Raw genomic sequence first — 61,161 nt, 5'->3', positions numbered from 1 at the left:
AAAAATTTTCATATAACGCAAAAATAGTATTGTAATTTTTTTTATTTCAACATAACTACAATTTACAAATATAAATTGTAACTCTTGCCAAACATCAACATTTTGATCACGTGACCATGAGGATGCTGCAACGGTCGCTAAGTGTGAAAATGGTCGCTAAGTGTGAAAAATGGTCATCAGTCACTTTTTTCAATGCCATTGTAACTTTGGTCACTATACCACCTTTCTTGCCACAGTTCTTAAGTGAATAACTGCAGTTGGTATTTTGTATTTTGGATAGAATCTTTTTTAAATAGTCCAAGGCAATTTAAAAAAAGAATCCACACAGAATAAAGCTATTTTAAAAAATCCTATGCACAATAAATAAAATATTATTTTAAAATACATTAAAAAAATAAAAGAAAAAAACCCAGCTCACTTACCAGCAGGCACAAGTCAATCCAGAATGATGTAGATGTTAATACAAAAAACTGATCAAATTAAAATGGTGAAATTAGTCAGGGAAATATTTTTCAAAGAAACTTTGCCACCATTTTTTCTTCCACACGAGCCAACCTCCAACCTCCGTGCCCCTCCCCTCCAGAAAATCCAGGAAGTAACACTGGCGGCCCCTCTAGTCACTTATTTCCTGGAGCTCTATGGTACTTGGTCATTTTTTCTTATAAAATGAGGTAAAAGGGACAGGGTGTGTGTGTCCGTTTTCTTGCTTTAACGTTTTAATTATATCTTCAGTGAAAGTACTGAGACAGAGAGAGAGGTTAGACAGGGTGTCTTTTGTCTTGCCCCGGTTAGGATTTCTTAAGCAAATCCACTGGGCTTTCAACATGAAGCCAGAAAATCGGGACTTTTTAAAAATGGCCCGGGACACGGGACAAATTGTTATAAAGTGTGACCGTCCTGCTGAAATCGGGACGTCTGGTCACCTTAGCTTAGCATCACAAGACAAGATAGAAAGACCTGCACATGGATTAGAAAACATATGAAAGTATACAATATCATCAAGAGAGTAAAAGACTTTCAATGGAAATGAGCTGATCACATAACAAGAAGAAATGATGGCAGGTGGACGAAGGCAGTCATAGAATGGATCCCACTTGAAAGCATCCACGAAAGAGACCCAAAACAAGATGGATTGATTGTGGGTCCAATTGGCAAAACCAATTGGTTGGAAACATGCGGAAGAGATCTTCATCCTGCAGTGGATAGACAATGGCTAAAATGATGAGCTGATATCAAAGTATTCAAAATGGAGAATTATTCCATAATATCCAATGCTGGTATTGCTGGGAACTCTGGATGCTTAAAGCAATACCAGTAGATGTGACTGCATTCTCAACACTGTGCATAGACTGTTTTTCTCATAACTGAATTTTCATTTTTGCTGCAGAAAGTTAACTTCAGCACTGTAATAGGGTTTAAAAAGGCAGACCTGTTTTTATTTTGCCATCTCATATCATGCCTCCTGGGCTTAGCACCTCACTAATGAAGCTCAGGCTGCTCTATCTTGAGGACCCCTTCAGGAGAAACTTTTCAATGACCACTAACAGGCCTCCCCAGCTTCAGAATATAGTCCTGCATTCAACTTTTCAATATTTTTATGCTAAATCTATCCACAAAAATAGTCTGCGAATATATAAAACTGGAATAAAGACCCAACAACAGTCACAATACTGGGAAGCACACAGTGGTGGGATTCAAATAATTTAACAAGCAGTTCTCTGGACTAATGACCAGCTGGGTAGATGGGGCTCAGTGGTCATGTGACCACGTGGGCGTGGCTAACTCAACGTCACTCACGTTGATGGTCGCTTCGCCTTAGCTGTGACAATGTGATAAGGGTTAACCGGAGAAGCAGTTTCTGTAAGCAGGGCAATAAAGGTCAGGCTAGAAACAACACCAGAATGTTTCCTTCCTGCCTTCCTTACAGGATTAGACCTGCAAAGTGGGAAAAACACAAAAGGAGGTTTCTTCCAACAATCGGTTCTCCTAACTGCTTAGAAAGCTAATAACCGGTTCTCCCAAATAGGTGCGAACCGGCTGAATCCCACCACTGGAAGCACAGCAATAAAATAAACAGTGATTCATTTCTGATAAATGATTTATGAGGGGGAGGAGAATGAATGATACATTTCAGTTGGCAAAAAAAATCAATTCATGAAGCCTGAATCCTCAACCCTTTTGTGCCAGTGAAGATGTCTGAAATCTTGATATCATATTACCAGCCCATTGGCAAAACGCCATGATGGATATGGCCAAGACTAATCATACAATGCATTAGAGTGCTGTTCTCTGCTCTTCTTCCTAAGATGCATCTAGCATCCAGCACTTTTTGAAACAAAGTTATAATTCAGGCACATGCTTTGCTTTGCAGCAGTTAGCTTTCCATTTATTTTTAAAGTTAAAAATATCTTAAAAAAATAATAATACAGAACAGGAAGTTTGCAGTTTCCCCTCCCCACCTAAAAGTGTTGGAATTATGGTATTGTCCCAGGTGGCATTCTAGGCCCCAGAATAAATATTTTGAATTTGCCATGCTGTTCTACCTTATAATGAGCATTAAGCATATAAATCGAAGAAAAATAGGAAGGGACGTCCCCAACATATTAAATCCTTAATACCCCATCTTGCTCCTTCCTTCAGTCATACTGGTTGGAAATTATGGGAATTGAACTCCAAGATCTCTTGGACCAAACTGGGTTGGGCTGATTGACACAAAGAATAGGGGAAATGCAAGATTATGCTTGTAGGTCCGTTGGTGAAGCTATAGCTCCATGTTGATGTGGAAAACAAAATTGCTGCTAGAAGGTTAAGTTTGAAGTAAGAGCTCTGGATATCCTCTAATGAGTAGCTGCATCTTGTGGCTGTATGAGAAAATTTATACTGAACCTCACATTGATCTTGCCTTTCCCACTGTGCGCTTCTGCTAAAAACCCAAGATTGTGCCAGGAGGAGGAGGTGAAAAAATTCATATTGATGTCCTTAGGACAAACACACACACACACACACACACACACACACACACACACACACAGACAGACAGACAGACAGACAGACAGACACATACACAAAGTAAGGAAATTGAAGGCCATGCTTTTTTCTAAATGCCATCAGCTGCAGATTATTATTTAAGTAAATATCCATGTTGATCCCTAATTCACATTATGCATAGAGGAAGGCATCATCAGAAATCAAACACTTGAGTTTTAATTTCCGACATCAATATTTCACTCAGCTTGATGAATGTTCATCTATTTATGCTGTGGTGTTCCTGAAATCAAATTCTGTAAGTGGCTCTAAATTGGATTTCTTCACTCCTTTTACTGTAAGACAAGTGCTTAATATCAGATGAATCAAGAGGAAATGTCTAAAAGAAGGCAACACAAATGCCTATAGCTATGAAATAATTAGAGAATTAACAGCAGCTTCCTGTTACTTAAAAGCCACCCTGAGCAAAGAAATAATCCATCCTACTTGGTTTATCCTATCAATTACACATTTTATTTAAAGGGAAAATTAAGGTCAGGGGGAAAAAGTCATTCTGAATCTGGCCAGGTTACTATGATCATTTTCATTAAAATAAGAGTTGTACCCAGAAAACTAATCTAACCCTAGGTTTATTTATTCCAAATTATGCCCTACTGAATTCAGTGCAGTTTACACTCCAGTGAGTACAATTGGATTGCAATGAATATTCATTTTTCTACAAATATAGCCATGCATGAAATGAATGTTGAAATATTCACTGATTCATTTATTGTAAACATTTTAGTAAGGCAATTTCCAAATTGGCATGAAGTAGAAGCAGTTCCAGGCAAAGATAAAATATAGTGCCATTATAACAATTAGGAAAAAAAAAACACGTAAGAGCATCAGTGAAATAAAAAAGTGTAACCATTCATTATAAACATTTGTTGAATGCACTAAATTAGATCTTCAAATATAGGACAGCATGGAATGTCCTGTACGTCATGTTTTTTTTCATTCCAAATTTTGATGCATTCAGAAAAGTATTATAAAACACTTATGTACTTTTTCATGAAGAGTTCAGTTAAAAGCTGGGGATACTACAGCAGTTGACTAGTTCATGTGATATGATCATATGTTAGTATAGGTCCCTATGGAGCAGAAATCATCTCAAGTATTCATGTTATTCTGGAAGACTCATTGGGTTTTTATTGATACTGACAGGCTCTAGTCTATGCCAATAGTTTGGGAGCTAAGAGTACAATGGGAATGGATAATGCTCATCTTTGTGACTGCAAAGAAACTGATACCACTGAATAATGCAAGAAGGGCACCAACTTTGGTTCAGTTATGCAATGCATGGAAGAATTTACTTCTCTTTCTACATTTGAATAAGTATTTTATATTGGGAATTCCATTGGGGGAGCAATTTGCTTAAACCCAGAAGTATACTGATTACCTCTTTCACATGACTACAGGACCATTTCTAAGTCTCTAAGACAAGATGGTTAGACTATCTGAGAATGATAGGAGAGGAAGATCACTATTTTTTCTCTCAGAACTCCATCTTGTTCTTCTGCTAGACGTTCCTTCCAGACTGTATCTATGCCTGCATTGTTATTTTTTCTGTTTGACTGGCAATTCTGCAGCATTCCCAAAGATTCCAGTAATCCTTTGAAATCACTATTTGACTGAGGGCTATCTGCCTTGTCTTTGTGATGGTCTCTTCAGGCTGTTTAATCAATGCCTAAGAGGCCAGTCCTTTTGATATCAGCACCCATTTATTGGTTGCTTAATTAGGATAACTAGTAATTGCCAAATTGCAAGAGTTACTTGTAGTTGCAAAGAAACTTGACAGTCATAAAGTTTGGAACACCTTTTGGCATACAAAATTAGGCAGAGAGCAATCAATGTTGGGTAATTATTAAGTGGTATTGTCATATTCCCAAATACAGTTCTTCTAGATTAAAACTGGAGGTACAGTGCTGTTTTTATATGAAAATAAATTCAAACTAGCAAGCGCTGATATTACCTAGTTGGGAAATAAAATCTTTGCAAGCAAACCAACAAGGTCACAAGAGTACCAAGATCTGCACAAATAAAATCTTGGAAGAGTTCCAGATCCATATGAAATACAGGCTAATCAAATGTCAAGCAAGACAAATAAAATTTCCTTAAACTTCATACACTCACCTATGCAGTTTTCTTGCAGGCACAGTATGCAAGTTGTTTGTATTCTCTGTCTGTCTGTCTGTCTGTCTGTCTCCCCTTAGTCTAGTCTACAGCCCTGTTATTTGTTTCAGATCTTTCCTACAGATATATTTACCTTCTGAACTCACACCAGATGGGCCAAGTATTGCTACCTTCTAAGATTAAAAAATGCCTCTTCCTAAAGATACAAATATAGCCAGATGAGAAAACAAAAGTGTATCCAGAGCTAGCAGGATAACTTTAATTATTTGTTTACAATTTCTTATCTTACTTTGACATCATGTTAATTTATCCTGGCACTTAGCTTGAGAATGAATACAGTAGAGAATTATTATTTCATTGCAGTGCAATACTTGATCAGTAATGTTGTTTTATATTTAGAAGCATTTCATAGCTGACATGCTATGATATGCAATATAGCTGATAAGAACTGATAGAGGAGATGCATTGGTAATACACCTTTACAGCTTCAAATGTTTGATTGTTTGATTGTTTAAATGTTAATGGGTCGCCATCACTACATACACATAAGGATCAAATATTTATATTTGGAGATAATCAAAATTAAAACAAAAATATGAAGATTTAAGTTTTTGTTTAGAGATATTTGATTCAGACTGGTGTGAAAGTAAAACTACTTTGTCTGAGAAAATTATTTAATATCACTTATACTTCCTATTTTTCAACCCCTCCAAATTTTGCAATGCAGTCAATGGAAAGCATTGTACATTTTAGGCCAAAATACTTAATCCCAGGATTCTCAAATTTATGAATTTGGGCAAATTCCTCTTCTTTTATAAAAATTAATAATAATGGTTTGCTTATGCTTAATTAATAGAGAGGTTTAAACTGGATAAGAAGAGTTACGTATTTACCAATGAGGAAACTGACTTTGAGTTAGATATATATGTTAATGCTGATTGTGTGATTGCTAAATTGTACAAACTACTGGAAAATGAATGCCAAAGATGAATATGTCAAAGATTGTATGATTAAATGGCAAGCAAATTTGACTAGGCAATTTTGATTATGATATAATATAGGATCAAGATGACATTATGTGGAGCAAAAGACAGAAATTTACATTAAATTATGATTTGAAGAATACTTTTTAAACGATTACATATTATTGGTACCTAACAACTAAAAATATTATATCTGATGTACCAAATGTTGGAAATCTAAACAATCTGAAGGCATTTTTTATCATCTCTGGTGGACATATAAGAAACTAAGAAGTACTGGAATCTGATTTGTATTTTAATTCAGAGAATTCTTAAGCAACGATAGAAATTTTATTTGTGTCTTGATTCCTAATCACTGCATGGACAAGGTTTTCTCGGCAACATTTTTAGAAGTGGTTTGCCATTTTTCTTTCTTTCTGGGGCTGAGAGATAATATTGTAATTGGCCCAAAGTTGTCCAGCTGGCCTGGTGCCTAAGCGAGGACTAGAACCCACAGTTGTCTTGTTTTTAGCCTGGTGCCTTCAAGAATTACACTAGAGTCTTCGAATGTTATAAAACTATGTCACTGAGGGAAAGTAAAAACAAGGAAATCACATTTCAACTATGTTTTTTTAATTAGGAGTTGGTTATTTTTGCCGTGCAGCTAGAAGGCAGACCATTGTTCTATTTACTTAGTAAAATATCCCCACCCCCCACTTCTTTATGGTATAATGTTATTATTGCTCTCCTAAGTGAGGAATGTTTTTTAAAATATTGGGTACCAGACATAACAGTGTCCCTGTGGCTCAAGTCAGCTTCTTTTAAACTGCTTTTAAATTCCCGCTGTTTGCAAAACATAGGCAGGCTGTAAATTGTTTTTGGGACTCTTTCCCAATGCAGCTACACTAAGCTTCCTCCCTCATTTCTACAAGCTTGATACTTCTAAACCTTTCCCCCTTTCTTGTAATTCCATCCTCACTGCAGTTTAACAGCCCTTTCTCTCTTTCCCACAGTTTGTAATTCCCTCTGTAGAGAGAGAAACAAATCAGAGGTTTGCAGACCTTTTCTCTGAACGACAAAGGCAAAATAAAACAACAACACAAATGCACAAGTTCTGGAAACCTTGCTTTGTAGTCGTATTTTTTGCATCAAACTGGGTATGCCTTGAGAGATTTGCTAGAAAAGCCTACTGACATGCACCTATCATCCATTATCTTGAGACTGCTCTCTCTCTCTCTCTCTCTCTCTCTCTCTCTCTCTCTCTCTCTCTCTGTGTGTGTGTGTGTGTGTGTGTGTATTGAGGGGGATGAACCTTGTTGAGAATCACTGCATAGAAATGAGAAAAGCTATTTGAAGGGTGCATATTTGAATTTCTGTGATTTTCCAAAGAAATATGTCAATTCATAAGAAATGGAGCTGGGATGAGCCCATGTGACATTGCCATGGATCATCAATAATATGATCATCATCATGCAGTGCTCTAGCAAGTGATAATAGAGGGAGAGGAAGGAAGGGATGGATGGACGGAGGGAGGGAGGAAGGAAGGAAAGAAGGAAGGAAGGAAGGAAGGAATAGTGCTTAGGCAGACCAAAGTGGTTTCTAAGTTTTGCTTTTCACAAAGAGAAATGATTGTTTTTAGCTTTTTGAAAGTGTTCCTTTTGGGTCACAAGTCTGACTGCTCCTTGTTTATACTGTCATCTGAAAATATGAAAACAGCAAATATGTATATCATTCAGGCATGAGAGCCGTGACTGACTGCAGCTTCCTATTGAAATGGCAATTGTAGATTTCCCTCTGCATCAGGTTATGATGAAGTGACATCGTTAATTTCTGGTTCAGATGCCCATATTTATGTATGCTTAATAGCTACTGAAATAGATGACTATAGGAGGACACGACTGGACAGAGGATTACAGCCAAAGGGAACATATTCATCTTAATGTTTTGGAAATTCTAGTCATTGCACAATGGCAATTTGGCCAGCGTCTCACATAGAGAGAAATACATTGCCTAGAACTAGAAGCCAAGATTTTAATAGGAACCAAGGGGCCATTTTATTTAAGCAAGCAAACAATGTTGAGCTAATATGCTAGTTCAGTTGTTCTTAGGCAGTGGTGCTGAAATTATGTGGTTGTTGACTTATTCAACTGGCCTACCATGATATTGCAGATCCAATTACAGATCTGAAATAGTATTATTTCTCTGTGATATCTTGCATGGATGGGTGATTAAATCCAAGGCCATTTAATGCTTTCACAATTTTTGTGTTCCTATTGTGCTTTCAGAATGGCTGGCAATATTCTGCATTCCTTTGTATATATTCCACGCCTGTCTCACTTTGGATGGCAGCAAGTGTTTTTCAGGCATTTTTCTCTTTTTAGCTTTTATGGCCTTTGTAGCTGATATTTTATATATGCTGGCAGTTCTACTCGCACCTGAAATGCTGCACAAATCGAAGAAGGAGGCAGGGTGGAAGGGGTGGGAAGGCTAGCGAACAAGCCCCAAACAATGATTCCTTTTACTTTTTGAAATGAGTCCAGTGTTGCTTCCTCCAGCCTATTTATGTATGATGCAGTTTGCAGATTACCTCTTTTATGAGAGCATTCTCAAGCTGTAAGCATTTTGAAATCTAAAAGGGTGAAAGAAGCAGATAGATTGGCAGTCATTCTGCAGTGTGAAGATGCCAAGAATTGCTAATTCTCATCATCCCAATCACAGATCCTTACACCCCCAACTGTAATCACACCAAGTATCCATAATTCAGTGGGATCATCTTTGGCTGATGTGGCTATTTGCTATGGTGGGATTTATATTTCAGCACATTTAGAGAACTTCAGGTTGGAGAAGACTTTCCCACATATGAGAGGTCTACCAATATTGTCATTCTTAGCGTTTGCTATTGCTAGGTCTCTAGAGTGTAGTGAGCTTGACCTTTATAGTCCAGGATATGTATCATCCTAGCATTCTTCTTATGTGTACCATCATTCCCTCCCAGCCCTCCTCAATACTGTAATGATGACTTTGCTCAGTGGTGGGTTTCAATTTTTTTTAGAAACTCTTCTGTAGGTGTGGCCTGCTTTGTGGGAGTGGCTTGCTGGCAATGTGACCAGGTGGGAGTGGCTTGCCAGCCATGTGACTGTGTGGGAGTGACTTGGCAGTCATGTGACTGGGTGGGCGTGGCCAACTTGTAAAATGTGGTGAAACTCACTTAACAATGTTCTTGCTTAGCAACCAAAATGTTAGCTCAGGAACTCTGGCATTTGAAGCACGCAAGTCTTAAAGCTGTCAAGTTACAAGACCCTCGCACCCCTAACCCTGTAGAAAACAAAACCCCAGGGGTGTTCAAACTTGACAGCTTTAAGACTTATGGACTTCAACTCCCATAATTCCTCCTCTCACTCTTCATCTTGATGTGCTGATAGACGGGGGGGGGGGAAGGAGCTGAAACTGGTTCTAAACGGCACTGTAGATTTGTGGAACTTCTTCTATAGAAGAGGTTAGAACTGGCAGGAACCCACCCCTGACTTTGCTTCACTATCTTTGGCCATCTCCACTTCCTTTTACAGCTGTAAATGATAACTAATTCTTTGCTGTTGAAAGCCCCTTGGACAATACTTGGGATGTCATGCAAGTCACTTTTGCATAAGCCAAACTGTCAGGCTAATGTCACGTTCAACGCTGAAGTTTTTATTCTGACTATGAGTACTGGCGTCCCAGCGAACCTGTCTAATGATGTGAGATGCTGGGAGCCGTAGTTCAACAACATCTGAAAGGTCCCCAGTTTCTATCTTCCTGTCCCTCTCCCCCTGCCATATAACACGTTTGACTTTCACACAGATACTTCTGAATTTTTTGTTTCAAGGTTTATGATAGCTCTCTCCCTTATGCACAGATGGTGGCATTTTGGAACCAGGGTCTGAACCTTCAGAAAGAAAGGCTGTGGCATTTATATCTGCATATCATTGAATGTAAATTGTACTCTGTGATCTACCGAGCCACACTTTAATATCCTTCATTTGGGACTCTGCAGTGCTATGTATGTTGTTGCTGGCTTATATACTTGGCACGTGTCTGAACTAACTAGGTCCCCGATCCCCGTATGTGGGTAGATTCTGCAGGCACACGTGTTAACTGGACAGTAAATACGCCTGATGTGAACAAAACATCAATAGCAATTGATTTGGCAGCACGGTGAATCCAGATTAACATTGATCATCCATTCTCTTCACCATCCAACTAATGCCTGGATCATTGGCATTAGGTATGTGTGTTTTGGGGTATGTGTGTGGCCTTTCTGCTTAGAAAACATGATTGACGTGTCAGTCAGTTGGACACAGTCAGTCGTGTCAGATCGTCTGGTTGAAGATCCTAATACAGTCCTAATCCATATCATGATCTCCTCATACTTTTCTCTCTTTCTCCCTTTCTTTTATGTCTCTCTGGCAGCACTAGGACATAAAGCTAACACTTTGATCAGCATGATGGGGATAAACCCGGGACCCTAGCATACTTATATGAAGAAGAGAGAAGGATTTGTTTTGATCTTCAACTAATTTTTGTTTCCTGTCATGTCTGAAATGGTAATGCTGCTAATTTTAGTTCATCTAAACCAAAATTATATACCACAGTTGTAAGATATAGTATGACAATAGTATGAAAACCAGTATCAAACAAAATCATCTTTTGAACATATAATAAACTTGAATGCTTATCCAGCTGTGAAATAGTTCAAGATTGCTAGGTTTTTTTTTTTAAAAAAAACACAACCAGATCTCTTTTGGCAGACTTGATATTGTCTCCATGTTCTTCAAAACAACAGCTGCCTCTAGTGTTAAATGCATATAATTGCAATTTGTTTTTTTAAAAAAACCCTTACATTTAAGGAAGGCAGAACCGAAAATAAATATATGATTGCCAGCAAGGTTCCATGATTGGCTGACTCTACAATGACTCCTTATAAGGTAATGGGTGAGTTAGATTAATTTAGCTGAAAATAAGCCCCACAAAAATAAATGAAATCCAAATACGTAGTGCCTTCCAATATATATGTACAGATAACCCCAAAAAGATAGACACAAATGCTTTATACAGATATTTTTCTTAGGTTGGATGGGTTTTTATGTTTAATGGTGCTCTAAGCCAACTAAATTTTCTTTTGATTTTGCAATTATGCAAGAATTGTGAATTTATCCTATTATTTAGTAATTCGTATTACATATAAGGATCATACATTCTACTGGCTTGTTTAGAATTGCCAACCATTATATATAATTGTCCCCTCTTGAATTGTATTAGATGATAAAACGGTGTGAATGGAATGAAAGCAGACAAACAATAATACTATTTTAAAGTACCCGTATGTAATCACAGATAAGCTCCTCCTTGGATAAGCCAACCCTTGAATTTTTAACCCAAATACCGTGAAAAATGTGCCACCGTCAGATAGGTCAATCGTGAAGTTTAAAATGTATATAAATTTTGAAGGTCAGCTTATCACAAGTGGCACATTTTTCACAGTATTTTGGTAAAAAAAAAAAGAGGGTTGGCTTATCCAAGGATGTGCAATCTGTGTGTATTTACAGCACTTCATTTTTATAAAGTTTCCTCCAATGAGCAACCCTCCTCTTACTGCTGATTGGGCTACATCTTGATTTAGGAACGGAGAATAAGTAGGAGTTTCCTGAATGTAATATAGTGCTTAGCAAATTTAAGCTAAGGGCTGAGCGTTATGGATGGAAAAAAAGTAATGAAGCTAGGGTAAAGGATTTTGCTAAAGAAACAAATCCTACAGAAAGAACCCATGAAAGATTTCACATGAGAACTGTATGGAGTGGCTGCCTAAAGAGGAAAGGGCTGCAAGGGCTTTCAAAACAGGAATGAGATGACAAAGAAGCAATCGTGTGCTCCTCGGTGATCAATATTCAGATGCCACATAGGAGTACTGTGAGAGAAATGGAAGGGAAGTTTAAAACAGAGAAGCAGCACAGTACTTGAGGCTCCACTGTGATCTCTGAGAAGGAGGTCATACAATGGTTTTCTATTCAATTATAATGGAAACTTTAGTTCAATATATCTGGAAGATATCAGACAGAGGATCAGTGGATGATAGACATTGAGATAAACCAGAATGCTGCTGCTGCTATAGTTTCAATTTTTTGCAGCTCTTTTGATATGAACACACAAAAGCAAAATTCAGGCAAGCTATTCGTTGATTATTTTTGCATTTTAAATCCCCATTGCTATGTGCATGTACTGCTTAAATATTTCAAAAGCAGATTTATATATAATGGTTTCTTTTCTTATTTTCCACGTAACCAGTTAGAAAATAAATCAATAATGCATATATAACAGAGGACCAACTGGTAAAAATTGCAGAAGCCAACAATCACTTGCATATATAACATACTGTATGTAAATGATTGCATATGGCTGCAGGGCTTTAAGGCATTAAAATAGCATACAGATAATAATACACAAAACCAGAAACACAGTTCAGGCATTTAATAGTAGGTTTTATTATTGGAAGAAAGCACCATCTTATTTTTATATAAAAGTATGAAACACAACTGTGGCAACTCCCAAGCTACAAATGTAATGCTGAAACCATATTTTGGTGGACAGAGTTAAATTTTCTAATACTTTCACAAAACACTACAGCTAAAGAAATAAGAACACAACCTCATGTCTACTAATGTAAGTTAGTTTACACATACACACAAAGTGCACAGGCAGAACTGAACTTCCAATTAGCGTTAGGTAATATTACCTTTACGCCTGGGCTCTTGCACCACTTATTCATTAAAATCTATTAGACATTTGAGAAGTCTTGCGTTGTTCTTTTTCAATAAGGTTACATCAATTTTTTTAAACAAGTACATACCACACACAGTAGTTCTCCAAATATGTTCATCACATTACAAGAATATTTGGTAAAAATATATGCTTTAAAAAAACCATCCACACTGCACAATATTCACCATGCATGATTTTTACATCTAATCCATCTAAATGAATTGCTCATCTCTGTCCTGCCTTTGTTCCACGAAAGAAAGTAAAGCAAACCAAGATCCTCTTTTTACAGACGATACATAAAAATGATATAGAAGAACAGAGAGAAATACCCTCCTATATTTACAAATATATCCCTTTGCCAAGCTTAAGCCTGCATGATCTATTTTGCTTTAGAAACAGAAACAAATATTAAGAAAATTAAGCTAAATATTGTGAGGTAAATGTTTTCTTAAACAATCTGTTAAACAGATGGGCATTATTGCCAATGACTCCAATTCCCAGGTGCCATTACTACTACTGCTTGCCACTCACTTGTGCTATAAACATAAGATTCCTACAAAAATCATATTTCTTCAACTTTTGCTAGAGCAAGAGGCATTTCATATCATAAATTTAGACTTGCATTATTTTAACTTTCTACATTATGGGTCAATTTGTCATTTCATTTTAAAGCTAAGAAGGAAACTACGCGTTGGGCTGTCCCCACCGTCCCCCCAATCCTGAAAAAAAAAAGCTTGTATGAACTGAGTCAATTCAAATGGCTGGAAGAGAAAGAGAAATCTTATTTCATTAGCAAATGTGACCTCATAGCATAAGGACAGATCTGCTTATAGTAGGAGATGATGATATAATGGATTGCATCACTTCAGTTATGTGAAGTAAAGGTATTTGAGAGTAACAACAGGCAACAACTGACCAAACTAAATCCTCAACAATTTAAATTTGAATTTACAAGGTGACTTTTTTTAATGTGAAATTGAACTGTATTATTTCATATCTATAGCCTGAAGCAGTAGCAATAGCACTTAGACTTATATACCACTTCACAGTGCTTTATAGCCCCCTTGAAGTGGATTACCGAGTCAACATATTGCCCCCAACAATCTGGGTCATTTTACCAACCTTGAAAGGATGGAAGGCTGAGTCAATTTTGAGTGAACTCCTGGCAATCGGCAAAATTAGCCTGCAATACTGCATTCTAACCACTATGCCACCACAGCTATAGTAGGCAATTACACTGCTGTTCTAACTGTGCCTCTTTTTCACCCAAATTATCATTGACTCATGTTAACAGCTTCCATTAGGTGATTTTCATGGAACACATAACTGCTATCGAATCACATTGTCCTCAACATTGGACACTTAATATTAACAATTAAGAACATACTACCCGAAGAAGGCTGAAGTTTATAAATGAGATTATAAATGAGACATTTCAAAATAGTCACTAGTAACGAAGTTGTCACTGTTTTTATCATAGTAACACTGAAAAAACTTGAAGATTTTGTCAGTTCACCACTGCAATGAAATGAAATAATATTCTAAAAGTTGATATTATGAATAACACTGTGAAAAGAACCTCATTTATTAAAATATTTGGCAAAAATTTGGCAGAATATTTTAAGTGGTACGTCCTTGGCTGCAATGCAAAGGTTGCACTTGGGTTCCTATTTTCTAATGCAAATACTGCAATACATACATACATACATACATACATACATACATACATACATACATACGAATCTCTGAATATTTCATAAGTTTTTCACATAGTTTTTAGTTGTAACGATCAGAGTCTCCTTATAGCATTAAAAAAAAGACCTGCCACATTATAATTTCTTGTACAATACACTTGTGAACTGTAATAAAAGAACTGACCACATATAAAAATTTAGGTTTCTGGGTAGACATGACAAAAACTATTTATATCAATGTATTATTTGGTTGTATCTCATGAACAGATAATTCACCAGCCTTCATTTTAGTTTTTAGGGGGCAAGCAAAGGTGTGTGCATCTTTTAGCCTTAGCTCACTGAAAAGTGGGGGGAAATGTAACAAAGTCCCCAGTTATTTTTCATATCATGCCATTGGTGCCCTATTTGCTGCAATCTTTCTCCCACAATAATAATAATAAATAAACTGTACTACACCAGCCAACAAAAAGTTTGTCTACTCAATTGTAACTGGAGTAACCAATAATTGATAGAAAGGATTCTACTGCAAAATACTTCTAAGATTAGTTATAATAAGACTTTTAAAATAGTTTCATCTATGCTGATTTTACCGTCACCTAACAACATTTAAAACAAAAAACAAACAAACAGGGATCATGCATCTGAGACTATGGTGGCATTTTCCCTTTTTTGTTTGAGAGTGTTCTTCCAGATCAGGAGGAACGTTACACAAGTAGCTTTGCAATTCTATTTGGATTCAGCCCTCAGACCATCCTCTGACGGCAGGGAGGGGACACTATCGTGAGAAACAGTATCAATGCTTTGTGCCTCTGACTGAAGGTGGACAGATACCTCCACAGCTATTTCTTTGCCGTGGTCATTCACTGAACCATCATCTGAATCTCCTGCTGGTGAATTACTGCGCTTTATTTCTGGGTTTAAGGGATAGACTCCCTCTTGGGCACCAAGTGCTTGGGTCTGTTTCACTCCATCTCCTACTTCATCAGGGTCATCAATGTGCACTGCTTCAAATATTTCTTCCATAAAGGCCTTGCAGTTAAGGATTAGAGGTGGCAGAGGGATACTTCTGGCAAGTTCTTCAATGTAGCGAGCAAATTCCATGGTTTTAAACTGGGTGACCTTGGCCAGCTCTAGAGTTTTGGCAGAGGTAATAATAGGAATGCGTTTGGCTATTTCAAAAGCCTTCTGTAGCTTCTCAGCCCCTTCAGTTCTGAAGAACTCATTGATGGCCTTCTCTGTTTTACGAAGATGGCTGCTCATCATGCACAGACGTGTAATATTTAAGATTAGAATGATGGTAAAAGCAACTAGGCAGACAATCATGTAATAAATGCCCATGTCTCCAGAGGTGGAGACCACTCTGAGGGTGACTGAATAATAAGAAGTGCCATTTTCATTTGTGACACTGCAAGTATATCGTCCCCGGTCAGCAAATATTACACCTGTGATATTGAGGATATTGTCAGAGATCACCAGTCTTCCATCTAAAGACACAAATAAAATTTTTTTTAAACACTGCAACATCAAATTATGCTTTCACATTTCTCAGGTTAGCATGCACAGAAGATGGGGCGATTTCAGTTGTGGTACCTTCTCCCAATAAATATATGCCCAGAATTTCTGTTTAATTATTTATAAATTGATTATAAATATTATTTTATTCTAATCTGGCTTTAATTCTTTTAGCTATTCTGAATTTTAAAAACTGTTGCTCTAGAACAGGACTGTCAAACTCCCGGCCAACTGGTCGGATGTATCATGCGCTGGCCACCCCCATCTCCATTTTAGCGAAGTGGGGGAGGTCCTGATACGTCACGCGATGTCACCGTGATGTAAATTTGACACCCATGCTCTAGAACAAGCATAAACCACATGAAGTTTATCAGGAAAAAATATTTTGTACTAGATTGTCTACAATTACCTTTTATTTTGGATTAATGTTATTCATTTATTTTCTTTTTCATCCCCATGAAAATATCTAACTATGAATACATTCACAGCAATTGTAGTTATATCCTTTAGAGAATAACAGAAAGTAGATACTTGGATACAATAATTTAATGCCTGCATGCAATGGGGCTTTTTCAAAACAGTGATACATTAAATCATTGCAGCAACTTTAGTTTAGGCTTCCAATTTTCTTGAAAACTGTCTATACCAGGGGTGTCAAACTCACATTGTCATGACATCATTGCATAACATATCAGGACTTTTTCCACCTTCGCTAAAACGGGTGGGGGTGGCCAGCATGTGACACATCCAACCTGTGGGCCATGGGTTTGACAGCCCTGGTCTATACAATATAAATTTAATTTCTACAGCTGGGATTCAAATAACCAGATTCAGGATCTGATTGGGGTTTCTTTAACTTGTTCGTTCTTAGAGAAAGAATTCTGCTGCTGCAAATCCAATCTTCCTTGCAGCTGTTGTAAATTCAGATGAACAATCCTTTAAAGAAGACTGCTTCAGAAAATGCTTTGTTCAGAAAGGCATTTAAAGATTTGCCTGAAGATTATTTTAACCTAAAATGCCAAATGATTCTAATGTTAAAGCAACTTGACTGAACAACCTATTTATTGATCATTAAATTATATCTCTCTATATAAATATATTATATATCTACTGTATTTTTCAGATTATAAGACACACTGGTGTATAAGATGCACCAAGATTTTGAAGAGGTAAGTAAGAAAAAGAAATTTTGGTCCTCTCTGGCTCCCAGGAGCACTCTGCAGGCTTTAGCAGGGCTGGGGGAAAAGGAAAAACGGCTCATTTTTTTGCAAAAATGGCTCATTTTTTTTTGCAAAAATGGGATGTGGGGGCAGGGCTTTGGGAAGCCAAAAATGGCTGTATTTGGTGTATAAGATGCACCAACATTTCCACGCTCTTTTAGAGGGGGGGAAAAAGGTGCATTTTATACTCCGAAAAATACGGTATATAAAAATTCTTAACTATGTAAATAGATGTCCATTGTTGTAATTTAAGAGAAAGATGTAGTACATTGTAATATAGGTACCTTTAGGCACTGTGATTGCATATATGTTATTTTCCCCCGCTTTGTGCATTTTACGGAATGCAACACGAAAACCTCTATGAGCATTATATATTGAGTCAAGCTTATTGTAAGTTTAAACAAATATGCGTCTTACCTCTTCCACCTTGGTCCAGAAGATGCCCCTTTGAGTTGTACCAGAGTATGATGTCCTGCTGGCTAACGTTCAAATTACATTCAATGAAAACACAGGTACCTTCTTTTGCTATGATATTCTGAGGAACTGGATTTTTTTTCAAAATTTTAAAGATAGGGAGAAGTGATACGTTGAGAGGCAGGGGCCTTGATCCCACAGAAAATGTCAGGTTGGAAGTAACATTTTCTTGAGCAAAAACACCAAGGTTAAGAACCAGAATCAACAGGCAGCAGCTGAACTTCATGGAAGCTTAAAATTAAGGGCTTCTTTTGTTGAATTTAATTACTGAAGAAAGATAGCATTGAAACAATAGACATTATCTTGATCACCAGAGAAGATATTGAGTGATGCATCAACCATTCTCTTTGAAAATGCCTAAAAAGCAAGTACATGAGAAACCCAACTAAAATACTAAAAAAAACATGAATGTGAGTTATTCAAAATAACTGTATAGATTTGTTAAACTTATGAGGAGGATATTACAGCTAGAACCACCATAATTGCAACTAGTGTACATATTAGTACAAAAAAAGAAAGAAAAGCAACAATCTTTTTCCTTCAGAACTGCTTTGTGATGGCAACATGACCCATTTTCATTCCTATATTATAGGACTGGATATAGATTTTTTACCATCAATGGAACAATATCTTCTATCTGTGGAAGTTGGCATCAAAAAAGCAAATTCCACTAACAAAAGAATCTTCTCCATTTCCCTACCTGAGCTTTCTTAGTAGCTTATTTGCCATGGATTCTTCCCTGATCAACTCCATAGAACTGATTAGGTCACATTACATTTTAACATGTTTTAAATGTTGAAGGTCTTCCTTCAACATTTTTTGGGGGAAATAACATAGTTCAAAAATATAATACAAATATAGCTTCTATTTGTATTTTATTATTTGAATGAAAATGACAGATAAGTACAGAACTGGTAACCGATCTCAGTCTAAAATGATTCTAATATTAAAAAAATCCAAACTTATATGATGCTTGAGTTACTAATTTTAAGAAGTGTTGAGTATTTAATAAACTTCTTCTCTAGTTTTATTTATTATTTTCATAAAACCTCATAGAATCTTATCAGAGGTAATAATAAGTCCCTTATTTCTAACTAAGAAAATAACCAGCTTTCAAAAACTCAGAGTAATTATATGCACCAATTGAATATGCTCCCTAAGATATGGACCCAAGTTTACATAATAGACAATAGTTTTGAATGCTACTAATTTTTCCATTATTCTTCAGACTTTGTTTGCTATCTAATCTTTCCTAATCCTTTAACTACTGCTATTTTCTATACCTGTTTACAAACTGAATCCCTCACTACTAAATCATTTTGTAAGACATTAATCATTAAATCATTACATGTTAGTTAACAACTAATATAAAAGACAATAATTAATTGAAAAACATACTTTTCAATTAATCTTTGGATTAAATGAAAAATATCTTTGAAGGCAACAAATATGTATATAAAGCAACCAAGAGCTGAGCTTGACATTTTACATCCAGTCCCCAAAGGTTTCTTAAGAATAATTAGCTATAATTACTAAGATTAACTGCTTCACAACATCAGCTTTCACAATAGCTAAGAAAATTATTCAGGCAATTCAACATAATCGAGTAACCCTGGAATCTAATTCAGCAAAGATATCACTGGATACCCATATTTCATCTTGCTGAAATAATCCACAGGTAGGCACAGACAATATTTAGAGAAATCAAGAGGGATGTGTGTGTGTGTGTGTGTGTGTGTGTGTGTGTGTGTGTGTGTGTGTGTGTCTGAGAAAGAGATGGGGGAAGGAGGAAGACAGACAGCTAGAGATCAGGATGCAGATGCTTCTGAAATCTCTGGTAAATTTTTGGAATGCTTGTCCAATTGTAGACTGATGCTCTTATGGACCTTTTCTTTTGATATCTTTCTGAGTTTATTCATTTATTTATTTAGGGTGACTTTAAGCACCTGGAGACTTTGTTTGTGCCTAGCCTTGCAGTTTTCTTGGCAAGGTTTTTCTGAAGTGGTTTGCCCTTGTCTTCTTCCTAAGGCTGGGAGAAAGAATGACAGTCCCGAGGTCACCCAGCTGGCTTCATATTTAAGCCGGGACTAAAAGTGCCGGCCTCCAAGGTTCTAGCCTGGTGCCTTAATCACTACTACACCAAACTGGCTCCATGCTTCTGAGTTTACTACTATGATAATTGCTACTCCATCAAGGGGCAAGGAGAGACTGCCTCGAGTTAAAATTGCCTGGAGAACCTGTGCCTCGTCTCGAGAGATCAGACTGAGGGAGACAGCCGCACGCGGGCTCCTTCTCCGACCCTCTTGAGTTAGGGCAGAGGAGGGGAACGATGGCTCTTTTATGACTTGTGGACTTCAACTCCCAGAGTTCCTGAGCCAGCCATACTAGGTTCAGGAATTCTGGGAGTTGAAGTCCACAAGTCATAAAAGGGCCATCGTTCCTCACCCGAGTTAGGGTATCTAACTCAATTACTGTATCTACATTACTTATCCGATACACAGGCGGAATAGTAACAGCCTGGCCTAGCCCTCCGCGGGGCAATACTCCTGGCGGGCAGTGTTCCTACCAACAGAGTTCCGGGGTTGAAAGACTCCTATCACAACATGACTTCCTGACAGCGCCAACAGCGTCATCCCTTTCCTCCCCCCTCCCATCGCGCTTGATCGCCGCGAGGAGCGTCGCCGGCGAATTCCCTTCTCGGGCCCTCTGTCCATCCTCCTCGCCCACCGCGAAGATAACCAGCCTTACCTGTCCAATTACCCAACCGGTCGGTAACTTTTCCTGCAAATTCGTCATATCCGGTAACGAAAAAAGAAAAGAAAAGAACACAGCGAGGTCACCTGACTCCAGGCTTAGTGACGCTCTTTCCTCCTCTCCATGGTTGAGGTACAGTAATCTAGCGCGCTGGGGGCCATAGAGACGTGGCTGTTTCTGGTGTGATATTCCAGTGGAGGAAAAAAGGGGTGCAGAGTCCGGAGAGGACAGTTCCTGCGCTTCGAGTTTGTTTCTATAACAAGGTGTCTTTTTCTTACTTGGAAATGCCTGTTTTTTATGCCTTTGCTGCTTTGCTCTGGTTAGGAACATTTATTCCCATCAATTTCCATTAGTGATGATGCCAGTTAAAATCCACGCGAGTTGAGTGGAATAAATCTTCCCTTCCTTCTGCTTGGATATATTCCGAAACATCCCCTCCCCCTTCTCTACCAGGCTGGACTACAGCTCCCAGTGGGCTTCTGACTAGGAGAATGATAGTTGCAGTCTTCAATGTTTATTTCAGTGTTTCTACAAGAAGTTGATTTGCTGCAGTGTAGATGCGTCAGAGAAAGAGAGTAATCAAGACTTTTGTATTTACTTGCCCTACCCGCAGATTCTCAGAGGATCCTTTTGTTTTAGATCTTGATCTTTTAGATCCGACAGAAGTAGCTGAGTTTGGACTGGTAATTATAGTTTGGCTGGAGTCCATCCTCTAAATTCAGGTAGGTGTCTCTCTTCTATCTCATACCAAAGGTTGCATCTTGGAACAAAAGTGGCTTTTGTAGCTAAAACTTGTTTTTACTTACTCCTACTTACACATTTTGCTTACTCCTTATTCTTTCCTTCCCCTTCCCTCTTGATTGCCATATTTAATAAACTTAACTTTATCCCCTTCTCCACATTGTTTTTTTCTTCTTTTTCTCTCTTTCTTATATAAAGTTGTATGACTAAAGTTTTTGAACCTTATGCAACACTGATGTAATACTCCAAATATCAGTTGGCTGAAAGGTCATTTGGATAAGTGGGATCCTCTATGAGTAAGCATGCATAATAACAGCACAGGCCTGGAAAATAAGATAGGCATCATATGCTATGCTGGAAGATTGTCTGAAGGAAATACAAAAAAAAAGTGAGGGATGGTTGGTGGGGAGCACCAACCTATTGTATTAACTCCGATTTTCTTTATAAAACACAAAATTCTGGCATGATTTTATATGTTAAGCGCAAGGCACTAAACAGGTAATTCCCCCCTGTATCAAATTAACAAAGGCAATTATTTCTTTGAAATTATTACTCATCTCTCATTTACACTTAGATATGTCTGCCTATCCTGCAGTTTGGGGGAGAGGGCAAAAGCAGGAAAGAACATAGGAATCTGATATATAAATTACTTTGAAATATCAGTTCATTTACTAACTTTCAAAATAGACCAAGGTTTTTCACACTTTTTGATACATTAGAAGCACATTATTTTTCTAGTTAAACCAGAATATTGTTTCATGTTTTTACTTTTGTATTTCTTGAAATGATAAAGTAGCCTATCATTAGCCTTTCATTTCAGTTGATCTAATGCTGATGCTTCTGACACTTTCCCACTCTTGTCATGTAGGTTGTATTAAAACAACTTGGCATATCCCCTGGGATGATGAAATCATCCACATATTAAATGAAAGCTGTATGAAACTTGTCCCAAGGACCATAGTAGGACAATAGTAGTTGTCTATTATGCAAGTTATTAATATTCTTCCATTTTCGGATAGTCAACACAAAACAAAAAACAACAGCCTAATAAGTGTAAAATATGTAACAATAAAAGCTCATGTTAATTTAAATATGGTAGAAAGCCTTAATGAAAGGATTTTCAAAGTCTGTGTGGCATAGACAAGAACATGCTTTGTTCCATGCAAATAATTTGTTTTTATTATTCTAAATAAATGTATTTAAGTAAACATGGAATCAATAGCAGAACTTGTGTAGTCAATTTAAATAAGCAAAAAGAAGTGGAATACATTAAGATACCTTGGTCCTAAATCCTATAAGTCAGTGATGGCTAACTCTTTTCTAAAGGTGTGCATGCCCACCCACCGCATGTGCTTGCGGCTCTCCCCCTGCACATGTGCGCAGCTCCCCACATGTGTGGGGGGGAGTTTTCACCCTCCCCATACTCTGGAGGCTTTCCTGAAGCCTGGGGAGGGTGAAAACGGTCTCCCCTGGCCTCCCGGAAGGCTGAAAATCAGTTGGCCGGCCCGTACATACTGAAGGCTGCTATGCTGGCAAATATGGCTCCGCATGCCACCTGTGGCAAGCATGCCATAGGTTCGCCATCACGGCTATAAGGCATATTATAATTAAATACATAAAAATAGATACTGTAACCAATATAGGCTTTGAAAGAACTATGAAGCCATTGTTTCATCAGTATCATGATGTGTTTTTCGAATCAAATTTTGGATTAATAACTTTCTTGCCATTATGGGCTGAAATTTCTGGACATTGAAAATATTCAGTTTCACATGGAATGACTTGTCATGATCCAATTATAAATCACCATGGTTAGAAACATTTGGAACTGCTACTGTAGACTAAATTGGAGAAAGACATTTCTATCCATAGCCACACACATGTATGCAGGATCAAAACTAGAAACAATAATTGTATCTAATATGACTTAGCTGTTCACAATACTCTTCAGTTTTAGAAAAGTGTGTAGAGTTTAAGAGTTACTGTCATGTGGGAAGCTCTATATTTCATTTGAGGTTATTTGTTGTTAAAAACATATCTGTAAAAGACACAATCTGTTTTATTATCTAATTGCTTTGCAATCAGTTTCAAAGCCATTCTAATTATTAATATATATGTCAAACAAAGAACTTATTATTATTCTCCTCTACCTGCTGGCTTAAAGAAAAGTAAAGTAGTTAGCTATTTAAGAATAGAATGAAGAATTCGAGACAGTCTCAATAAAATATTTTCTCAAAGGAGTTGAAATAACTAATAATTATTCTAAAATGCCTATTATTTTTGATTTTGCTTGAGTGATATCCCTATGCAAACCACTGAATCACAGATGCTTGCTTCTGAGTAAACATGCATAGGATTGTGTTATATATGTGTTTTAATATTTATAATTGTCTGGATAATCTAGCAAGTAATAAACTAGTTTCTATCAATCTCATTTTTCAGGTAAATTGTATTACTTTTTTTGCATTCTCCAAACTCAGATTTGATTTTTACATATTTAGTAGTAAACTGTTTTGCTATACTGATACACTTTATTTAACTAGTCAAATGGACTCAAGTTAAAAATATATGTCAATTAAGCTAAAATAAATAATTATAATAATTACTTATAAAACAAGGATATGCTTTGGTCATGTCCCAAATGGAAAATGAATCACTGAAAGAAGATGTGGGTGAACCTGATGAAAATGTGCAGAAGACAGTGGAGGAAGATGTGACCAAGAATAATGGCGAGGAAGCCGAACCTACGTTTATGAGCCAGAAAAGTCCAGAAGCCAAAAGTCCAGAAACCAAAAGTCCAGAAGCCAAAATCCCTGAGCTCAGTGCAGCACAAGAGCCACAGGTACAAAATATACTAGTATTTATGCTAAAACCTGTCAATACTTTTCAGTTTTATCTCAAAATACTCTTTCTATCTTCCAAAGTGAAACATTGGGGGGGGGGGGAGCATGTTCTGGCTACAAAAGTCAGTTATTATAATTCTGTAATTTAAACGGAACCTATCAATTTCAATCTCAAATTGGATTATATCTCCTGAGTTCTTAAAGATAAATATATCATGTGCAATCAAGTTAATTACATGTTACTTTAGGATCTTAGGTCAGAATAATAATATAATTGAAATATATATCCTTACTTTTTATGGCATTAATTTGAAAGCAATTTGTAACCATTCTGTTACTATAGATCTGCTTGCATAGGTGACTATACAGTAACTAACTGCTGAAAAATAGACATAAATACACAGTTTATTTATTTTCCTATTTTTGACCAAATTGATTCATACAAGATGAACAATTATATTAACACAATATAGTTAACAAATACAAATAGCTTTTTTGCATAGTATTAAGAAATTTGAGAATTGTGTACAACTATATTTTTAATGTTTTTAAACAATGCTTCATATTATATTAATGTAGTTGTTAATTGCGAAGTCATGTCCAACCCATCGCGACACCATGGACAATGTTCCTCCAGGCCTTCCTGTCCACTACCATATTCTGGAGTCCATTTAAGCTCACAAGTTTTTATATTATATTAATAAGAATCCCCTTTTCTGTAGAACAGAACATTATTTTTTATTTGAATGTCTATCAGCTCTTTCCCCATTAGGCATCTTACGTTTTCTAACTGAAAGAAAAGAATGTTCTGTAAAATAGTGATGTAAAAATGTATTAATTTTTTCCATATATTTCCTTTGGTAGAAATTAGTTTTAATAGTTTGGTTATTTAAAAATGAATAAATAACTGCTTATCTTGTTCTCTTTTGCTAAGGTCTCAGGTCCCATTGAGAAGACCCAAACAGGATGGGGATATTGGGGAAACTGGGGGAAATCCTTGCTTTCAAGTGCTTCTGCTACAGTGGCCACTGTTGGTAAGGATAGCTAAAACTTAGCAGATTCATAGAACCTACTTTACAAATCCAATGAACTTTCTTTTCTAGTTCTTTTTTTCTTTTAGAGGTTAGTGGGGGCAACCATAAAAATACCTTATGAAAAGTAAAGAAAAATATAGAGCAAGATCAAAAGATTTTTTAAAAAAATATGTATTTATAGAACAGTAAATATATCTTGGTCTTTTGGTTATGCATCACTCAACCAATTCAATCCTACATAGCTTTTACAAGCCTTTAAAGGTTTATATGTTATCTCTAATTGAAAATACAGAGGAACCATATAAAATTGAGATTAAGCTAGTGGCTAGACTGAGCAAAATAGTAGAATGCATCTTATTGACTTTTATTTTGCTTGCTTGGATAATACAGGCAAATCTAAGATGACCCCAACCTTCCTCTCATCAATAGATGTATCAATAATGCATTGTCACACAATCATAGGATTTTTCTCTCTTCTCATACCCTTCTCTTTGCAATGTTGGATGGCAAACATAAAATAGTACAAGTGTGGTTCAGGAGAGCTGAAATAGCAATAGCACTTAGACTTATATACCGCCCCATAGTACTTTAGAGCACTCTCTGGGCAGTTTACAATGCCAGCATATTGACCCTACCAATCTGGGTTCTCATTTTACTGACCTTAGAAGGATGGAAGGTTGAGTCAAGGATTGAACTCTTGGCAGTGGGCAAAGTTAGCCTGCAATACTGCATTCTAATCATTGCAGCACCATGGAACCCCAGAACACGTTCTTTGTTACTCCTTTTGTAGAGCCATTCTTCCTCTGATTAGTAATCCTGTTTGCTCTGGCCTATGCCTAGATGAGCTGCCATTTATTGCAGTGCATACGTCTAGGTTTGGATAGCAACATGGAAGATCTGGAGCTTTGATAGGTCAAGCTCCTGCTCAAAAGAAGTTATGTTAGATATTACCAAATTGTATACAACTTTAGATATTATCGCACTCCATGTAAATTTTAGAAATCGTATTTTTGTAATTTTACATTTTATGTAATTTTAGTGACTATTTATAGCTCAGTCATTGATTGTTTCTTTTGGGTCTTACTGGTGGGTCCTAGTCTGGATGTTTTAATTTCACAATGTACTCTATTTTAATTTTGCCTCAAATTTTATTTACTAAAGTAGTTCCTTAAGATTGAGTTGTTGGTGCTAATAGATTCCTTATACAATATTTAGTCGGCCACCAATTGTGCAAGTTCTCCCACTTAAAAAGGTGAGAGAGGCCTGTAATTGACATCATAGGTAGACCTCAACTATGAGAGACAAAATGAGAAAACAAATCCAGACAATCACATTGTCTGATTTGGAAAGAATTTTTTTGCAAATTATGGTGGAAAATAAGTATTTGGTCAATATCAAAAGTTCAGAGGAGGACAGAGGAGCCTCTTAAAGAAGAAGTTACAGGTCTGTGAGAGCCAGAAATCTTGCTTGTTTGTAGGTGACCAAATATTTATTTTCCACCATAATTTGCAAAAAAATTCTTTCCAAATCAAGCTCCTCTGTCCTCCACTCATAACCTGTATTAATGGCATTTGTTTGAACTTGTTAGCAGTATAAAAGACAGCTGTCCACAACCTCAAACAGTCACACTCCAAACTCCACTATGGTGAAGACCAAAGAGCTGTCGAAGGACGCCAGAAACAAAATTGTAGACCTGCACCAGGCTGGGAAGACTGAATCTGCAATAGGCAAGCAGCTTGGTGTGAAGAAATCTACTGTGGGAGCAATAATTAGAAAATCGAAGACATACAAGACCACTGATAATCTCCCTCGATCTGGGGCTTCACACAAGATCTCACCCCGAACGGTGAGCAAAAATCCCAGAACCACACGGGGGGACCTAGTGAATGATCTGCAGAGAGCTGGGACCAACGTAACAAAGGCTACCATCAGTAACACACTACGCCGCCCGGGACTCAGATCCTGCAGTGCCAGACGTGTCCCCCTGCTTAAGCCAGTACATGTCCGGGCCTGTCTGAAGTTTGCTAGAGAGCATTTGGATGATCCAGAAGAGGATTGGGAGAATGTCATATGGTCAGATGAAACCAAAGTAGAGCTGTTTGGTAGAAATACAAGTTGTCGTGTTTGGAGGAGAGAAAATGCTGAGTTGCATCCAAAGAACACCATACCTACTGTGAAGCACTGGGGTGGCAACATCATGCTCTGGAGCTGTTTCTCTGCAAAGGGATCAGGACGACTGATCCATGTACAGGAAAGAATGAATGGGACCATGTATCATGAGATTTTGAGTGCAAACCTCCTTCCAACGGCAAGGGCATTGAAGATGAAACGTGGCTGGGTCTTTCAGCAGAACAATGATCCCAAACACCGCCCGGGCAATGAAGGAGTGGCTTCGTAAGAAGCATTTCAAGGTCCTGGAGTGGCCTAGCCAGTCTCCAGATCTCAACCCCATAGAAAACCTTTGGAGGGAGTTGAAAGTCCGTGTTGCCCAGCGACAGCCCCAAAACATCACTGCTCTAGAGGAGATCTGCATGGAGGAATGAGCCAACATACCAGCAACAGTGTGTGCCAACCTTGTGAAGACTTACAGAAAGTTGTCATTACCAACAAAGGATATATAACAAAGTATTGAGATGAACTTTTGATATTGACCAAATACTTATTTTCCACCATAATTTGCAAAAAAATTCTTTCCAAATCAGATAATGTGATTGTCTGGATTTGTTTTCTCATTTTGCCTCTCATAGTTGATGTCTACCTATGATGTCAATTACAGGTCTCTCTCATCTTTTTAAGTGGGAGAACTTGCACAATTGGTGGCTGACTAAATACTCCCCCCCCCCCACTTCTAGGCACAGTACTTGTACTGGTTTAAGACTTTTAATAAAATAATCTCTGCACCCCCCCCCCAAAAAAAAAGTCTCTTTGCATCCTATTGATTTTTATTTTGCTTGCTTGGGCAATTCATCTTATTTTTTTCCCTCAGGGTTAACATTATCTCTTCTTTCTCTAGGTCATGGAATCTCAAATGTCATTGAAAAAGCAGAAACATCCCTAGGGATCCCCAGCCCTAGTGACTTACCATCTGATGCCAGAGATGTAATAAAAGGTCAGATCTTATTTTAGTACATAAAATATTTTATATATAATGACCTTTGTTACCTTTGAAGGGATCTGTACTCTGTGGCAGATAAGCTGAGCCTTTGGCTGTCATTACTAACAAATAACATGACTTAGAAATATTGGTGTTGCTGGTATCTTAGAAATGTGTATATCCTGAAGCACCTGCAACCTTTGTATTGCTGTACTTTGTTCAGGATATAAAATGTATGTGAGCGTTTGGGTAAATATTTGATTTTGTACACTATGAAGATGGCAGAGTTGCAGTTTTTGATACCAGTCTAGATAGAAATGGATGTTTACAACTGACAGCAGAAACTACTGGTTAGGTTCAGAGAATTGCTCTTTTTACTTTTTTATGCCTACATAGGGTTAGGGTACTTTGAAATATTCAAGGATGGTTTTAACCTTTAAATGAATGCTTTTGTTTCAGAAAGCCACAATTCTGAAGATGTAAGTGATGACAAGAAAGAGAATGAAAATCCCTCACCTCTCAGTGGTGCTTTTGGAATGTTTTCTACCATTTCTTCTGCTGTTCAGAGCACGGTGAGTGAGATTGAAAGAGTTATGTATAAGATAATACTTTTTCTTTAAAATGTTTATCTAAGAATGGAGGGGCGTCTTCTACACAAGAATGGGGCTGAGAGGAGAATTGTGGTTGCGAGACTACCGATACCTTCTCTCTGCAAACTAACTTCCAATTGCAGAGACAAACTAACAGGTTTCTTCCAATCATGAACCTTATTTAATTGACATCAGCTGATGCTGCGGAGAGTGTGTAACCAGTGCCCAGATGCGACAAGATGCGATAATGTCGGAGCGTTTTGAGCCCATACAAATGTCAGGAAAAAAAATCAGTACTTGTAAACTAATGTCTTACTTTGCAAAATAATGTTTAATGTTTACAATATTGATTTCTGAATTTTGGGTAAGAAAAGTGGGGGGCATCCTATGCATGGAGGGATCTTATAGACGGAAAAATACAGTGTCTTAGTTTGATCTTGCTGTGTCTTCAGTTTATGCTGTCAACCCTTTAAAGTAGACCAGATCCAGAAATAGATGGCACCAAAGACTACAACTATACATATTTGAGATTGGCTATAATAATAGAACCTTGATAGTCTGCCTCTGTTTTTCCTTCTTTCCCTCTTACATCCCAGACAATTGGGGGTGGGGGTGGTGTTGAGTCTCTTTGTAACCTTATCCGTCCATTTAGCGGTTCCACCACAAATGCGCGTATGACAAAAGCGCGTGTGACTAAACCGCGGTGACAAAACCGCGCCGTCAAAACCGTGGAGACGAATGAGCGCTGAAGCGCGCCGACAACAGCGCGCCGACAGAAGCGCGCTGTAACATAACCCTAAACCTAACCCTAAACCTAACCCTAAACCTAACCCTAAACCTAACCCTAAACCTAACCCTAAACCTAACCCTAAACCTAACCCTAAACCTAACCCTAAACCTAACCCTAAACCTAACCCTAACCCTAAACCTTACCTTAACTTAAATCGCGCTTCTGTCGGCGCGCTGTTGTCGGCGCGCTGTTGTCGGCGCACTTTTGACATCGCGGTTTTAGCGCCGCGGTTTTGTCAGCGCGCTTTTGACGTTCGCAGTTATGTCGTGCCACGCATTTAGCAGATATTCTTCTGCATCTGGTGCTTCCCTGATAGTCTTTGGATTCTTTCTCCAACCTTCTCCATGACTCTGTGAAGGTTCATTACATTGTCAATCAGGGGTACAGTTCTTTTCTTACTTTTATCTTTAATAATTGCTTTGATTATAGCCAGTAAATTATTTGTGAACTGTTTAGGGGTCTTGAATTACAAGCTTTTTCCTATCACAAAGAATTAGACTAATCTTGGCCATTTGAACTTCAGCAAATTCTTCAATTGATGAAGATGTAATGTATTTACAAAGCATTGGTGTTTGAATGTTATTATAATTTCATGTTATTTTATAACTTGGTTTTCTGAGCAGACATTCTCATGAAGCAAAATATATCTTAATTTAAAATGTCAAGATATACTGAAGATGTAATAATCATAAATCATTAAAATGCAGAATGGGATAAAATACTTATAAAAAGTAGCCCACTTATGTATTGTATCTTTGCACCACCACTCCTCTTCTCAATGAGTCTGAGTAGCATACAAATTAAAAATCAAAGAAATAATGCAAGATAAGACAACAGCAAAAAAAAACCAGTTGACAACCCACCATAGCCCAAATCTGAGAAATATGATAGATTCCACAAGACTCATTTTTAAAGAAAACAGGGATGGTTCCAATTGAATCTCTGGGGGAATACTGCTCTCTGGATAAGTACTATAGTAAATCCTATCTAGTGGGTAGCAATAGCGATAGCACTTAGACTTATGTACCGCTTCACAGTGCTTTTACAGCCCTCTCTAAGTGGTTTACGGAGTCAGCATATTGTCCTCAACAATCTGGCTCCTCACTTTACCAACCTCGGAAGGATGGAAGGCTGAGTCAACCTTGAGCTGGTTAGAAAAGAACTGTTGACAGTCAGCAGAGTCAGCCTGCAATATTGCATTCTACCCATGTGCCCCACCACGACTCTTATCCACAGATCATATCAGATTGCTTTGTTTAATGGATGGCATCCAGAGAAGATAACTCTGGCTGATATTACAAGATGAGAAAAAACAAGATATTGCAAGATGAGAAGAGGGCCCTTCAAATTGCAAAGCCCTATGCTGTGTAGAAGAAGACTTGTATTCTGTAGCAGTTGAAACTTTATGGTAGTCTTCAAGCCCCATATGGAACGCATTGCAATAATCCATACCGTGAGGAAACCCAAGACATGTTGTTCTTTGCTATACTGTGTTGTGACCCACCAGCGGTCAGCAGAGTTGGACAGTGAGGAGTTGGGGAGGAACATGGGCCAGTCCTGGGGGCTGGGGAAGGCTCGGATGAGGGCTGTGTGTCTCTGGCCCCATCTCTGTGAGGCAGAGATGGTGCCAAGGCCATTTGGGAGTTCTCAGTTGCCTTCGGAGCTATACAGCGGTGAGGCAGAGGAACAGCTGGAGCCTGTTCCCAGTGTGTGCATGCGCAGAGCTGCCAGAAAGAAAAGAACGGCTAAGAAATCAAGGGTCAACTTGGGAGTAAAACCACAGTGGATGGTGAATGGTCTCTCCCATAGCAAATAAAAGAGGAGCAAAAGGGGAGTGGGCTTTTGCAGGAAACAATTTGTTTGTTTGTTCATTAGTTCATTTCAGGAGTGTGAAGATTTGTCCGTGAATCCCAGAGACTCTGTGCCAAGCCTTTCCCTTGCATAGCACTGCGTTTGGAAAATATTTACATAGCAGCTTTCCAAGCTAGATAAGGTCTGTGGTCATAACTTCACCTTTGAAAGACTGTTTACCAGGCCTTTGCGGAAGGTGAATGAAAGGAATTTACATTCGTTTAATAAAAGGGTTTTTGACGGAACCAGGAATCTGCTTCGTGCTTTTTGGGGAAGCCTAGGACAGAACAGACTGATCTGAAATGAGACAGAGTAAAATTGAGTGTTGGTATACACCAGGGGTGTCAAACCTGCATCATCACGGTGTGATGTGACGTATCAGGACTTTCTCCCTCTTTGCTAAACAGGGCGGGGCCAGCACGTGACGCATCTAGCCCACGGGCCGTGAGTTTGACACCCTTAATATACACTCATAGCTGAGCTTTCTTTTAATGTAGCCAATTCAAGAGTTATAAATGCATACTCTGGAAATTCTTGCTTTCTGTCAACATATTTTCACTACTATTTATTTGTGTCCCATTTTGCTACCTTGTTTCCCAAGGAAAACCATATAAATCCATCCTGTATTTTGAACATTTGGCTTCCAGAAGTTCAAATGTGCACTTACAGTATATCTCTAACATAAAACCATTTCTTTCTTTCAAAGCCATTTCTTAAAAAGTGCAAATCTCTCTCTCTCTCTCTCTCTCTCTTTAGGGGAAAACAGTTATAAGTGGAAGTCTGGATGCATTAGAATACATCGGTAAAAAGACAATGGACGTGATAGCTGAAGGTGACCCTGGATTTAAGAAAACAAAAGGCTTGATGAACAGAAATTCCACACTATCTCAGGTACAGATTTCCCACACAAAACCTGGGAGCAATTAATTTCTGATCCTCTCATTGACAAATTATCAGTCAACAGAATAGTTCATATGGTCTAGCACCATATTTATAGTCAGTGACCTTTTCTCTGTGCATGCTTTTTTTTAAAAAATGCTGCTGTTGTCACACTTCAGCTTCTTTATTTGTAGGTCTTGCGAGAGGCCAAGGAAAGAGAACAACAGAGGACAGCTGCTGAGGTTTCCATGACTACAGAGAAGAAAGCACATTATGGATTGCTTTTTGATGAGTTTCAGGGGCTTTCTCATTTGGAAGCCTTAGAGATGCTTTCCAGAGAGAGTGAATCAAAGGTAAATGACCTTAAGCAATATTTTTTATTTTATTTTTACAATGAGGCAGAATAAAATGGGGCTCTATATAAACTCTGGGAGATGAACCCATTTACAGATTCTTTGCAGCATCAGTAAATAAAAGCCAATCAAAGCAGGAGAAAAGATTTCCTGTGGTCACCAATTCCTTCTCTCTGCTTCAGGTGGGTCAGTGCGTTTTTAAGTAAGAGGCCTAAAAAGGGTTTTTATTTCCAAGTGTTGTTATCTAATTGGGATGGTCCAAAGAAAATCAATTCCATTATATGATATGGAAGCACAAGTATATGGAAACTCTTTTTGCTTTTTGCTCCCATTTTCCAAAAAGCATTTTTTTTTGTTACTCAGTGTTGTGGCCCAGCAGCGGCCGGCTGAGCTGTTAGTGGACTCTGACAGCGATGACCATTATGGGACTGCTCTGGAGGATGAAGAAGACTCTGGAGGGTGTGTGGAGTCAGAGCAGGGACTAGAGAGGCCTGTTGGTCACCAAGTGGCATCTGAGTCAGGGAGCAGTGAGGAGGAACAGGGAGGTTGTCCCTGATATGCCTGTGCATAGAGCTGAGAAGAGAAGGGAGCAGCTGTGGAGAAGACATCATAGAAGGAAATAGGGACAGGTGGCTACTGTTGTGGCCCCTCCCAAATAGCTTATAGGTGGAGCGACGGGAGGGGAATCTTTGCAGGAAACAACAGTCCACTTTACTAGCCGTTGAGAAAGCATTCCGTAAGTCTAATCACGGGACAGAACACTCAGTCTATTTTTTTAAAATACTCCTGATATGGTATTTCTCATATCAGATATGACACTACCGGATCCACAGTTCTCATTGTATCTTTCAAACAGGTGAAATCTGTTATAAGTACACTTTCTGGTGAGGAGTTTGCTACTTTAAAGGAAGAGCTGGAAAAGCTGAAAGAAGCATTTTCATTAGCTGAATTTGATGATGATGAAGACGAAGAAGAAGAAAAAAAAGGTAATTTGGCAGAATACTGGCTGTGCAATAGTATTTAAAGACCTCTTGATGTGGGTGAAGTAGCTTTCTAACATTCTGTAGTATTCAGTCTTTAATGCTTATATTTTAGAGGCTCTAGCTTTTCATTATAATCAAGTGAAATAAATAATAGGTATTAAAAGCTTCCACATACAGGTAGGCCTCGGCTTATGACCACAATGGAGCCACAAATTTCTGTTGCTAGCAAGACAGTTTTGCCTCAATTTATGACTTTTCTTGCCACACCTGTTAAGTGAATCACTGCAGTTGTTAGTAAGACGGTTGTTAAATGAATCTGGCTTTCCACATTGACTTTGCTTGTCAGAAGGTTGCAAATGTGACCCCATGATCCTACAACCGTCATAAATACATGCCAGTTGCCAGGCATTCAAATTGTTATCATGTGACTGTAGGAATGCTGTTGTGAGTGTGTGAAAAACGGTCATAAGTCGCTTTTTTCAGTGTTGCTGTAATTTCAAATGGTGACTAAATGAATAGTTGTAAGTTGAGGACTACCTGTATTTTAAGGCTCTGTTCTTCTGAGTACTAGATAATTACCTGTACATTTAAATGAATGACCAAATAATAGCATGGGACTTCCTTAACTAACATAATGTAGAGAGAATCCCGGTAGTCACGGTGGCTGATTGGAACCTTAGGGAGGAGACTCATAATGGCTCCTGTGTCTATAAATCAGGCAACTTGTAGGTGAAAAAGAAGAAGACAAAACCACTCATGCTTGTTCTATTATATTGCTAGTATTGTGTTGGTTGCACAGCTATTGACATGTACCTATTACAGGAGGTGGGCTGTTGCGGGTTCTCACGGGTTCTGAAGAACCTCTAGTTAAGAATCTGCCCAGTTCGGAGAACCTGCAAATCCCACCCCTGGCTGGCCTCGCCCACCCTGCCCCACCCATCCCCACATGACCCATTTGGGATGCCAGGTAAGTAGAGGGTCCGCACAGAGGCTCAAGGAGGGTGAAAAGTGGGCCTCCGGAACCCAGGGGAAGCTGTTTTCACCCTCCTGGAGGCTCGAGAAAATCCTCTGGAGCCCAGGGAGGGTGAAACCGCCCCCCTCAAACCGTTTTGCAGGAGCCGACCCAGCAACCCTTCATGTGCATGCCCACCGAGCAACTGGGCAGAGAACCCGTTGCTAAAATTTTTGAAGCCCCTGACCTATTACCTTTAGAAAGCATCTAGAGTCCCTATCTTTTGATCACAAGGATTATTAAAAAGTGTGCCCATGTTCTAAAGAACAGAGATATGGCCCACCTAAGTAATGAAAAACACCAAACAAGCCTTTATGTAATTATATTGAAAATACACAATCTACATCCTGTTGTTTTTAGAAGACGAAGATTTCACAGTTGAAGTGGGCATACTCTTTTCACAGCTGCGCATCTCTCTAAAACCAGCTAAATTGCTCCAAGTGAGTAAATACTTGTTTTTAGCTTTTAAGATTATGTATAGAGTTGTTTTGGATGCAGTTTGGGCTTCTGAAATTTGTAGTAACTTGTCCTAACTAGGCTAACTTTAATTTTTTTTATTAGTTTATATTAAATGGATTAATAATTAGTGATGTATAACAGCAAGTAAAGGAATTTTGTAACTTAGAGATTTTCTGCCTGGGAAAACCAAGGAAAATCATCAAAACCATACAAAAGTGAAAGTTAGAATATTTTGAAGATGTGATGCGACACCTGGAAAAATACGCCATACTTCACTTAATCCTCCAGGGAAGGATTGAAGGCAAATGAGGTCCAGGCAGAAGAAGAACATCATGGCTTCAGAATCTAAGGGACTGGCTTGGACAAAACTCAGCAGCACTTTTTTGTGCAGCTGTTGATAAGAATAGGATCGCCAACATGATCGATCTGATGGCAGATGTGGCACAAGAAGAAGAAGAGAGGCTATCAAATATTAGAAGTGCTTTTCAGTATGGACATCTTTTTCCAATACCTCTAGGCAAGCAAGCCAAATAAATAAATAAATGCTTCAAGTTGGCTCTGTTAGTGGTCATATTGTTGCAGCTCTTTAAAATATCCAGAATCTAAGCTAACTAAACTTAATTTTGGGGCATTGGCTTGTTATCTTTTATAAGTTTTATATGGTAAAGTTTAAAGAGTAGCTTAAGGAAATAATCAAAATATCTTTTCTTTCAGGTGATAGGGTGTCAGACTTTTGGCAGCGTGACTAATATTATGAGATAAACTAGTATTATGAGCATAGGACACAGAGCTTTTAGACAATTAACAGTAGTTTATCTATACAGAAATATACAGACATACACTACATGTGGTTAAATAAAATCCCTTATCATTCAGCTCGGACACAAGTAGAAGAATGAAATACATGATGAGAGAGAGATCCTCTAATAACCACACACACACACACACACACACACACACATATTTCCCATGCAATGATTTCTTCTCATTGCATCAGCCATTGCTTCAGCTTACAAATTACAGCTTACAATCTTACATCAGATGGCAGCTATTAAATCCTTAGTACCTGACATAGGTTAACAGAAGTAGAATGAAAATACATTTTGTTTTGAGTTTCAAACAAAACAGCTGCACCTGAACTTTCATATGAATGTTCTGCTCTGTTCTAGCCTGCAATACAAGTCAGAATTGTTCAAGTGTTCTAAAAAAAACCCAGCCCTGAAATATTTTTATTTCATCCGTAGGAAACAGTGCTGAGGGCCAGCTCCTGCTCCTTTGTGTTTTACAAGAGGGCCAGAGAAATAAAGGGGATTGTAGTTCATGCATCTGCCACCCCAAGCACAAAACAGAAGTAGTGTTGTGGTGCTTGAAATATTTCAAATGGCACAATTCAAAATGACCAGATTTTATTCAGTCTTAAAATTCTTGAAAAAATAGACTTTTTCCAGTCAGAATATTTCAAAATTAAAAGACACACTTCCTTGTAGTAATATGTACAAACAGTAAGTGGCGCTGTTTTCCGGGAGAGAATAACAAAATTCCAATTTCTGGGTTGTATTATGTTAATATATAGTATAAAAAATACTGTTTTTAAAACATTAATTTGCTAAAAGCAATTCATATTTTATTGATTCGTAAAAGTTTTCATTAATTCAAACTGTTTGTGCTTATAGCAGAGCTATACAGATTGGCTCTGATCTGTAATTGCCAATTTGGTTAGAATCATCATGTTGAAGCAGTTGAATAGTATGATCTATTTTGTCTGTTCAGTTTGGAGATTAGAGCCTTTTTCTGTAAACCTCCCACTTGGGATAAATCTCTGTGACTCAATTGCCATTCATTGTTATTTGTCTGATTTTTTTTAAAAAATCTGGTGTATTCCTCTGGTTTGGAAAGCTTGTACATATATACATCTGTATAATTATCTTGCACATACTTATACATGAGATTACATGCTCATATTCATTTTAGATGTATGAAACATCTTGGGTTGATCGGGTGAGCGAGTGGAGTTTCCCAGGACACATGAATAAAATTATATCTTCTACGTTAATCCAAACACTGGCTTACATTTATATATTACATGTTTACCCAATCACTGCACTGTACCCTTCCCCCAACAAACCTAAAGAAAGAAAAATGGGACTGAGCTGTTTCAATCTTGAATGGGAAAGATTACAGACTTCAGAATTATGCTGCAGCATTTACACATCTATTTTCCAACGCTTCATTCTATACCACTATGTCTGAAGAATCATAATAGCATCGCACAGATAAGAGCAGTTTTGATTTCCAGTGACTAGAATTGGGAAGGCAGGGAGCAATTCATGTAATCAATGAATGGTGACCACTTATAGGGAGATGTGTTGTGATGGAAATACACTGTTTGCACTCTCCTCATGGACATGATGCTAGCTTGAGATTTTGCTGCAAATTGGGAATGGAGAACATGGAGCCTTACAGATATTATTCTCTCTGGCATCTATTGTCACTGGTCATATTGGCTGGGGGATGCTGGTAATTGAGCCACATCCCCATACCGCTGTAAGGAAAATAATGTATTTCTTTAAAGAAATCAGTTTCCTTGCCATGTAGCAGGCCTTTGACATTTTGTTATCACCATCACTTGGGAAAAATTATGAATTGGGATCTTTTCCTTTTTCTCTGCAGAGACTGGATAGCGGCATTCTCCTGATCAGCAATTGGTTGATGTATCTCTTTTTTTTTTCTCGCTTGGGCAGGCAAGGAACTCTGCTCATGAATTAGTTAAAAACCTCAACGTGCAAGTAGTCAAGGAAGCAGAACAACATGAAGGAGAAGGAGACCAGGAAGTGGGCTCAGGAGATACTGAGCAAGAGAATAAAAAGTCAGTGGAGGTAATAATTGTAATCAAAAGAACGCTGCAGTTTAAACGGATACATCCATTGAAGAGCTATCACCATATCCCTTTATCCTCAAGTTATGATCTCTGCATGAAGTCTTGGGGTGTGTGTGTGTGTGTGGAATTGGATGTGAAACTAATGTCACGGCTTCTTCTTTTAAAGAAAATGGAATAATATCCATTTTTAACTTTGCAGGATATTCACATGGTTGCAATCACAAGCCTGGCTGAGTTGACGGCTTATTCCATTGAAATGTTCCACAAAACTGCAGCATTGGTTCTTCATGGGCAAAAAGAAGATGTGTTGGCTATAATCCGAGCTAAAGCCCTTTCCCAGTAAGATTAATCATGCCTGTCTTCTCTATTTCTTTCCCTTCTTCTAAAAAAACATAAGAAGATTAACAAATACCTGGTTCCTGCTCACCAGTCTTTGTTTAGGGCAGTGGAATAAAAGCCCAAAGATTCTCCTATGCAATTCCTTACTTCTGTATGTCCATATCTGGTATAACACAATGCCATGGAAAGCCTTAGGTTTACAAGCATTCCAGTACTTCCTCTAGGAATTGTTCTTACTACCATGTTTATAGGCCGCATTCTGCTGCTTATGGCTCCAAGAGGTTAAGGAGTTCTTTCGAGGCACATTTTGAACGTTTTCCTTCAGTTGAAACTTCTTATTTCTAATCACGGTCTGAATCTAAAATTTTGATACAGCAATCAGTCTCCATGTCTTACTATCTATCACTGGAAATTAAGAAATGAGTATACCCTCCCCTCATTTATTGATAAATGTTCCATTCCAAAAGTCATTAAGTGAAATGGTTGCTAAATGAACACAAGAGAGAGACAGAGAGGAACACTGCTAAGTTCACTGGCTACTATCTGATTCAGATAAACCAAGGGATACCCCCTCCCCCAAAGAACACTAAATAATGCAGCAATGTTGCACCATCCTTTTTTCAACATCTCTCCCAGAAAGTGTATCAATTTAATGACCCTGCTGAAAGAATTGACTGTGCTAAACCTGTCCTCACTGCTTTTTTTCCTTATTTTTTTCCATACAGAGCTAAAATAAATATTTGCAAGTTAATTGGAATCTGTGTTTTCATATCCCTTCAAACCACCAAGAACCTGCTTTAGAAAGGCTAGATTTTCTATTCATGTGTTTTTCAAATCAGCTCATTATTGCAAAATCAGAGGTTCCCAGGCATATTATGCAAATTATGTGGGATATTTAGAGACTCACTGACTAAAAGCTTGTAGATCATCCTTAATCCTATACATTGGGAAAGAAATAAATAAGATATATATTTTATTTATGATGTATTGTTCTTTTTGTTTTTTAGAATGACCATTTTGCTGTGCAAACAATTGTCATCTCTCTCTAAAGAATTTGCCACATGCTTAACAACTGCAGGGGTAAGATGCTGTATGATGTCTAGTGGTAAAAAGCTTTTCATGAGAAAATAGAAAGATTCAGCCTACAGGACACATATTTATGCTATTTCAAAGAAGGGTATCCTGCTATTTCCTGTAACTGCTATGATCAGTAAAGTATTTTACTTCATTTTATTAATAAGATGTTAGAGTTAACCATTTTTAAAAGTTTTTTTCCCAGATAAATCAGAAATGGTTACAAGGGTTGGACTTTTTCATAGATTTCTTCATGTCAGTTGTTTCCTCTATTTTGCTTTAGATCAGGGGTGTCAAATTCAATTTCATTGAGGGCCACATCAGGATTGTGTTCGACCTTGGAGAGCTGGGGGAGCGGCTGGGGCATGGTCATGGTGGGCGTGGTCATGGGGTGTGTGTGATACGGGACTTGTGTCTAAGGGGCTCCTGTGGTGGCCAAGTGCTAAGGCAGGACTTCCTTGAGACCGTCCCTAGCTCATTATAACCAACCTATCTTCCTTCCTTCCCTTCTTTTTCCTTCCCTCTTCATTCTAATTTCTTCTTCCCTCCCCTCTTCCCTTATTTTTCCTTTCTTGCTCTCTTCCCATCTTTTTTCTTTTTCTTTGTCTTTCTTCTTTCCCTTTCCCCTTCCGTGCCCTTTGCATGCTCAAATGCAAAAAGGGAAACATTTCTCCTTTTGTTTTGTTTTCAGTTTTGATAGCCCACTGGCAGCCAAAATGGGGCAAAATGTGCCCCCCCCTGCCCTGTTTTTTGCCTGGCTGGCCTCCTACAGCATTCTGGTAGCCAAAACAGGGTGCACAGGGCGGGGCTCATGCAGCCTCCGTGTACCCTGCTTTTGCTAGCAGATGCATTGTGGGCCGGTCCTTTGCTATTTCCAGCCCATGGGCCAGATCTCAGCATCCCGCGGGCCAGATCCAGCCTGCAGGCCTTGAGTTTTACACTCCTGCTTTAGATGCTCACGTTACTAGTATGAGAGGATCCATGGCACCTTGGATCTGAATATTACACAAATTCATTTCTGTAGCATGGGAAATAAATTATTTAACTGATCAAAAATCAAAAGTTTTGATTTAATTTTAGATACGCAGCCTGTATTCTCTTCAAGATTATTTTGGCTTGGTTTTCAAATGCAACTTAATATGTCCAATGTTTTCAGGTGGAGAAGAAGGCTGATGTGCTCAACCCTTTAATCACGGGAGTGTTTTTGGAGGTCAGTTGCATATATAAATGCTTTTGAGGGATGGATTCTGAGGAAAACATTTTGACCCTTGGCCTGATATCTGGCTTGATATAGCTGTGAAACTGGTACAGGTAGTCCTTGACGTATGACCACAATTGAGGCCAAAATATCTGTTGCTAAGCAAGATAGTTGTTAAGTAAATCGTGCGACATTTTACAATCTTTTTTTCCTACAGTTGTTAAGAAAATCTCCCATTAATTTTTCTTGTTGGAAGCCAGCTTTTAAGATTATAAATACTGATCATATGACTCTGGGACAGAGCAGTTGTCAATAATACATGCCAGCCAAGCTAAGCACCCAAATTTTGATCATGTGACCACGGGGGTGCTGCAATGATTTTAAGTGTGAAAACTGATCATAAACTTTTTTTGGTGCCATTGTAACTTCATATGGTGGCTAAATAAAAGGTTGTTAGTTGAGGACTACCTATATTTGGTTCATAATACCTGTTTCTGAACTTTTATTGTGTAGAGAGAAGGGGAGTACATAAAATGGCAAATGTTTTGGGATGTTCTTTTGCTCAGGACCAAACAATCCTATCCAATTTGGGATGTACAAATTGAAAGAAAACATTTGAAACATATAACACAATTTAGGTTCGAATGATCCACTTTAGAACTCTCTTCTGTGATCAAAACAGTTTTTGCAGCTTAAAACAGTCACATTTTATTCTGAACTCAGACAGTCAAATGTCTTGGAACATGTGATCTGAACTTTTTGCTCAAACATTCAAAATGGCAGTTCAGAGTTGAAATGCTTTGCATATTCGTGTTAAAATATGCTGGTGTCACATGATTTATTGCCCTAGATACTAAGGATTATGAGTAATATATAGATTTTATGCAAAGGGCTTTGGTTAGCACTTCAAAACACTTCCTTCTCTTCATAGCATAACCTTATGGAGACTGAATACGTAACAATGAAGATTAATATTCCATTCTCCAATCTACATCCAACTGGCCAAATTATATAATTAATTCCCATAGATTAGAACAAAACTGAAATAACGTAAAAATGGTTTTAGGAAACAGATGGATGGCTTTAAGTGAATACAAAACAACTTGTTTATGTCATATGCCCAGATTCCAATCAAATTACTTATATTTGATATACCTATTCATCACTATTTATTTTATTTAAAGCAATTAAAGAGCCGAGGTGGCACAGTGGTTAAATGCAGCACTGCAGGCTACTTCAGTTGACTGCAGTTCTGCAGTTCGGCTGTTCAAATCTCACTGGCTCAAGGTTGACTCAGCCTTCCATCCTTCCGAGGTGGGTAAAATGATCACCCAGACTGTTGGGGGCGATATGCTGACTCTGTAAACCACTTAGAGAGGGCTGAAAGCCCTATGAAGCGGTATATAAGTCTAACTGCTATTGCTATTGCTAATTAATTAGAGATAGATGCCAACCAAAGTCTGATCTTTAGAATGTATGAATATTCTTTATTCACATGACATGCCTTTTCATTCTCTTTTATAGGCTTCCAACAGTGCCTCTTATATCCAAGATGCCTTCCAACTACTTTTACCAGTGCTGCAGATCTCGCACATCCAGTCTCAGAAAGAGTTATCTCAGCAATAAATCAAAGTCTGACTAAACTGGAACATCACTTCCAATGGACCTGAATGGAAGTTCCCTCGTTCCATAAGAAGATTGAGAGATTGAGAGATGCTTTATTTGTATGCCGCCCTTTTCCCTGGGGGGACTCAGGGCGGCTCACAACGTTTTGAAAGCGTTTTAATATAAATTAAGACATATATGTTGACTTGTAGTTTTCCACCGACCAGAATAAGGCCATTATGTAGCCACCTACCTACATAGACAAGATGGCAGCAGAGGCAGCATAGGAAGTTTGTAATGCAATTTGTCTTCATTGTTTTGCTGGATAAAGTTCTATCTGCTTCTGCTCTTTAGTCTTCTGCATTACGCTCCTTGAGATAAGAGCGTTATTAAGGAAAGACTTATAGCGCAAGGGGCGCATAGCATAACAGTGTTCATGGCATGAGACCTTAGATTATTGGAGTCAGTAGCTGCTGCAATTGCATTATACTCACATTGAAATGCTATTTTAAGTAAAATGCCTAGCACTCCAAAGAGATGCTGAGAAAATAAGATTTGTTTCAGGACATGTGAGTGATATTTCAATTGTCTATTCTAAGATCTGGTGATCCCAAAAGGGGGGGGGGAAACTTTAAAGAACAGCTAAGGTTGTAGCTCTAAGGGTTATTTGAAAGGAGAAAAAGGGCCACTTATATATTTTGACTTGCTCCCCAGTAAGCTTTATGCTTCAGGTGTGAAAAGGTTTTAGACAAATTAATGGTCTGACCTTTTACTGATGGACATTCTCTACTAGTGCTAATTTAGAGATAGATTTGGGTTGTTTTTTTAAAGAAACACTTTTTATGTAATAGCATCTGACGTTTAAATAAACACATTTTGCTAAACCTCACTTAGTCAATAGATTTTCAGTGTCCTTCTTCCTTAGCAGTAAATAAAAGGAGCTAGAAGGACTTGACTTGATTTAAAGAAAAGTAAGGCTTTTGATAAATGCCTTGAGGTAAGATGGGCAGTTTATAAATTTTATAAATAAATAAATAAAATGAAGCTATCAAGGGGAGCTTACAACTTGGATGCAGCATCTCAGACTCATTAGCCCCACTCATGACTCTGGATATTTCTATGAAAATAATTTTTCAGGTTCTGGAACTTTGCCTGAATTCCCAAATTGTGATTTAATTTTTCGTGTCATAACTCCAAAGGCTTTAGAATACAAATTCCTCTTGTCTTTTTTGTCCAATTGTTACATTGTCCAATTTTGTCTTGTTCCATAATGTATATGTTTGTTTACTTTTCCTTCCTAGAATCTGCTCAGGGAAATTCTACTAAGTTTTATGTTTTGAATAAGCAGCTTTCTATGATTACAATGACTCAAATATCACTTCAGCAAAGAAAAAAGAGTTGAATTGCAACTCATTTTACTTTAGTAAATGTCCTTGCTTTTAACTTTATTAGCATTTCTTTGTTTTAACTGTGATTCTAAATTTCATCTGGTTGCTTGATGGCCTTAGAGTTACTAAATTACTTTATTACCATATTATAGCATTAGCAAGGCATGTTGGAGCAATGCATTATATACATATACATACGTCTGTGTGTGTGTATTTAAAAATGTGTAAACACATATATGTGTATGTACATACATACATACACACATTCAGTAAAAAATACCCCTTAACTTTACAAATAAATTAGTCTGTTAGTTTAATTTCTAGCAAAGAATCTATTTTATCTATTCTAAATATGTATGTGTATATTGTATACAGAGAATAAATGTCTTATGATGCAATAAGGAAATGGCTGCTTATTAAGTAGGTTGACCATTGAATACCTACAGTTACTAATGTTCAGGTCAACAAAACAATATTTTGCCATGTGCTGCTTTCCTACATTTTCTTGCTTATTTATGTCTGGAAGAAATCTGCATTGTTTAAATAAAGTGATAGCATACATGGTGAATATACAGTATATTGGGAAGAATACATGCATTTTATTTGTCTACTTATGTAAAGTTTAAGCTTAAATTTAACATGCAGATTCCACAATATTGTTTTACTCTAATAGAAGACAATAGCTATCTGTTCAAATGGAACAATTGTGTATTTTCTCCAATAGTTGCCCAGCCCTTGTTTCAAATGAGTCATAGACTTTGTGAAATACTTTGTATTTGATTATAGAAGTCGTGTTATAGACTATAGAGAAATGGCACTTCCAATTAATAAAAATGGCCTGAAGGTAACATTAGAAATGTAGTGGATTTGTAGGACAGTATGTTGAAGAAACAAACCAAGACCATGACTTGAAGTCTTCAAACAAAGTGGCTACAGGTTTGGGTTTTTAAGAATATTATGATTAAACTTAAATTCAAAAGAAAAGAAAGCCGGAACAACTTGTTATTCAGCCTTCTGCCCTTTTTTTTGTTTTGGAATAAAGTTCCAAATGTACTCCCAATAAGCAAATTTACTTGGAAATATAAATCTTTAAATGCTAAGTACAATTAACTAAATTTAAGTGAATTATGTCTTCAATACCTATGCCTAGCTTAATCTCTTTTGCCATTCTAATTCCCCTTACTGTTTTTGTCTTGCGCTATTTTTCCATAGTATAAGGCTTTGGAGCATGCTGGATGGGGAATTCTGGGAGTTGAAGTCCGCATCTCTTAGAGTTTCCAAGATTGGAAAACATTGCTTTAAAACCCATTGATCATCTTCCATTGTGTTATTTCAGAAAGGGATGAGATTAGTTACAGTTAAATTCTCACATGGTTTTGTGCTTCTGCAAATAACATTGACATATTTGCATTATACAGAATAAAAAACAACTCTGTATCTAAGGAAATAGTTTGCAAGCCAAATTCTCAGTTTCAAGCCAATTGTTAAAGATCTGGTGGTTTCAACAGAAGTAAGGGTTGAACTGAATGAACTTTTAAGTCTTTTTTTAAACATTTGTATAAAATTTTAATGAGGAAAGAGAAAGCCCATCACTTCTTGTTCAAATAACTGCTCAAAAACAATACAATTAAACGGGTTTTATGAAGTAGACTTGGGTAAGCATAACAAAATGTAGCAGAAGAAGCCAATTGCACAAATTATTATAGGAATAATTGCAAGACCAAAAGAGGTACAAGTTGCTCACTTCAAACATGCTAACAGCATAATCACCCGTCTCCATCATGGCTTCTGGCAACATGTTTGGGGCTGAAAATGGACAGCAATCCTTTCAAATCTGGTCTTTGGCATGTCAGATATGTAAATTTTAATACTAAAAATGAAAACCATGATTATTCTTTAAAAAAATAGAAATCAGCTCTGGGAGGTGTCCCAAAGGTGCTTTTTAACAGGCAAGTGTCTCAAAAATGCTTTTCAATAGGCAACTGGAATTTCCTGTGGGTTTCTTACTCTTGAAAATGTTTTACTGCTCATCCAAGAAGTTTCTTCAGTTCTAAAGTGAAGCGAAAAAGTGAAACTTTTTAAAGGAAAAAAACCAAGAAAGTCCAGTTGCCTTTTGAAAAACACCTTTGGAACAACCATGACCTGAATAATTAAGAATCTTCATAGATGCTCTAGGAAATTAATGGCTAAATTATCATAAAACAACGTAACTCTAATATTGGGTTTTTCCTATTTATACTTTTATTTTCACCTTGATCATTCTACATAAGAATAAACTGGTTCTCAATTATTGTATTATTCTTTATAGTATGAGGTATATTTCAAGCACTTCTGATAAAAATAATCAAATAACTTAATTTGAAATACTAATGTGATTAATCAAATAGTTATATAAGAAATTGATTATTATTTACTCCAGAAGACCTACTCTGATCTCAATGTGATATCTAAAGAATATACACATGTGCAAAGTTACATATCTTCAAGACACTTCTTCAATACTGACTCAATCAATTCTTATCTCTCTGGAAGAATCTCAATTACAAAATTAGTTGCTTTCAAGATATGTGTGTAGAAATGTTTTACTTGCTAAGTCTTGCTGACATTTTAAATGATTGCTGAAATAGACATATCCTCATCACTTGATCAATCAAGTAACCTCTGTTGTTTTCTTTCTTTTCTGGTCAAATCTCTTGCCAAAAAAGAAGGTAAAAGTAGAATGGTGAGTGAAACATTTGGCAAAATACTATTAGTATTAGTATTTGGTTTATTTGTATGCCGCCCTTCTCCAGGGGGGACTCAGGGCGGTGAACAACTCAAAGGGGAAAGGGAACATAAACAACAGTACAAACAGTTCCCAAATCAATCTATATTCAGCTTTGAGTGAAAACTATTTTGGTCATATTGTAAAAACTAAATAAGGTGTGACTTTAGGTGTCATGAAGGAACATGACAATCATAACTGAGGCTATGATTATGAATGATATTATATATTACTCCCAAAGAGGAATTTGCTGGATTTTGCCCCCTTAGATCAGCTGTGTCAAACTTGATTTCATTGAGGGCCACATCAGGATTGTGTTTGACCTTGAGGAGCGACAAGGTGGGCATGGCCATGGTGGATGTCACCAGCTCAGGGGTGGGTTGCTAATCCTGTTCCAACCGGTTCGGTTGGAACGGGGCTGGCGGCGTCCTCGTGCACGCGTGCAGTTTACGCATGCGTCTTAGTGCCTGTGCGATGCTCCAGCTGCTCGTGGAGAATCGCGCAGGCGCTGTATGTGCCATGCACCTGCGTGGAAGCGCAGAAACCTTCAAAGACCGGTAAGGAGCGCGGGTGGGCAGGTGGGCCCTTCGCCGTTCCCGGAAGTTACTTACTTTCGGGTTCGCCGACCAACCGGTTTGCGGGGACCGCCACGAACCGGTTGAAACCCACCCCTGGACCAGCTTGAAGTAACTCACGTTGGAGGTGCCTGTAGAGGCCTAAGGGCTCTGCCAGGGAAAACAGGTCCATTTTCAGCCACAACGGTGTCCTGCAACCCTCTGCCAGCAAAAATTGAGCACAGGAAGGCCGGTCCTTCATTGTTTCCAGCACTCTGCGGGCCAGATCCTGCCCCCAGGCCTTGAGTTTGACACCCCTGCCTTAGATGGTAAAATAATTTAGGCAATTTTTAGTATAATTGCACTTGATAAGTTCTCAATCAACATATTGTGCTGCACCGTAAATTCTACACTGAATTATTCTCAATAAGATTATAGGATTTAATAGCCATTATATTCTCAATGAGATTATAGGATTTAATAGCCATTTGTGAAATAAGTTGGTCAAATAAAGACAACCTGTCAAAACTGGCTGGAATAATAAGGATTTAAGAATGAAGTTAGTCTGAGCAACTGTATACATACTGCCCATTCATTTTATGTGGGTCATATAAGCCTGGTGCGGGCTGGAACCAGTTTTTCTTCTTTCCCAGATGATAAAAGGGGAGGAATCTCCGTGGCAAGAGCTACATTTCTGCTAGTCACGTCTGCATTGAAAGGCTTGCTTTTCTTTCCACTTCCCCAGGTGAGAGGGCTTTCTTGTATACTGTACTTTTCTGTCTTTTCAGTGGATTATTTTTTTTTTCTACCCCAGCTGGCATTATAGATAGAAAGCACTTTAGAAGACTGTCTTGATTGGGTTTCTGCATGAATCAGAGTGAAGATATTTTGCTTTGACATTTAATCTCTTCAGTTTTCAGGAAAGCAAGCAATTATTTCAGTAATGCTTAAAACTCAGGAAGAGCAAGTCCATAGGAGAAATCAACGTTAGGGCTTGTCAAATTGTATTTGGTGCATGAATAGTGGCTGTGAAAACTCAGGCAGTTTATAAATCTGTAGAAGCGGTATGAGTGCTTATTTGCTCCGTAATTAAGGAAGATGAATGAGAAACCAAACTCTTTCCATTAAGGTTTCATAATTAGAGAATCATATTTATCATATTTGAATTTTCTGCATAACGAACCTAAGCACAGAGAACCTTTACAAATTCTCTGTATTGTTTGTTATGGGGCTGAAGATGGGTGAGGCAAAATGGAAACTGGTAAAACCAGATTCTTAAACAGAGGTTTAGAAATCTGAATTATCTATTTATCTGATCTTCTAAAGCAAGACTTGAGTTCTTTTTTAAGCTACTGTGTATTTACTTCATGTCAGGATTTTTTGCAACTTCTTTATAGACAACAAGTAAATCCATAACCATTTTTACTTCTTTTATCCTAGGTATCTTCAGGTCCTGCTTAGATTCAGCTTAATTTATACTGATCTGACCTAAGAAACTTAGTGTGGAGCCTTGACAAATTAATTATATATTTTTTAATAATTGTACTCTTACTGAACAATGTCTTCAATCTTAAAAGGTAGGTTTCTTTTTTCATTTGGAAAAAGAAAAGAAAAGAAATCACCATATGCTTGTGTTATGTGAGATGTAAATAAATAATCCCTTTATTTCTTAGCACTGATACTGAATTTATTATGTTTCCAGTTGTCTTGCATTCTGCATATCTAGCTATGCATGAACTACTTATATGACATGCTGAAAATGGGCAGTTGTTAACGTGAATGTTTCTAAAGAATAAAAATGGTATCATTATTCAGGGGAGTTTTCTGATTTGAATTCCTCAGTTCCTTCCAGTCTCATTTTAGCGATTTCTGTATCACATAATCTTGGGAGTCCCACATAGTTTTGACTTAAAAGTCATCTTCAGTTTTCTTGTCTTTTTTAGAAGAAATTAAGAAATATTCTAAGGGATGTCCCTGTGCACTTTGTCAGGAAAAAAGATGTTGGAGATCAAATTTTGCAGTAACATTTAATACTTGATTAAGTATTGACAATACAAATGTAATTATATTTAAGAAATCATCAGTTAGAATATTACATAAGAGAAAAGAATACTGTAATTGGAACAAATACTTTTTTTCTTCTTCATTTTAGTTTTGTGTTCCATTTTGTTGTATCCACTGGTGGGGTTCAACATTTTTACTACCAGTTTTGTGGGCATGGCTTTGTGGGCGTGGCAGGGGAAGGATACTGCAAAATGCGCATTCCCTCCCCACCCCACTAACCTGCCTCAGCTCCGTTCTCTTGTACAGGGCAACAAAAGAAGATCAGCTGGGAGGCAGCAGCGGGGGTGGGGCCATCTTATTTGCCGGTTCTCCGAACTACTCAAAATTTCCGCTACCGGTTCTCCAGAATCTGTCAGAACTGGCTGAATACCACTTCTGAGTATCTCTGTTTTTCTACTGATAAGCTGGTTTCAACATTCCTCCCAAATCATTAGTGAAAGACACTACTTTCAGTAGAAATTCAGTCTCTTCATCAGAATGCTGTAATTTCTTTGTAAATAAAAAACAAAGTTAATCATTACACTGAACTTCAGCAATTAACAGATAAAAGAGTAATAGCAGTAAAGGTTAAACAACAGTTACCTTAGTTTTGATTCACTGATTTTATTGTCCAGTGATTTATAGCCTTCCTATATTTTTCCATCATTTCATCCATTTTTTTTTCTTTCCCAAGGAAGGATTGTGGAAATTTCAAGGCTAAAATAAAGATGTCTTTTATGTGTCCAGAAAATCCCATAAATATACAAAGGAATACTTTGCTGCACCTTTTTTGAGGCTCTGTTTCTTTATTTTTTAAATTTAATTTTTGTTACTATAATATTCTCAGAATGCACAGACATATAAGCATTGGAATTGTTTCTTAGAGAAAGCAAGGTTCTTAGAAAAAGTGAGGTGTAACCTATTCTATATGAAATAAGCTTATCCTCAGTATAAAAAGTAATGAGATTAATAAACCCAACCCACCAATCAACCAACAAAAAGTGTTAGAGATGAAGATATAGTTACATTTGACCTTATGGAGCCACTAGTAATTTACTTCTTACAACAGATTAACTTCTGTTGCACTAGCTTCTTTTTGCTTTTAATCTAGATCCTTGTAGAAAAACGAAACAAAGAATGAATTTCTTCCTGTTAATGGTTTAGTTTTTATATTATTTATTCATTTAGCTTATATGCCACTCCATTAATTCTAAGTGTCTCACCAGTTTAATATAATAGGATTAAAAACCTTAACCAATTAATAGAACAATAACCAGGGACGTGCAGTCAGGGGAGGCAGAGCCTCACCACTGTCATCATGAAAAGAAAAAAAAAATGTAAAAGGAAAAAGGAAAGAGCTGAGGTCAGGCTGAGCTAGTTGCTGCCAGAGTCACCATGGATGACTCTGCTTAGTGCTTAACTGTTTAAAAAAGCCTCTAAAAAAGTGTCCTCCTCCTGGTGCGGGGCTTTGGGCAAAGGCTGGAGGGAAGTGCTCTCCCTCCCCAAGTGTAGTTTGATTGCAGGCAGAGCCACGTTGTCTTTTCAAACCTGTAATCAGTGAAGCTGGGCTGGATCCTTCCGGGGCTGGGGGAAAGTGTGTGTGTGCTCCAGTATGGCTCTTTGACTGGCTTCCTGCCTCCTCCTGTGGTCTCCCTGACTCCCTCCAATCCAACTTTGTGGGGGGGGGGGTTGAGAGAGAGTTTATTTGAATGAGAGAGGGAAGGGGGTAGGAGAGATAGTCCAATCCAACTTGTGTGTGTGTTTGAGAGGGGGGAGGGAGGGAGAGAGGGAGGAAGGAGTGGAAGGGAGAAGAAAAAGAATGAAGGAAACTTATTTAGCAAAGGAGAAAAACAAATGCTGTCGCTTTAAATCGGAACTGAGCATGCCTGGCTGTGGAATTCTGGGAGTTGAAGTCCACAAGTCTAAAAAAATTACTGCCTCACCAGCCATAAACCTCACCGCAAGTCACTGACAATAACCAATCAATCTGATGAACTACTATGGCTAGGGGGCCTTTGCACACATTTGTCTTGCGCAGCAATTTTGCTCTTTCCTTCTTGGATTGGGTATCCTTGATCACAGTAACACTGCACCGTGGACACTTGTCATTTGGATGATTGCCGTGTATTTAACGGGGGCTGCCCCAGAATTTACAATTGGTTCTGAATGCAGCAGTATGCAGTGTTGGGCATCTCTAAGTTTGCTCATAATATATGCCTGTTACATTGGTTATCTTCCATTGGTTCCTAATTATCTTCTGCGTACAATTCAAGGTGCTAATTATTATGTTTAAAGGTCTATGTGGCAGGGGACCAGGATATCTCTGGGACTGCCTCTCCCTGAGAACATCTCTCTGTCCCACCAGAATGGATAGGTTGGGCATGCTTCAGATCCCTTCCCTTAAACATTGCCAACTTGTGGGTTTTAAGAAGTTTGCCTTTTCTGTGGCAGCCCTTGCCCTGCAGAACCCCCCCCCCATCACAGATTTGAAAGGCCCCCAGTCTTCCAACTTTTTGGAGAACACTTAAAACCTGGCTGTTGCCTCAGGCATTGGGCAAGGTCAGGGTGGGATAAGAATGCAGGTGCATCAGGGAAGTGTGGTTATGGTGCCAGATTTTTCTGTTTTGGTTTGATTGCTATTGGTTGTTACTGTTTATATTATTTTAATTGTTTTACCGGTTATAAGCCTCCCAGAGTTGTTTCAAGAGTGAGTGCCTATACAAATATTTTAAATACATAAATAAATTTGCAGTAGGTTAATCCATAGACCCATGGAATGCCTTTCTGCGGAGCCATGTTATTACACTCTCTGTTCTCTTTCTTGGAGAGAGGCCATCGAATATCCAGGAAGTAAATAATTCTAATGAGAAGGATCAAGGGTCCATAAAGATGGCTTTCCTTTAGTACTGGGACCTTCAGCAAGCACCCTTTGTTACCAATTGAGCATATTCTACTCAGGGCAAAAGTACTCAGAGATATTCAGACTCTGACCATAAAGCCATATGCTGCTTTCATGCTGAATATAGCTTAGCCAAGTTTGGCCAAGTTCTTGCTTGGTCCTCTTGCACGATTTAGAAGGATTACCTAACTTTAGTCTTTGGAATAGGAGTCATTAGAGAAGGTAAGGACTTTTGAGATAATTTCAGCTGCATAGTTAATGGTACTGAACACCTTTCATACACCAGTTTCAGGGCTGTGTCTTTATTAGGTAGAATGTCATAATCCTCTCAGATGGAAGGGTGGGGAAACAGAATTAGTGTTGAAAGAAGGAGTGGCTTATGCCATATTCTTCACCTAGACTAGTCTCCAATGTAGTGCAAATTTCCTTTTTGTAAGTCCATGAAAATAGGAGACTGTGGCCCTTTAAACAACCCATCTGTATGGACTATAAAGCTATTCTAATGCATGAGATCGTATTGCATGTGGAGAAATCATTTTTGTGCAACATAATGATTTTGTGCAACTATAATGCAGGGCCTAACTGGAAATCTTAGGTAAAACTTATTTTTCTATTAAAGAGTAATCTTTTTTTCATTTCAATTGGCACTAACCTGTTTCCCACAAGCAATAGTTAAAAAAAAACATCTATCTAATCAATCATAGTTGTTGGTCTTCTGTCCTCAAAGCTCTATTCTTCCTATGAAGTTTGAATAGCTATTCAGCACTACAACACAAAGCATGCAGGAAAATGTTGGCATGCACTGAAAAAAAACCTTTGAAAGTGTCCTTGTTAGGAAATCAAGGCACAGGATAGATTATTCCCTTTGTTCTCTACTTTTCTGATCTGTGAATATCCCAGCTGATTTTCCCATATCTTGAAATCTCATTGTCATTCTTAGTATTTGGGCGAGAAGACAAAGACAAGAAGGATGAAAAGGACAAAGGAAAAGAACATAAAGACCATAAGGATGGAGACAAAAAGGACAAGAAAAAGAAAAAAGAGAAAAAGGAGAAAAAGGTAAGATGAGAATGGAAGAATAGAAATGGCTTCAGGTTAAAAAAAAAAAGTCCATGCCTTCCATCACTTTTTGAGGGTGACCTTATAAGGGGATAACATTTTCTGTAGACCTAATTGGGCTCTTTATCTCTTTTCATTCTAGTGTGATGAATAGGTTACAGTATTGCACTAGGAATGAAAATGTAAATTCAAATTTTGTATTGTTGTCTCAAATTCGGGTCTCAGCCTGGTGCCGAAGCCAATGATGGACACCAGACACGAGGTGCAGGTTTTCTGGTTACTTTTTATTGGAGTACTCCAAGAAAAATGGTTCCTGGTCAAAAGGCCAAGAACCAAGAACAAAGGCTTAAGAAAGCTTTCACTAAAGGAGAAGGCGGGACAAGGTGAAATAATAAGAAATATCATCTAATAAACATTTTAGCAATAATTCTACAATTTGTTCTATTGGTCTATAGCTGTCCCATTCCTAAGCCTTGACTAATGAATGCCCAAGAAGTTATCTAATAGACATTTCATTTGCTGCAGGCCTTCCCTGTTCCTAACTTTTAGCTGAGATCTGCAAGTTGTCTAATTCTTGTTACTTTTTACCAGCTTTCTAGCTACCCATAATAGCTACAAGCTTTACACCTGCATATTTCCTGTTGATAAGCATTCTTTGTTCTTTTGAGACAGACAGACAGACAGACCCCCCCCCCCAATTACAGTCTTCCTGATTTACTTTCAAGTGTGTGCCATGACCTTGTTTTAGCAGCCAGCCCATCAGTCTTGTTCAAATTCACTCTATTATGGAAACTCCCTGGTTACAGATAGTTCTTAAATTACACAAATTTATTCAGTGACTATTTAAGTTACAGTGGCACTGAAGAAAGTGAGTTATGACTGTTTTTCACACTTATGACCACTGCAGCATCCCCATGGTCATGTGATAAAAATTTGGATGCTGGCATTTATTCATGACGGTTGCAATGTCCCATGATCATGTCATCACCTTTTGAGACCTTCTAACAAACAAATTCAAAGAGAAGCCAGATTCACTTAATAACCAAGTTGCTAACTTAACAAATAGAGTGATTCACTTAAAAACTGTGGCAGATAAGGTCATAAAAAGGGGGCAATTCACTTACTGACTGCCTTGCTTAGCAACAGAAATTTTGGGCTCAGTTGTCGTAAGTCAAGGATTACCTTTTGACCTCGACTTACATCATGTCCCACTTGTAGGAAAGACTGAAGGAAGGAAGGCTGCCATGAGGATATAATGTAAATCAATCAAAATTTAAATTACCCTGCATGTCTTAAAACTTCAATACTGGTAGTTTTCACAGAAATCTTAAGAAATGGAAGGGATTTTATGGGATCACATTCTTAAACCTGTATTAAAATGAATGTGAATTTGGTTAAATCATGGTTACACTCCTCGGTGTTAGCCAATTTTATCTAGTGAAGTGGAAGGCAGTATAAAAGCATACCACATTACAAATACAAATACATATAGAAGTGGCAGGAAAATCTTTTGTCATTAATTCACTTTTTTGTTGTCTGTTTTCCTCCTCTTTGGCTCTTAGCCATGTTAAATTGTCAACCTGGTACAATCTTATAAGTTTGGTTTAGTGAGCAGAGCTGACCACTTGTTCAAAAGAATCAGAAGCATCAGAAAGGTGTAGTTGCATCATAAGTTAAAAATATCTACCTTGCTTCATAAACCCAGATGAGCTAATTTGGCAATGCTGCAGGAACAACTGGGTTAAAATGAGTGGAAGAACAAGCAAAGGCAATACTGTTGTTATGTTTACCTAGCCAACCAAGAAAGCAATGTTGATGATGTCTTCCAAAAGAAAATGTTCAGAGAGACATAATGATGGGGAACTTTAATTGCTCTGGCATCTGTTGGAAAACAAACCCTGCTAAGCATGGTACTTCCAGGCACTTTCCCTTTTGTCTTCTCCTTGACAGCATAAAAGATGAAAAAAAAGAATAAACCATCCTTGTTTTGATCTAATCAAAAGAAAATAATTAGTTGGGTAGTGGAAGTAAGAGGAACATTGGAGGAAAGCAACCATGTAATTCTGTAATTCTTGATTTTAAAGGAAATTATAAGTGAAGTCCACAATAACATGGACTTCAGAAAAAAGGAATAAACGTAGATCAATTATAAATTGATCCCAAAAGCAGGAGAAATGGAAGATAGCAAACAAAGATAAATGCAAAGTTCAGATCAAATGCATAAATATACCTATCATGATAACAGTGCTTGCAGAAAAGATTTGGGAATTGCAGTTGGGTGCAAACTGAATATGAGACCTGCAAAGAGGAAAAAAAATCAATTTTATGACTGCATCAACCAAAGTATAAATTTCCATTCCAAGTAATCATTCTAATCTATTCTGCTTTAGAATACAATACCACTTTCTATTGCCTCGGTTCTGTGGCACTATATCTGTAGAATTCATTGAAAACAGAATAGGATAAATGAAGTGTTACAAAGATGATTGGAAGTCAAAATTAAGACTTGTGAAGAGGGATTGGAGCTGGCTTTATGTAATCCTGAAGTAAGGGAGATAAAATAGCATTCTTCAAATACTAGAAGAAATATCTCATAGCAAAAGATCAAAACTTGCTCTCCTTCATTTCAGACTGTAGGAGACAGGATAATGAATTTCAGTTAGTGGAAGAGAGATTCTGGTTGAATGTTAGAGGGAAAAAAACCATTCCTAACAGTAAGGGCATTCTGACAGGTGAACCAATTACCCAGAGAGATGATGGATAACCCTTCACTGGATGTTTTCAAGTAGAAGTTTAGACAACCATTTGTCTGGGGAAACTAATATTTTGCATTCTTACACTGAGCAGGAAAAGTTGGGCTCAATCTGAAGGACCTCTTCCAGCCCAGTAATTACATTCTACATCAGCCACTGTGGCAAGGTTTTACTGAAATTTTCACTTAATCTTCAGGCCTTCAGCACTTTCATATTTGAGGCCTGGCAGCAAATATTTTCTGAGGAGTAAATATATGCAGACAAATATGTCTGAGAGAATTGGTCTCAATGCAGTGGCATCTCTCTGAGATGGCTTAACATCTCTTACTCAAAATTGTCCTGGGTGTCAAGGAGAAAGGATTGAAAGGTGAAAATCAGTGAAAGGTTTAAGACAAATGAAAATGACGAGAGACCTTGTGAGGAAAGCAAATTATCACTAAGGTGCTTGAAACATCAGAAACATCTATGTCTTTTTAAAAAACTATACTTTCCATGAATTTTCCTATTTAGATCAAGGTAGAGTTTATTTTCCATTTCTCCTGACTGTCTCTGTTTTCTTCAATGTTTTTATGAAATCTGTGATGCTCAGAAAATGTTTTTGGGGCTAAATATTAGGCATCTTCTGAATTGTGGAGAACTTCTGTGTTTTTAAAATATATTGAGGAAATACCCTGTGGGAATTTGAAGCAATGGAAAGTGTCTGCAGTATGATAGTTGTGGTCAGCAAATTTTCCCCAATTGTCACACATCATTTCCCGAAAATGTGGAAGACTGCACTGATAAGCAGATTTAATAACTAATGTGTGGAACAAACTGTCATATTCAATTCACATTAATGCTTGTGCAAGATAAACTGCCTGCAATATTGAGCGATTAATAATCACTCATGTAGTAGAACTTTCCTCCTCTTTCCACCTGCCTCCACCCATGCATCTCCAAAAATCTTTCCATGGATCCTTTAACTTTCCAGATCAGGTTCTGGGAGGAAGAAAACTTAACTGGCAAATGCCATTCTATCAACCTACAAGTACATTTGGATCTGTCTCCTACTGTGATCCCTTTTGCGTGAATATTTGAGGGGATATAAACATGCCTTGGATAGGAGGAAAACTGTCCAAAAATGTCTTAAGTGCAGAAGGCATAATGCAGAAACCTTTTTAGAACAATGCATCAAAAATCAGTTAGTGAAGACAGATTCTTGATAGGGGTGGAGAAGTGGTGTGTGTTAATCTAATCTGAAGCCTGACTTTTGAATTGAGTTTTTATGTACTGTGATAACATGCCAAGCATTAATCTTAGCCATGACTCAGTGCTGAGTTGTTTTAAATCTTTTATGAACAATTCAAGTTCCTTGTTATGAATATGAGTCAGCCTGGACCCAGCCAAGTTAACTAAAACAAAAAGTTCAATAGGAAGAGGCACTGGGCATGTAAGAATTTCCTTTGCAAAACATGGATTAAAGAATGAAGTCATTCAAAGGATTCATTGTGAATGAACTTTCAGAGTAGAGTAAGAGTGAGATAGAAAGTTTGCCTTTTAAACATTTGCCTTCTTATACCTCAGCATTTAAGGGCGTAGGGCATGCTACTATGTTTTGAAGGTATGGAAAAAAGGGTACTGGATGGCATGCTTCAGTTCTTTTTTTCTATGAAGGGGTGTGCCAACTTTGGTTGATTCATAACAAACACTTGGTGAGATGTATTCATTAGTCACTGCATTTAACAACTCTGTCACACAACTTTCTATTTACTGTACATGAAGTCTATGGAAAAATTGCTGAGAAAAGGATCCCACCCATTTAACAACTAAGTGGTAATAAATTCTAGCGTATAAAGAGCTCCTCATGATAGCCTGCATCATCATGCCACAAGGAAAATCCTATAATTACACCTGTCCAAGGAAGGTACCCCCTCCCTTTAAATGAGCTAATTACTATAATAGTGTGAGCTGGCAAAAAGGGGCATTGTAATTAGACTTTGAACTTTGGCTGGGGAGTCCTGGATTAACTTCTATAACCACACAGGGCCAGTACTGGAGGGCATGGGTAGGCCACTGTCTGACATGCTTGCATGACATGCTCAATGGTGTCAGTGCTCTGGGTAATGTCTGATTTTGCTTTTTCAGAAATCCAGTCATTGTTTTAACAATTTGTGTGGACTAGGCCCTCACATTAAGCCATGATGTGATTCGTTTCTTTGGATACAACTTATTCTATGTATGCAGTCATTGTAGTTTATTAACCGAGATTTAAATTTGGGGTGCTACATGAAACCCAGTCAATGAGTCTAGATTAGTTTATAAACTTGTTCTGAATGTAGAGTTGGGTAACCCATGCCTATGCTCAGTCTGGGATTCAAAATAGGAATAATGTCAGAGTATTATTTAATACAGAAAGATGCCACCTGAAGTCCATGGACCACTTTTGCTCCTCCCAAAGTTCTAATAAATAATGTGAGCATTCTAACTGGAATTGCATTGCTTTCTACAGCAAGAGGCTGGGACAGCTGTATTCCAAGATTAATACCAAGAGCGCTGGGTTCTTGTACAACAGTAATTTGAGACCTTAAACTCAAAATCAACAGTAAAAGAGTCATTTGGGCAGCTTCAGTAATCGGCTCACACATCACACATTCAAACTTGCATGCCATCTCAACCAGATTGGCCAAGCTTTGGTCTTAGGAAAGACAGATGCAGAACCTCATATGCGTTTCCAGCAAGCTTTTTGATTCTATATTTTTATAACATTCTTGTTTCCTTTAGCACAAGTTGCACTGTTTATGGGTTTGTTTATTGGTGCATATTCTTTTCAGAGGACTCTGCCATTAAGCTATTTTCAGAATTGGATATTAAGCCTTTCCAGACACCTAGACTCAGACCATTTCCCATTCTTCCCATTTTTGAGATGATGGGCTCTCTGTTGCACTACCAATCTGCTCTTTTCTGCTGTCAATTACTTAAGAGTTCATCATGGCTCTACTTTAGTTCTTACTTGTTTCGGTAACAACGCAACACCCTAACTCCCTTCCCCAGTTTTTGCTAAAGTAGCAACAGCATGACATTGTTTTCCCAACCTGGCATAACTACTTCTCTGATCTATGCCTTTCTTCTTTCTCTGCCAGTTGCTCCATATTATCCTATATTTTTGCTGCCACCACCTCATTCTACCCTTGCCTAAATCAGTTGCATCCCGGGCTAGGGAACAAAACAAAGTCAAACATGGGACAAGATGAGCCTTCTTCCAAGCCTGACTGTGTGTCCTGTCCTACAGTATCTGCCAACAGGCATGAGCAATTTCCTCTCTTGAAATATAGTTATTTATTTATTAAATTTTTACGCCACCCATCTCCCTGATAGAGTCCTGGTTTCCCTCCTCACCTCTGTTGATATTTATTTATTTATTTATTTATTTATTTATTTATTTATTTATTTATTTATTTATTTATTTATTTATTAGACTTATATACCGCTTCATAGGGCTTTCAGCCCTCTCTAAGCGGTTTACAATTTTTTTAGCAAATTGAGTCAGCAACTTGCCCCCACAGTCCGGGTCCTCATTTCACCCACCTCGGAAGGATGGAAGGCTGAGTCGACCTTGAGCCGGTGAGATTTGAACCGCTGAACTGCAGATCACAGTCAGCTAAAGTGGCCTGCAGTACTGCACCCTAACCACTGCGCCACCTCGGCTCTTTTTATATTCTCATTTGGTTCATCTCCGTTTGACCCTAATTTGCTTCCTGCTGCTGCTGATGCCATCTTTTCCAGGCCCACTTCTTGTCAACCTTTATTGCATTTGTGCCTCTGGCCCCATTTTCTACCTGTTCTACTCCAGCCACTCCTGTCTCTCGTCCAATTTTTATCATGTTCTACTGCTTTACCTTCCTTCACTCCTCTCTTTTTTACCCTTTACCTTTCCACTCCAGCCTGTTCCCTCTGCTTCAGTCTCCATCTTGTCTACCCACCCAACTGACTTAAGGATGGCTAAAGCAAAAGCAATCACACACCCCCCCCAACAAAATAGGGATGGGGGTTTACATGGGCTCAGGCGATCCTCTAGCTAGGATTCTACCTGGTTCAGCAAACCCCCAATATCGCCCCTGGCTGGCTCTGCCCACCCACCCTGCCCCTTTCAGATGTCTCCATGTGGCCTGTTCATCATGCAAGGTAAGCGCAGGGCCCACACGGAGGCTCGGGGAGGGTGAAAAATGGGCCTACCAGAGGTTCCAGAAGTCCAGAAACGGGCCTGTTTCCGGCCTCTAGAGGGCCTCTGGAGCCTGGGGGAAGCAGTTTTTGCTGTCCTGGAGGCTCGAGGAAAGACTCTGGAGCCTTGGGAGGGTAAAAAATCCCCCCCATGGTGCAGGAGGCCAGCTAGGCCACGCCCATCATGGCCAAGCCCACCCACCAACAAGGGCAGCGAACCCATAGCTGGAACTTTTGAAGCCCACCCCTGACTGAAATGGTTTTATTTTTAAATAGCAGTAGTAGCAATAGCAGTAGACTTATATACCGCTTCATAGGCCTTTCAGGCCTCTCTAAGCGGTTTACAGAGAGTCAGCATATTGCCCCCAACAATCTGGGTCCTCATTTTACCCACCTCGGAAGGATGGAAGGCTGAGTCAACCCTGAGCCGGTGAGATTTGAACCGCTGACCTGCTGATCTAGCAGTAGCCTGCAGTGCTGCATTTAACCACTGCGCCACCTTGGCTCTAAAGGAGGTGGGGAGCAAACATAGAGCTTGTTATAACAGAGATTGTCTCTGCCTCCTCTCTATATTTTTAATTTGTATGTGTATGGGATATTTATTTTACAATAGTTTCTCTTTGTCCAGTGTTCTTTCAAAGGTAGGGAATGGTGGGAAAGGAAGTGGTCCCTGTGATTCATTTGAAACTCATGGCTACTAAGTGGAGATGGCGGAAAAGAGAGGACCATTTAGGGAAGGAGCAAACTGGGCTTTTTATCCTTCATCCTTACTGGTGCAAATCCCTAATTTGCTATTGTGGGGACAAGAAAACTGTTAGATTGGGTAATGGATAGGCACACACAGGCTTAACGGTAACAATAGCTCTTTATTGAGTACAATAAGTGAGAACAATCCAGCGAAGGTTGAGTCTGACAGCAGCCCTTTTATAGGGAGCTGTCAGACCCTTCGACCAATAGGATTAAACCTCTGTTCCCGCCGGAACAGAGGACTTTGGTGGAAACCACTGTAGTTAGAACTAATATCTAACAAAAACTATAAGCATTGTGTTGAGTTTTAAAACTGAGTTTTAAGCCTTCTGTGAGAAAGCAAGGATTACATTGATTTCATTTGAGGGATTCTGCTTTGGAATGGACTTTCAAATATAATTGCAAGAATATAAAATCTGTGGGTTGCATTTATTATTATTTATGATTTTATTTATTATTTTATTTATTT

At 38.1% G+C, this 61,161-nt stretch overlaps 2 protein-coding genes across 4 annotated transcripts; one reads left to right on the top strand and one right to left on the bottom strand.

Moving 5' to 3' along the window:
* Positions 1–14,592: 14,592 nt before the first annotated feature.
* Positions 14,593–20,639, bottom strand: MFAP3 (microfibril associated protein 3). The gene is made up of 3 exons (XM_032209534.1): positions 20,560–20,639; positions 17,755–18,168; positions 14,593–16,089 (listed from the first exon to the last, which is right to left on the bottom strand). The coding sequence occupies exons 2-3, from the start codon at positions 18,035–18,037 to the stop codon at positions 15,332–15,334; spliced, it is 1,041 nt and encodes a 346-aa protein (XP_032065425.1). The 5' UTR covers positions 18,038–18,168; positions 20,560–20,639; the 3' UTR covers positions 14,593–15,331.
* FAM114A2 (family with sequence similarity 114 member A2) lies at positions 20,629–43,976 on the top strand. 3 transcript variants are annotated; one of them, XM_032209532.1, is made up of 16 exons: positions 20,629–20,697; positions 21,205–21,287; positions 23,925–24,148; positions 25,084–25,183; positions 28,197–28,292; positions 28,737–28,849; positions 32,265–32,399; positions 32,582–32,740; positions 33,597–33,726; positions 35,096–35,175; positions 37,936–38,070; positions 38,272–38,411; positions 39,419–39,491; positions 40,642–40,695; positions 42,208–42,381; positions 42,456–43,976. In XM_032209532.1, the coding sequence occupies exons 3-15, from the start codon at positions 23,939–23,941 to the stop codon at positions 42,307–42,309; spliced, it is 1,527 nt and encodes a 508-aa protein (XP_032065423.1). In that variant the 5' UTR covers positions 20,629–20,697; positions 21,205–21,287; positions 23,925–23,938; the 3' UTR covers positions 42,310–42,381; positions 42,456–43,976. The 3 variants fall into 3 exon arrangements, with proteins under 3 accessions (XP_032065423.1, XP_032065422.1, XP_032065421.1); XM_032209531.1 differs by lacking the exon at positions 20,629–20,697 and adding an exon at positions 20,704–20,828; XM_032209530.1 differs by lacking the exon at positions 20,629–20,697 and adding an exon at positions 20,704–20,828 and having other exon boundaries at positions 21,179–21,287.
* Positions 43,977–61,161: the final 17,185 nt, after the last annotated feature.

This window comes from Thamnophis elegans, chromosome 2 (genome assembly GCF_009769535.1).
Source record: "Thamnophis elegans isolate rThaEle1 chromosome 2, rThaEle1.pri, whole genome shotgun sequence".
In the NCBI taxonomy this organism is placed as follows: domain Eukaryota; kingdom Metazoa; phylum Chordata; class Lepidosauria; order Squamata; family Colubridae; genus Thamnophis; species Thamnophis elegans.
This window is presented reverse-complemented; position numbering and strand designations above follow the sequence as displayed.

Bases quoted from the DNA above. Each gene is read 5' to 3' on its own strand.
- FAM114A2 (XM_032209532.1), top strand. From the start codon at position 23,939: ATGTCCCAAATGGAAAATGAATCACTGAAAGAAGATGTGGGTGAACCT. The intron at 32,741-33,596 runs GTAAATGACCTT...TCTTTCAAACAG, and splicing joins CCAGAGAGAGTGAATCAAAG to GTGAAATCTGTTATAAGTAC. The intron at 40,696-42,207 runs GTCAGTTGCATA...TCTCTTTTATAG, and splicing joins TCACGGGAGTGTTTTTGGAG to GCTTCCAACAGTGCCTCTTA.
- MFAP3 (XM_032209534.1), bottom strand. From the start codon at position 18,037: ATGAAGTTCAGCTGCTGCCTGTTGATTCTGGTTCTTAACCTTGGTGTT. The intron at 16,090-17,754 runs GTAAGACGCATA...TTGTGTCTTTAG, and splicing joins TCTGGACCAAGGTGGAAGAG to ATGGAAGACTGGTGATCTCT.